General features: G+C 37.2%; 1 long non-coding RNA gene across 2 annotated transcripts; it reads left to right on the plus strand.

Moving 5' to 3' along the window:
- The first annotated feature begins 12282 nt into the window (after nucleotides 1-12282).
- Nucleotides 12283-39668, plus strand: LOC149163439 (uncharacterized). 2 transcript variants are annotated; one of them, XR_016260169.1, is made up of 8 exons: nucleotides 12283-12556; nucleotides 15817-15920; nucleotides 18181-18284; nucleotides 20546-20649; nucleotides 25816-25919; nucleotides 29634-29736; nucleotides 30302-30397; nucleotides 39515-39668. It is a non-coding gene; the product is annotated as an uncharacterized LOC149163439 (long non-coding RNA). The 2 variants fall into 2 exon arrangements; XR_016260170.1 differs by lacking the exon at nucleotides 29634-29736.
- The last annotated feature ends 32421 nt before the right edge of the window (nucleotides 39669-72089 follow it).

Raw genomic sequence — 72089 nt, forward strand, 5'->3', positions numbered from 1 at the left:
TCCACAATTGTTTTGACATGGCACCATACTTCTACCAAGAATGAAGATATTTTTGTACAATCTCCATCCTCTTTGGCCTCCCAAGAGCCACTTGATACCTCTCAATAAGGGGAATTGGTTCATGACCAAATTGAACCAAATAACTTATTCACAGTTTTGGAAACAGAAAACATCCTCGCAGCATAGGATTCTCTCTGCCTTTGATACAAAGGAAGGAAAGATGTGGAGAGCCTTCCTCCAGGCTAAGGTTTCTTTCCCCAAAACTCTATATGATTACAAAAAAGCCATATTTTCCTTCAATGTTGATCAAATCCTTCCAATTGATCAGATGGACTTGCACAAGAAAACAGGGGAGACTCTATATTCGACCTTGACCAATTAAGTAATGGAAGCTTCGAGGCTGCGAGCTTCGGTAAATAACATTCAGTCCCAACTCAAACTATAAAAAATATCTTACTTAACTAAAGACAAAAAATCAAGTCTTTAGAGGATCTAGTAATAAAACTGGGATATGATTGCGACAATGTGAAAGCTGCAGAGGATATTATTAGAAGAAAGAATGCTGACATTGTAGCTCTAAAGAAACAACTCAAGCTTCCATCCACTGAAGACCCACAGACAAGAGAAGTTGGACAGCTAGAGAAAAAAGAAGAAGACATGTTCAGGATTATTATTGAACGGAATGGGCGGATCAAGGAGATGGAAACTAAGATGGAGAAACTTCTTAAGGAAAGAGAACAGTCAACACAACTGGCACCAATTCCAATCACAACAATTCCTATTTCATCTACATCAACAACAAGAGCATCAACTTCAACAACCATCATAGTAGAGGGACAGTCTACATACTCATCAGGAGAATTAGTCAAAGCTATGGAGGCCCTGTCTATCACAGGGTAGGAGATTGAAAATATGAAAGCTCAGATAAACAATCTCTAAGAACAGAAATTAAAGATTGATAATGTGTACCTAGCAGAGCTTTAAAAGACACATAGGCGAGCCTAGAGAATTGAACATTTAGATAATGAACTTGCCATGGTTTAGACAATTAGACAGGCAAAGGAGAACATTTGGGTGGAAATCAATGAAGCTATGACTGAAATTTGGCTTTCTATTGAAATAATTTTCGAGTAGGAGGAATTAGTGCAGAGATCAAAAGAAGTTATTGAAGGAATAAAAGAAAGTTTGGGACAAAAACTAGGTGAAGCCACTTCTCTAATAAGGATTCTAAATTCAAAGACAAAGGAGTAACTAGAGGAATTTCAAATTTCAAATAGGACAGAAACAATCCTTGAAGTGAGAAGAGTCCTTACAGAAAGGAACTTGATGCTACAGTTGGAGAACAAATGCCATAACTTGGAGGCCAGCATTAAGAAGTTTCACAGAAAATTCAATGTACTGAATCAAAAAGGGCTGCCAGGTTTGAAAGGAATTGGAGATAAGTTGGTAAAGTTAGATGATTATCAACAGAAGTTGTATACCATAGCCAGAGATAAGTCAAGGTTTTCCACCATCAAGGGAACCATCACAGGAAAAGCTTTCATGGAGGGTTTGAAATTTGATTTACTTATCAAACATGAGATAAAACATTTGTTTGTAATTAAGCCCACCTTCCAGAAATATACCAAGGTAGATGAAACCTATAGGAAGCTAATTAAATTTTCCACCCCAGATGAAGACAGATGGGATCAACTATGCCAAGTACTAGAGTAAAATAGGTTACATCTTCAACAACAAAGCATCAAATTTTTAGGCCAAGTCAGCGCCAGAATCCTTGAAGATAGATCCAAAGTTACAACAATTTTGTTTGCCTATGTTTCTAAAGTATTTTTGTAAACAATCTCTTAGGATATTTTGTAAAAATCTTGATATTTCAAATCAATATATTTTGTTAAGATTTGTATAAATACTTCATAAGTCAAAGTATTAAGTGTTGGAACATGTACCAAGAAAGAATATCTTTGATGTAAAGTTGTGTACTGAGCTGAAGTGATCATTTCATTAATACAGAAAGTCATTATAGGATTCAGGTGTCAAGAAAATTAGTGATGTTTTTCCTCTTGTGTAATTTTTATTTCTTTATTTTTCCATATGTTTTTCCTATCTGTATTGTTTAAAGAAAATTAAGGGTTGAACTTGTTTAATTACACTATTCTCTCGCTTATAAACAATATTCATGTTTTCAAACTGAGATTAAATATAGAATTCATTCTAAAATGCACTATGTTTAATTGAATCTAAATCTTTTCCTCCCTTTCATTTTGTTGGGTGAAAAAATTGCAATTAAGCAAGCTCCTTTCAACACTAAATTTGTCAACCTAAGGTTTCGTACACTTCGAGGCGTAGTACGGGAAATGTCGAGAAATGATATGAACCTTTTCTAATTGTACTCCTACTTCTTAAATCACAAATTTACAGAATCGAGAGAAAAATTATAATCAAGTGGCAAATGATACTCAAAGAAAGTCTGGTGTTGGAGTAAATGAAAAGTACTTTTGCATAAACTAAAATGGATTCTTAATTCATTGTGAACAATCTTAACTAATGAAATGACCCTTTATAATTACCTTTAGTGAAGCATGTGATAAATAAGTTATTTAGTGTATCTGTCTTCTTTAAAGATATTCTTTCTGGCACTAAATTGTTATTCCTGTACTACAACAATGTTCCTGTACCAAAACATTGTGCCTGCATTGGAATGAGGTTTAGATACCGGAAGGATGTTTTGTACTTGTACTGAAGTTCTAACCTTCGTGCATGAGTTCTAAGTCTCCGAGCTAGAACACTCTAATCCTATACCGGATCTGAGGTTCCTGCACCAGATAATCAATATTTCTGCACTTGGTTTCTAGATTACTTTCAAAAAATAAAAAGTGTGTTCAGTGAAATAGAGTGAAAAGAAAACATAATTTGAAAGTAAATTCTCACAAGCATAAATATGCTTTAACCAAACTTAGATTCTAGACAAGAAATGATTTTCAAAAGTTAAAGTAAATCTTTCTTTAAAACATAAAACTCTTCTATATAATTACAAAAATCATCTCATTGTGTGAATAGGATTTTTTTGAGATAGTTGTGCATTTAGATCTGCCTTCTTAATGTTTTAACTCAGAGGGTTCATTTAATAATTAATCATGAAATTCAATCCTTTTTTCGACAAGTGTTCAGTGCAAGCACAGACCTGTAAGTTACTACAACATTTATTCCATATTCATCACATCACAATTAAATCTTAAATGAAACCTCAAATATTAATAATGCCCTTAATTTAGAATCAAACATCAATCTTGCAGGAATGAATAAAGAACTCTTGGGAAAGGAAAGGAGTAAAATACTTGTGAAACTGAACCAATGAAATCAACTTGCATAACCATAAATGCACTAGTACAGGCAGCGTACTTGTACCGATCTTGCAGAAATGAAATCAAACATTAAAAGGAAAGCTTATGTAAATTGAAATCAAATACTTTTAAGCCTGCACACCATGGATTCATAACAAAATAACTATAAATCAAATCAAATCTGTAACTTGTGAGAAAAATCAAAGTAAATAACAAATTCACGCCTACACTTTAAATTAAGTTAACACACCTTTAAAGAAAGGGAGAACGAGCTGGGTTGGTTGGGCCCTGGCCAACCAACTCATTTCCGTGTTAAGAAATTGAGAAACATAGTTGGTCAAAGATTCATCACAATGAAAATGGAAAATGAAACTGCATATTGGTGCATTCCTTTATATTAGTTTCAGAAGCAAAATACATCTTGAATATGTGATCCATCCCAGAGAGGCGATACTCCAAAATAATTGCAATCTCTTAACAAAATTTTACCATAGCATCGCTCCTTAATTCCTATCAGAGTTTTACAATATATACAAGCCTTCATGCCTACGACCGTAACGAAATAATAACAGTAGCTTAACTAAGCCTTTCAACTATTTACAATATACTAATCTAAGATATCTGGCTGAGGTCATGATCTTCAATCCGCTGATTTCTCTCCTGCTCCAATCCCAACTCAAAGTCAACTGATCCTTTACCAAAGATACGCGTCGGTTGGTGAGTTGTCACGGGAGTGTAGGAAACTGCCAGCGGGTGCAGGAATCCTACCAATGAGTTGTCACGGGAGTGCAGGAATCTGCCAGCTAGTGCAGAAATCCTACATGCACTCGACCATTCTATCACAATGATTAATACATTTGTTTATATAATACTTTAGGAAAGACAAATATTATTTGCAATGATAATTAAAGGTATAAAATCCATAAATAAGTAATTAAGTCCATGACAAGAATTTAAATATGAAAATACAAAGAGGGTACAAATGATTTTAGAAAAAGGTACAGGAATGAATAGGTTCTTAGGTTAAAACAGAGGTTTAGGTCATGTGTATAGAGTAGGGTAGAGGCTAAAAAATAGGACAATTTAGCCTACCAACGTCCTCCCATCCCTATTTTGTTGTTTGTCCTCACACAACCTTTACCTGCTGCAAAAAACCCAAAACAAGGGAGCCTTCTTTCAGTCTTCTATTTATATGCTAATTCCTACTTTCACTGTCTTCTTCTTCTTGCCTTGAGCTTTCTTGAGCCATTTAGTCACCTTTCTGAGATGACCGTACCACCTTGATGCTCGAAATTTCCATATCTTCTCTTGGCGTTTTTGCTCCTTCACTTCTCCTTCCAACTCTGTGTTCTTTTGTTTTTGCACTGTCCCTTGTACTTTCAAAGTCTGGTTCAGTATCTCCAGCCCATAGATATGTTTCTTAAGCTCTTCTATCTGACTGTTCAGGTGGAGAGTGGGGTCTTCCTTAAAAAATTCTTCTTGTGCAGGAGTTTTCTCGACAGTTGACTCTAGATTAGTGCCGACATCATCGAGGTCGATATCACCTTGGTCATTAACCTCATGCATTTCAATATCATGAACGGTTTCAGTACCCTGCACTTCAACATCCATTGGATCCTTTGTTGAGCCTTTATTTGCACTTGCACTAGGTGTCAGCGTCATTTTCCTTTTCTCCATTTTTCCAAGAAAACCGATAAGGGTGTGATGTCTTCTTCATCAATATCCCCCTCATTAATAACTGGATGGGCCACAGAATTTGCAAGCACTGTAAGGTTGTATGTGGCCCGTGAAGGAGGTGGGGAGTCATCCAAATTGATTGGGGAAGTCAATTGAATGTGGGCTTCCTTCAAGGAGGCAGTCCTCTTGACCGAGCTTCGGGTCCTCCTTTTTGATGTAGATGGGGTTTCAACAATGAGATCTCACTCCTCTGCCTGCACTAACTCTCCTTTGTTCTTAGTATTGGCAGGGCACAGGGTTAGGGTTTTAGTCTTCCCCTTCTTGCTTTCACTCTTCTTACTAGAGGATTTCCCTGCACCTCTTTTCTGTAACTCATTCAAAAATACTTCCCAGATCATATTCTTGACCTCCAATTCCTTCTTAACTAAAATTTCAATCAACCCATGATGGTATAACTTGCATGTGACTTGGCTCGTCTTACCTTTTTGAACTCCTTTTGACATTTTCTTCAAGCTTCTTAGTAGAAAATAAGGGAAATTTATAAGTTTACCTCACTCAAAATGTAGCAACAGCCGAATATGATACAAGAAGGTCAATGAGTAGCAACCCTCGTAGGTGAGGAACTTTTGTAATATGTACAATAGGTCTTTCCATTTTCCTTGCATGGCACTGCATGGCAGTCCTTTCTTCCAATCCACTTTTTGTTTTCTATCAACCACAAACCGATGCCACTTTTTCTTCTCGATCTTCTCCTTTTTGAACCACTTCTCACCTTCTTCTGGTAATCTCGTGGCTTGTGATATAGATTGTTATGTTACTTCAAATTCCAGTGATCCTACCTTGGCTCGGCTCCCATCAAAGGTCCGAGCAAACTCTAACGTCATGGCCGAGTTAAAGCCATTAAATTTCAGCAGAAACAGGAGGAACCCATATTCCTACAATAGTGGAAGATTATTCTAGTATTCGGCCATTTTCTCTAACTCTTTCATAGAACAGGGTTCAATTCTCATGGGCACCATCCTTAATTCAATGAACTCTGTTTAAACTTTTTAGAAAGATCACACGGCCAAGATTAGGGAGCTCTATCTAAAACAAACCCTGTGATAGCTGAGCTATCCAACCGCCATTATATTGGCCACCTCCTAAAGGTCACGCTCCATAATTAAATGTAGACCTTGGGACGGATGTGATACAGATAGGTTGTGGTACAAGTAGAGATGATCATTGGTGAATGTGGTGGTTAAGGTGCCATGATTAATATGACAGTCATGCGCAGTATGGTATGAGGTTGGGTCATCATTAACAGGTAACAAGATTTTTTTCAAAAAGGTAAGTATGGTATGACAGGTTAAAATTGTACACATCTTGCAATCACTTCATTATTTCACACAAGGTGTACATGGTACTTTAAAAAAAATAAGATTTATAACTTAACTATCCCTCTACTTAAAATATTTACTTCCTATTTTAGCAGATGATAAAACAAAGTTTAATCATAATAAAAATCATTGAATGCTATCAATCTGGAAGTGGTGCAATCATTTTGCCTGCACACGATTTTCATGAAACAAGAATAAACTTTCTAGATGCGCATTTTTGCACCAGGTATTCCTACACCATATTACAAATTTTTGCACTAAAGACCATTGTTCCTACACCAGGACACATAGTTTTGTACTCGAGAGTGGTTAGCAGTGTGGATTCCTGCACTGAACATTCTTGCACTGAACATTCCTACACTAAACACATATACCTGCACTAGGGATATTGTGGCAAAAAATTTCTGATAAAATTCATAGGTTGGATTCTGAAGGATTTGTTGAATCATAAAGGAGGTTTTATTTGCCAACTTTATATATCAATACATGCCTTTTGATCTCCTTCATAAGCTTGAATCAAATTCTGCAATATAATCCATGAGGGAGAAAAGAAGTGGGAAAGGGGGTAAATTTTCAAAATGGGAAGGAAATTATGATAGGGAATTCAAGAGTGAGACTACCAAGAGGGACATATCGAAAAAGGGATCTGGGAAAAAAATTTCAAGGGAAAAAGAGGGAAGAATGAAATCAGATAAGGATAGTTGCCATGTGAAGAAAGGGGTGGTAAAATTTACGGGATAAAAAGAAGAAAAATAGAGGGAATTTTACGAATATGGAAATAGAAGAAGGACAAAATTTCACCTCAAAGATCTTCTTGGATAGTGTCAAACCAAAAGTAAATGCAGCGGGAATTGGGTGCTGCTTGCATAAAAATTTCCGTGTCATCTATCCAAAACTTGGATAAGGGCTCGGTTCCTGCACTTAAAAACATGCTTCTTCTTGGTGACAGTTAGCACATATAAAGATCAAGCAACATTCCCATTTTATTAAAATTTCGATCTTCCTACCAGCATGATAGTTTTCAAGTTGATCATTCTATGACCATGTCAGCAAACTGATTTTCACAATCACAGGAAATTATTTTTTGTTTGTTTTATTTTAAGTTTTTGTCATTTTTTTTTTAAAGAGAAAATCAAATCTGTAATAGGTTGGCATGGCCACCTACCATCTCTAGCTCAAGTTGTTGTTGCACTTGCTACATGAAGTCCTCCTTTGTGAGGGGTTGAAAATATACCTTGAGTCTATGCCTATTCACAAGGAATACTAAATTTTTCCCATCAATAGTTTTGATCTCTACAACCCCATTCTAAAAAATTCTGACTACTTCATAAGGTCCCATCCAACGTGTATGGAATTTTCCTTTGAAATGTTTAAATCTAGAGTCATAAAGAAGTACCCAATCACCTGGTCAGAACTTATTCTTCCTGATAGACTTGTCATGCCACTTTTTGCGTTGCTACTGTACTAATATGCTCTTTTGAACAACATCTCTTCGAAATTCATCTAACTCATTTAACTGTAATAGACGTTGTTGATGTGCTTCTAAGATATCTAATCCCAACTAAACTATTATTTGAAAGGTTTTTATTTGGAACTCTATCGGAAAAATAACTTGTTTCCCATATACCAACTCATATGGTGTATGTCTTGTGCTATTCTGCCAAGTGGTTCGATAAGCCCATAAGGCTTTAGGTAACCGGCTGGCCCAATCCTTCCTATGCAGATTTACTGTTTTGGTGAGGATGGATTTGATCACCTTGTTGGTAGACTCCACCTGGCCATTTGCTTGTGGGTGATACGGAGTGGACTTTCTATGCCGAATTTTTTATTGATCCATGACTTACTGTACTAGATTAGAAATAAACTACAGTCCATTGTCAGTAACAATCTCTCTAGGAACACCAAATCTAGTAAAAAATTCACTAAACAAAAATTCAACAACTTTTTCTGTAGCAAAAGAAACATCTTTAGCCTCTACCCATTTTGTAACAAAATCATTGCAAACCAATATATGCTTTTTATTCTCAGATGTTGGATTTATTAGTCCTACAAAATCAATAACCCATGTTTCAAAGGGATCAATCATAATCTAAGGACATAAAGGCATTTTGTTGACTTGAACAGGTTGAGCCATTCACTGACAGCTATCACATTGCTTGACATAATGTTTGGCATCCTTAAAAAAAGAATGCCAAAAGTGTCTAGCGCATAAGATTTTATATGTAGTTCTCTTATCAACGAAGTGACCACCACAAGGTTCATCATAGGAAGATTTCAGTATATCAAACTTCTTCCTCTCTTACACATCTAAGAATGAGAAGATTTGGTCCAATGTAAAAGACATATCCTTGGACCCATGAATATGCAGCACTTTTTAATATGATATTCCACTTTTCACGAATAGATAAGTGAGGTGGTGTTTTTCCAGTGACTAAATGGTTAGCTATGTCAGCAAACTGTGGACTCGACTTTGTTGACATAGAAAAAATATGTTCATCAGGTAAGTCATTTTCAACAGGAATTACTTCACCAGGATTATTCAATCTAGATAGATAGTCAGCTACAACATTAGATTTTCTTGGTCTATTAACAATAGTAACATTAAATTCCTATAACAACAGTAACCACCTAGTCACTCTACCACTAGTCAATGGTTTATTCATTAAATATTTTATCGCAAAATGATCAATATGCACAAATACTTCATATCCTGTGATGTAGTGTCTGAATTTATTGATAGCAAAAATTATGGCCAAAAATTCTTTCTCGGTCACTGTATAGTTCAATTCAATGGGTGACAAATTTTTACTAATGAAGTAAATAGCATAGGATTGTTTGTTTTCTTCTTGTCCTAAATTTGTGCCAATGGAAATATCTGAGGCATCAGAGGAAATGTGGAATGGAAGGGACCAGTTGGGACCTCTCAAAATTGGTGCTTGCACTAATTTTTCCTTTAATGTCTCAAAAGACTGTTGGCAAGTTGTGGACCAAAGAAACTCACTATCCTTAGCTAACAATCAGAAAAGGGGGGTAGCTATCCTAGAAAATTTCTCAATGAATCTCCTATAATAGCCCGCATGTCCCAAGAATCCTCTTACTTCCCTTTGTGTTTTGGGTGCAGGAAGACGCAAAATAACTTCTATTTTGGTCGGGTCTACTTGGATACCTTTGTTAGAAACCAAATTTCCAAGTACTACTCCTGCTTTACACATTAATATACACTTTTGATCACTCAAAGCAAGGTGAGCCTCTTGGCAACGTAAAAGCACTTTTTCTAAGTTTTTTAGGGATTCCTAGAATGAGTTACCAAACACTGAAAAATCATCCATATAGATCTCAACACACTCGAGATCAACAAAAATGGCCAACACAACCCTTTGAAAGGTGGTTGGGGCATTACATAGTCTAAAGGGAAGCTCTTGGTAAGCAAATGTACCCCATGGACATGTAAAGGTGGTCTTATCTTGATTTGTGGGTGCGATCTGAATTTGGTTGTACCCACTGAAGCCATCTAAAAATGAAAAGTATTTTTTACTAGCAAGGGTATCTAGCACTTGATCAATAAAAGGAAGGGAAATTAATCCTTGAGAGTGGCTTTATTATGTTCTCGATAATCAATGCAGATGCGCCATCTCCCATCCTTTTTCAAGGCTATTAACAATGGGGAGACCCACTAATTATCAGATATAGGATATATAAAATTAGCATCTAAGAGTTTTTGTAATTCTTCTTTCACAACATCTCTTAGCGTAGTTTTCATGCGCCTTTAGGTTTGACGAACAGGTCGGGATCCCTCCTGAATATAAATATGGTGAGTACATGTTTCAGGAGGTATGCCTTTCATGTCCTCGTAACTCCATGCAAAGGCATCAAGGTGATCACAGAACAAATCAACAAGCTGCTCTCATTGAGATGAGTCCAGGTCTGAACTGATATGTAAGGATTTTCCTGGACTAATTTCAACAATAGTAGTCTCGGGATCAAGAGTGCAAAAAGATGCTACTAATACTGGTGATGAGGAGGGTTGAGAATCAAAATTTTCTTGAAAATATGGACTAAAGATTTGACGGAACACGTCAAAATTAGGCATTGTGTCCAAATTATTCAATAAATCTTGTAATTCACCCTCCTGGGTAGACTTTCTATGATGGTGGATCAAAGAAACAGCTTGAGTCTCCTCATCATTGCTATCGTAATCTAACCATTAAGTGTCCTTGAGCTCCTAAATAGATCTAGCAGGCAGGTATAAGGTGGCTTTCTTCCTAGAGTCTCCATGTGAAATATACATATCACCAGAGTGGCATTGGTGTTGGCAAGCCATGGTCACCCCAGAATCAAGGGATGTCCACCACAGAATTTTTTGGCTGAAGGACAATAAAGTCTGCGAAATATTCCCAAGAGTCTATGGAGACAACCACATCATCCATGTAATGCCCCTTAATAATAAATAATAAATATTAAAAATAATAAAAATAAAAATAATATAATATAATATTAAAATACAAGAAAATTAATAATAAATAAAAAATAAAAAATAGTAATAGTAAATAAATAACAATACTAAAGCTCTAAATAAATATAAATAGAAATAAAACGAGAAAGCAGTAAAAATCAGTAAAGCTATCAAAAAGTAAAATCAAAAGAAATAAAACAAGAGCAGTAAAGTTGCATGTTGACACATGGAGTGTGTGCATGTGGTTCCTCTTCCAATGTTTGCTCTATTTAATAGATGGTGAGGAAGATGAGAGGTATTCCATCATTCCATGATTCCATCATCCATTATCTTGGGAGAATAGTGTTGTGAGAGAAAGGATTCCCTGGCAATGGTACGTTGATTGAGGGCTCGGGGGTGGCCAGTTGTAGCAAGATTTTGTGCAATTGAGCCTACGGTTGGGTGGAGAGTCGTCCCCAACACTCTGTTGCAGTTAGCAGAATTCAACTAGCGTTCAACCCAGAAATCACAAGTGAGAAACATCATCGCCACAGATAAGTTGTCTCTACTCATATTTTTGAAATTGATATAAATTAGTTGATAAATTGCGTGTTGATTATAAATCGGATGATTAATCTAATTAATTACATGTTTTTATTTCGGCGTTGTTACATATGATATTAGACCAGGTTTCAACTCTGTATGACCTCAAGATAAAATTTAAAAAAAAAATACTAATTAGTTTAATTTCGTTAAACTAAATTTGAGGGAAATAAATACAAACTTTACCCTTTTTCCTTCCAATAATTATTATTAACTTTAAAGTTCTTATTTCCAGACAATTGTATGCATGTATAATGTTAAAATTTTTAATGGTTATATTTAAATAAATAAATAAAATAATTATATTAAAAAATGAATCTTAGGCCGGTGATAAAAATTTAAATATTTAGGAAGTTTTCAATTATTAAGACTCGCAGCAAAACTTCAATAAGCTTTCCTACATGACTTCTTGGACAAATTTCGATTGCAATGTCAATTGTACAAAAAAATAAATAAAAATAAATAAGCTTTCCTACATGAAAACATCAAAGAGTAAAACCAGAGTTAAAACCGTCATAAATTTCACTCAACGATGGACGTTCTGTTTTACAATTTCTTCAGTGAAATATTCATTTAAAAGAACTCGGGAATAATTAATAACTAGAGTTAAATCTCCAACAATGGGCGTGGCTAAAGCGCTGGCTCAGTTCATGCTTATGATTAAATATCGTGCCTTCATATGATTGGTCTATCCGGTTAAAATCTTCAAAATAATTACGCCGTAAGGCGTTCCCTCTGAGAAAGACATCCCTAAAATGTGACGTGTGCGATCCTGAGCCATTGATTCTGTGTGTTAGACGATTGGGGTGTTTTCTGCCGTTGGTTTAATCTGTTTTTTTCATAGAAAAATATTATTTTTTCCACCAGCTGGAAGACAGAGAGGGAGGATCTGGCAATGGGCCATGAAAGGCCAGGCCTCCTGGCGATGAGACTCTTCGCAGTGACTGAACCGAAACGTGTCTTCGCAGTGACGAAACGTGTCTTTCTTCTTGGTTTCGTGTCTTTCTTCCTGCCTGAGGGCCGCGTAGCCAGCGCAGCCTTGTGCTGTTATATCACTATTTGTACTGTCTGCTTCACACATGGGATTTCTGCTCAGAGGTCTTCCGGTTGCAAAATTCTTAGCGGTCAGTGTTTCTTGCCCTTCTTTCTTTATGGTTTCTGATTTATTCTTTTAAAGCTGTTATGGTTTCTGAAATCACTGGGATTTGTTCTTTGCTCTGCTTTGGCATTTTTGCAATCGTACATTGGCCGTTTGCATCTTTGTGCCTGATAATCTGTAGGGATATATCAAACCTGGGTTCAGATGGGTTTTGGTAGCATCCAGGTTCATGCCAAAACTCTAGGGGTAAGCCAGGGAGTCTGACTCTAAACTGCGCTAGATTAGAATATGGCTATGCTTCAAAGGGATTGGCACAGTTTTCATAGCGGGCATATCTTGCCTGCCCTGGGTACGAAGTGTCTGGTGTGGCTAGGGAACTAGCTAACGGGATGTGATGCCTCAAATAGACCTGTGTCATTCTGGTATCTGATGATTTGGTGTATTTAACTTGGAAAGATACACCTTCAAAACAAATAGTTGCAAATGCCATCAAATGTATCTGTAACATTGCCTTCACGTGAGAACTTATTGATCTACACTGCCTGCACATGTTTTTAAATGTATTTTTTTCCACATCAATACCACATGAGACTATATGGACTACATCCTAGTTACTCATGGGTTCACCATTCTCTTGATATCGTTTTGCACACCTTTAGATTAGTCATCCATTGGTGATTCACCAACATTCATTTTAACTAATTCCAGGAGCTTACTTCTCATTGAATGAAAATGTACAGTTTGGGCATAGTCTTGTATTATAAGCCTTGATCATTGTAAAAGAAGCATCTCTGTTTAGCTGGGAATTTTTTTTGTTTATTTAGTTGTCTAATACCAATGATTCTATTTGCAATTCTGAGACAATAGAGGAGAGTTATGTTCGCCTTCCCATTCCAACTCCCTCAAAGTGCTTACTATCACTAAGTTAATTGTGTGCACACATCAAATACCAATGACTTATAATTCTTGCCACGACTGCAATTAATAGACTATTGTTCTTGAACGTCACAAGCTGGTTGGAATTCACATCAAGTACAGGCTTTGAATTGGACATTTCAACATATTCTTGACAACTCTTTTTTACTTTGACTTCTAATTCTATTTCTCAATCGACTTTTTCAACTTTACTTACAAGTGTTAATGATGATCTTGGTTTGTAATGCAAAAAGAGGCTCCAGTTATTCCAAAATGGTCATGAACATGCAGTTTCACTTGCATTGATAGCAGTATTTGCAGCTACTAGGAGTTCTTCACGATCATCATTCGACTCCCAAAATTCCTGTGTTTTATAGAACTTATCAAACTTTCTCTAGTGCCCCCTTCATGTTCTGATATTTGTATTATATCAGCATTACCTTTGACAACTCCACAGAGAATAATTCTAATTCCAGTTTCTGGTACAAGCTTGAAAGAAAACTTTGCCTTTGGATTTACCTTGCCAAGAGAAAACATCTCTGTGTTTTTTGCTACTTATTCCCACAATCTGTAGAGGTTGCTATAGGCATTGTGACTGTTTGTGTTCTTAGTGTCACTGCTAATCTAGATAGTATCATAAGGAGAATCCTCACTAGTGCATTGAACAGAGCTGTCTTGTTGTCCATCACATAGAAATAAGTCCAATGTGTATGTGCATTTGTAAATGGTAGCCAAGAGTTCTGTTAGAATTTTTTCATGTGGCTACTAAAGTAGATATACCCATAAGGAACTTTGTTGATATTGTTGGTAAATTATTTACTTGCAGTCATGGAAGCCATTTGAGCACTGTACAAGAATAACAGTACCCTCTAGCTGGAAATGGGTGAAACAGTTGGGTAGGAGGGACTTAGAGCTATTTTTATAGGGCATTTCTTTCGACATGAACTTGCAATTGGGCTTAATTTGTTCTTTCTTTTTCCTGTCATCCTTGAACTGTGTTGGACGTGGTGTAAATTTTGCACACCTCGGCCACATACACCTCTTGTTCCATTTGACAGCTTTTCCAGTAAGTTTAAACTGGGGATTATGCAAAAGCTAGCAGTAGGTGGTTGCATTTTCCTGTCTATATGCTACAGTGTTCTCGGGATATGGATACCTGTGTATTGGTGGCTGAAGGAGAAGCATGAAGGTTTTGCAAATGTGGGCAAGTATATTTTCTAGGCTCTGACTTGGTCTACAATGTCAGCTTATGTTCATCACTCAATCACAGAAGAAGGTAAATACAAGTTCCCACTTTTATTATAGTCGTTGTGGAGCCTATCATTCATTCTTCGTACTTTCTTCATCTTTCTCGACATTCAACAATTGACAGAACAAAGAAGCGTGGATGTTGATATCTTTGTTGAAATTATGGTTCTTCCCTTTTTGGCTTTCTTTCGTTATAGTAGTTGTTGTGCCAAAAGTGGTGAAGATTCCTCCTCACAAACTATTCATGAACCTCTCTTGAAAGACAATTTCCCAAAAATGTGGAAACATTAAGGCAGTCACTATTTATGCAAGAGCCAACCTTCTCAGTTGGCTATCATTTTCTTGGATGAGTCCTTTGCATGTTGTTGGTTATAAGAGCCCTATGCACATTGATGATGTACCCCAAGTTGCAGATGTGGAGAGGGCAGGTCAAATATACCATAAATTCAGAGATCAGCCAGAGGCCAAATGTCATTCTGGTCATTGGCAAAGGCTTATTCCTATCTCTCTGGAAGGAAGTACTTTTGACTGCATCCTTAGTAGCACTGGAAACTTGTGCATCATATGTAAGTCCATATTTTATAAGTGCCTTTATTCTGTTTCTAGATGGAAAGAAACAATTTGAAAGTCAAGGCTATGTGCTAGTTTGTGAATTTCTTGTGGCATAGGGTCTTCATCAATCTCAAATTTGAATTTTAGAAGTATCCATTTACTAACAAAGTTCCATTCAGTAAACTCAGGGCTAACACTCACACTCAGATATATTCTTTTCTTAGGAGACCAAGAAGATCAACTTCTTTTATTTCTTCCCTTCTTATGTTAAATCTATTGTTTACTGCAACTTTGTCATTGATATCAAGTAGGGGATAAATATTGTGAGGTGTGTTTGCACTGAATGCTGGCTGATGTACTGCTTTCCATCATTTTTTATGTATCTTGGGTTGAGCCTCCAGTAACAATTCTTGTTATATTTCTCTCCAGTACAATTTCTAAATTTAATGATATCATATTGTACTAAATTTAATGATATCATGTTTGTGACTAAAGAACATCAGCAAGGTTGCTAGTGCTCAGAAACAGGCTTCGCTTTTATCTTTAATGAGTCAAAATTTTCTTGGGCAGAATTTGGCAAAAGAAATTGTAAGATCGAAGCAAGCTATTCAGCGCCTTTATGAGAACAGGGCACACCTGAATTCAATATTCTACGCACCTTGGAGAAAGTGTTGGTAATTTTTTCTTTACTACTTGTTCTCGGATCATCTTGCATGCAGTTTAATCTCTGTTCTGTTATTGAATTTGCAGTTGTTTCTCTCTGCCTTTATCTGACAATAGCCATTTTTTACTATATAGGAAGCAGTTGCAAGCTAAATATGATATTAACTAATTTGTAGTTGCTGTTTTTATTTCCCTTTTTACAATAGTTGGATGCTAAGTTAGCACTATCAGGATACATCTATGGTTGTCCCAAAAACATTAGACAGAATGGAGTTGCATGTTTTCATGTTAGAATGTGTATCTAGCTCATAAGGCTAGCATTCTAGAAGTGTTAGAGATGAGCTTGGTTTGTGCTCTTACTCCAGTGTTAGAACAAAGCCTTTAACACCTGATGTACTTGGACATATTTTTTCTTCCATTTGACATAAGCCAAACATCTCTGTGTTTTTTGCTACTTATTCCCACAATCTGTAGAGGTTGCTATAGGCATTGTGACTGTTTGTGTTCTTAGTGTCACTGCTAATCTAGATAGTATCATAAGGAGAATCCTCACTAGTGCATTGAACAGAGCTGTCTTGTTGTCCATCACATAGAAATAAGTCCAATGTGTATGTGCATTTGTAAATGGTAGCCAAGAGTTCTGTTAGAATTTTTTCATGTGGCTACTAAAGTAGATATACCCATAAGGAACTTTGTTGATATTGTTGGTAAATTATTTACTTGCAGTCATGGAAGCCATTTGAGCATTGTACAAGAATAACAGTACCCTCTAGCAGGAAATGGGTGAAACAGTGGGGTAGGAGGGACTTAGAGCTATTTTTATAGGGCATTTCTTTCAACATGAACTTGCAATTGGGCTTAATTTGTTCTTTCTTTTTCCTGTCATCCTTGAACTCTGTTGGACGTGGTGTAAATTTTGCACACCTCGGCCACATACACCTCTTGTTCCATTTGACAGCTTTTCCAGTAAGTTTAAACTGGGGATAATGCAAAAGCTAGCAGTAGGTGGTTGCATTTTCCTGTCTATATGCTACAGTGTTCTCGGGACATGGATCCCTGTGTATTGGTGGTTGAAGGAGAAGCATGAAGGTTTTGCAAATGTGGGCAAGTATATTTTCTAGGCTCTGACTTGGTCTACAATGTCAGCTTATGTTCATCACTCAATCACAAAAGAAGGTAAATACAAGTTCCCACTTTTATTATAGTCATTGTGGAGCCTATCATTCATTCTCCGTACTTTCTTCATCTTTCTCGACATTCAACAATTGACAGAACAAAGAAGCGTGGATGTTGATATCTTTGTTGAAATTATGGTTCTTCCCTTTTTGGCTTTCTTTCGTTATAGTAGTTGTTGTGCTAAAAGTGGTGAAGATTCCTCCTCACAGACCATTCAAGAACCTCTCTTGAAAGACAATTTCCCAAAAATGTGGAAACATTAAGGCAGTCACTATTTATGCAAGAGCCAACCTTCTCAGTTGGCTATCATTTTCTTGGATGAGTCCTTTGCATGTTGTTGGTTATAAGAGCCTTATGCACATCGATGATGTACCCCAAGTTGCAGATGTGGAGAGGGCAGGTCAAATATACCATAAATTCAGAGATCAGCCAGAGGCCAAATGTCATTCTGGTCATTGGCAAAAGGCTTATTCCTATCTCTCTGGAAGGAAGTACTTTTGACTGCATCCTTAGTAGCACTGGAAACTTGTGCATCATATGTAAGGCCATATTTTATAAGTGCCTTTATTCTGTTTCTAGATGGAAAGAAACAATTTGAAAGTCAAGGCTATGTGCTAGTTTGTGAATTTCTTGTGGCATAGGGTCTTCATCAATCTCAAATTTGAAGTTTAGAAGTATCCATTTACTAACGAAGTTCCATTCAGTAAACTCAGGGCTAACACTCACACTCAGATATATTCTTTTCTTAGGAGACCAAGAAGATCAACTTCTTTTATTTCTTCCCTTCTTATGTTAAATCTATTGTTTACTGCAACTTTGTCATTGATATCAAGTAGGGGAAAAATCTTGTGAGGTGTGTTTGCAATGAATGCTGGCTGATGTACTGCTTTCCATCATTTTTTATGTATCTTGGGTTGAGCCTCCAGTAACAATTCTTGTTATATTTCTCTCCAGTACAATTTCTAAATTTAATGATATCATATTGTACTAAATTTAATGATATCATGTTTGTGACTAAAGAACATCAGCAAGGTTGCTAGTGCTCAGAAACAGGCTTCGCTTTTATCTTTAATGAGTCAAAATTTTCTTGGGCAGAATTTGGCAAAAGAAATTGTAAGATCGAGGCAAGCTATTCAGCGCCTTTATGAGAACAGGGCACACCTGAATTCAATATTCTACGCACCTTGGAGAAAGTGCTGGTAATTTTTTCTTTACTACTTGTTCTCGGATCATCTTGCATGCAGTTTAATCTCTGTTCTGTTATTGAATTTGCAGTTGTTTCTCTCTGCCTTTATCTGACAATAGCCATTTTTTACTATATAGGAAGCAGTTGCAAGCTAAATATGATATTAACTAATTTGTAGTTGCTGTTTTTATTTCCCTTTTTACAATAGTTGGATGCTAAGTTAGCACTATCAGGATACATCTATGGGTTGTCCCAGAAACATTAGACAGAATGGAGTTGCATGTTTTCATGTTAGAATGTGTATCTAGCTCATAAGGCTAGCATTCTAGAAGTGTTAGAGATGAGCTTGGTTTGTGCTCCTACTCCAGTGTTAGAACAAAGCCTTTAACACCTGATGTACTTGGACATATTTTTTCTTCCATTTGACATAAGCCAAACATCTCTGTGTTTTTTGCTACTTATTCCCACAATCTGTAGAGGTTGCTATAGGCATTGTGACTGTTTGTGTTCTTAGTGTCACTGCTAATCTAGATAGTATCATAAGGAGAATCCTCACTAGTGCATTGAACAGAGCTGTCTTGTTGTCCATCACATAGAAATAAGTCCAATGTGTATGTGCATTTGTAAATGGTAGCCAAGAGTTCTGTTAGAATTTTTTCATGTGGCTACTAAAGTAGATATACCCATAAGGAACTTTGTTGATATTGTTGGTAAATTATTTACTTGCAGTCATGGAAGCCATTTGAGCATTGTACAAGAATAACAGTACCCTCTAGCAGGAAATGGGTGAAACAGTGGGGTAGGAGGGACTTAGAGCTATTTTTATAGGGCATTTCTTTCGACATGAACTTGCAATTAGGCTTAATTTGTTCTTTCTTTTTCCTGTCATCCTTGAACTCTGTTGGACGTGGTGTAAATTTTGCACACCTCGGCCACATACACCTCTTGTTCCATTTGACAGCTTTTCCAGTAAGTTTAAACTGGGGATAATGCAAAAGCTAGCAGTAGGTGGTTGCATTTTCCTGTCTATATGCTACAGTGTTCTCGGGACATGGATCCCTGTGTATTGGTGGCTGAAGGAGAAGCATGAAGGTTTTGCAAATGTGGGCAAGTATATTTTCTAGGCTCTGACTTGGTCTACAATGTCAGCTTATGTTCATCACTCAATCACAAAAGAAGGTAAATACAAGTTCCCACTTTTATTATAGTCATTGTGGAGCCTATCATTCATTCTCCGTACTTTCTTCATCTTTCTCGACATTCAACAATTGACAGAACAAAGAAGCGTGGATGTTGATATCTTTGTTGAAATTATGGTTCTTCCCTTTTTGGCTTTCTTTCGTTATAGTAGTTGTTGTGCTAAAAGTGGTGAAGATTCCTCCTCACAAACCATTCAAGAACCTCTCTTGAAAGACAATTTCCCAAAAATGTGGAAACATTAAGGCAGTCACTATTTATGCAAGAGCCAACCTTCTCAGTTGGCTATCATTTTCTTGGATGAGTCCTTTGCATGTTGTTGGTTATAAGAGCCCTATGCACATCGATGATGTACCCCAAGTTGCAGATGTGGAGAGGGCAGGTCAAATATACCATAAATTCAGAGATCAGCCAGAGGCCAAATGTCATTCTGGTCATTGGCAAAAGGCTTATTCCTATCTCTCTGGAAGGAAGTACTTTTGACTGCATCCTTAGTAGCACTGGAAACTTGTGCATCATATGTAAGTTCATATTTTATAAGTGCCTTTATTCTGTTTCTAGATGGAAAGAAACAATTTGAAAGTCAAGGCTATGTGCTAGTTTGTGAATTTCTTGTGGCATAGGGTCTTCATCAATCTCAAATTTGAAGTTTAGAAGTATCCATTTACTAACGAAGTTCCATTCAGTAAACTCAGGGCTAACACTCACACTCGGATATATTCTTTTCTTAGGAGACCAAGAAGATCAACTTCTTTTATTTCTTCCCTTCTTATGTTAAATCTATTGTTTACTGCAACTTTGTCATTGATATCAAGTAGGGGACAAATCTTGTGAGGTGTGTTTGCAATGAATGCTGGCTGATGTACTGCTTTCCATCATTTTTTATGTATCTTGGGTTGAGCCTCCAGTAACAATTCTTGTTATATTTCTCTCCAGTACAATTTCTAAATTTAATGATATCATATTGTACTAAATTTAATGATATCATGTTTGTGACTAAAGAACATCAGCAAGGTTGCTAGTGCTCAGAAACAGGCTTCGCTTTTATCTTTAATGAGTCAAAATTTTCTTGGGCAGAATTTGGCAAAAGAAATTGTAAGATCGAGGCAAGCTATTCAGCGCCTTTATGAGAACAGGGCACACCTGAATTCAATATTCTACGCACCTTGGAGAAAGTGTTGGTAATTTTTTCTTTACTACTTGTTCTCGGATCATCTTGCATGCAGTTTAATCTCTGTTCTGTTATTGAATTTGCAGTTGTTTCTCTCTGCCTTTATCTGACAATAGCCATTTTTTACTATATAGGAAGCAGTTGCAAGCTAAATATGATATTAACTAATTTGTAGTTGCTGTTTTTATTTCCCTTTTTACAATAGTTGGATGCTAAGTTAGCACTATCAGGATACATCTATGGGTTGTCCCAGAAACATTAGACAGAATGGAGTTGCATGTTTTCATGTTATAATGTGTATCTAGCTCATAAGGCTAGCATTCTAGAAGTGTTAGAGATGAGCTTGGTTTGTGCTCCTACTCCAGTGTTAGAACAAAGCCTTTAACACCTGATGTACTTGGACATATTTTTTCTTCCATTTGACATAAGCCATGAGTTTATTTTCCATTTTATCCCCCAATAGTAACAAAATATATCTTCTATGTTCTTTCTTGCTTTACTCTATTGAAAGGATTACTTCCTCCGAAAATTACCAATACCGGATAACAGCTTCAGTCACATCTTTTAAAGGAAATATGCTGGAAGATATTATGCTTCAAGCAGTGCTTAGAAGATGCTTATTGTATAACTAGGCACCAAAGCCACCATTGTCCAACTACTAATGCTTTCAAGCCTGACTGTAGCTAACCTTAGCATAGAAAAATTAATAAAACTTGAGATAAATATAATGCCTCAAATAGACCTGTGTCATTCTAGTATCTGATGATTTGGTGTATTTAACTTGGAAAGATACACCTTCAAAACAAATAGTTACAAATGCCATCAAATGTATCTGTAACATTGCCTTCACGTGAGAACTTATTGATCTACACTGCCTGCACATGTTTCTAAATGTATTTTTTTCCACATCAATACCACATGAGACTATATGGACTACATCCTGGTTACTCATGGGTTCACCATTCTCTTGATATCGTTTTGCACACCTTTAGATTAGTCATCCATTGGTGATTCACCAACATTCATTTTAACTAATTCCAGGAGCTTACTTCTCATTGAATCAAAATGTACAGTTTGGGCATAGTCTTGTACTATAAGCCTTGATCATTGTAAAAGAGGCATCTCTGTTTAGCTGGGAATTTTTTTTGTTTATTTAGTTGTCTAATACCAATTATTCAATAAGAAATTTTCTTGCAAGGTGTGCTTCTAGTTAGTATAACTTGAATCCCCTGTTGTCAATTAATCTTCTGATTCATTGTGGAATCTATCCAACAAATAATTTAAAGGTAAAGGCCTCCAGTAAAATTGCCAAACTTATTGGATTGGTTCAATATCGACCAGTCCTCTGTGTTCCCAAATAAAGCTTAAGCAGAATGACTTTACCAGAATCCGTTCTTAGACATTCCAACATATCAATTGCATGAATTTTGCAATTCTTCATGATGCAACCCTTACCAATGACACTGTGGTAGGTTGGAGTTGTAGCAATAAAGGTAATGTTGGATGCTATGCGTAATTTGGAAAAGGCTTACAAGGTAACATTTCCCCAATTTTTTTTGAGATCATGGTACATATTCTGAGATTTGGAGGAGCCATTTACCTGAGGCATTGTGACTGTTTGTGTTCTTAGTGTCACTGCTAATCTAGATAGTATCATAAGGAGAATCCTCACTAGTGCATTGAACAGAGCTGTCTTGTTGTCCATCACATAGAAATATGCTGGCTTCTTGGAGGCCGTCTTCAATAATTAAAGCTGAGAGCACCCTTTGAACCAAAGCCACCATTGTCCAACTACTAATGCTTTCAAGCCTGACTGTAGCTAACCTTAGCATAGAAAAATTAATAAAACTTGAGATAAATATAATGCCTCAAATAGACCTGTGTCATTCTAGTATCTGATGATTTGGTGTATTTAACTTGGAAAGATACACCTTCAAAACAAATAGTTACAAATGCCATCAAAAGTATCTGTAACATTGCCTTCACGTGAGAACTTAATGATCTACACTGCCTGCACATGTTTCTAAATGTATTTTCTCCCACATCAATACCACATGAGACTATATGGACTACATCCTGGTTACTCATGGGTTCACCATTCTCTTGATATCGTTTTGCACACCTTTAGATTAGTCATCCATTGGTGATTCACCAACATTCATTTTAAATAATTCCAAGAGCATACTTATCATTGAATCAAAATGTACAGTTTGGGCATAGTCTTGTACTATAAGCCATGATCATTGTAAAAGAGGCATCTCTGTTTAGCTGGGAATCTGTAGCTAACCTTAGCATGGAAAAATTAATAAAACTTGAGATAAATATAATGCCTCAAATAGACCTGTGTCATTCTGGTATCTGATGATTTGGTGTATTTAACTTGGAAAGATACACCTTCAAAACAAATAGTTGCTAATGCCATCAAATGTATCTGTAACATTGCCTTCACGTGAGAACTTATTGATCTGCACTCCTTGCACATGTTTCTAAATGTATTTTTTCCACATCAATACCACATGAGACTATATGGACTACATCCTGGTTACTCATGGGTTCACCATTCTCTTGATATCGTTTTGCACACCTTTAGATTAGTCATCCATTGGTGATTCACCAACATTCATTTTAACTAATTCCAAGAGCTTACTTCTCATTGAATCAAAATGTACAGTTTGGGCATAGTCTTGTACTATAAGCCTTGATCATTGTAAAAGAGGCATCTCTGTTTAGCAGGGAATTTTTTTTTGTTTATTTAGTTGTCTAATACCAATTATTCAATAAGAACTTTTCTTGCAAGGTGTGCTTCTAGTTAGTATAACTTGAATCCCCTGTTGTCAATTAATTTTTTGATTCATTGTGGAATCTATCCAACAAATAATTTAAAGGTAAAGGCCTCCAGTAAAATTGCCAAACTTATTGGATTGGTTCAATATCGACCAGTCCTCTGTGTTCCCAAATAAAGCTTAAGCAGAATGACTTTACCAGAATCTGTTCTTAGACATTCCAACATATCAATTGCATGAGTTTTGCAATTCTTCATGATGCAACCCTTACCAATGACACTGTGGTAGGTTGGAGTTGTAGCAATAAAGGTAATGTTGGATGCTATGCGTAATTTGGAAAAGGCTTACAACGTAACATTTCCCCAATTTTTTTTGAAATCATGGTATATATTCTGAGATTTGGAGGAGCCATTTACCTGAGGCATTGTGACTGTTTGTGTTCTTAGTTTCGCTGCTAATCTAGATAGTATCATAAGGAGAACCCTTACTAGTGCATTGAACAGAGCTGTCTTGTTGTCCATCACATAGAAATATGTTGGCTTCTTGGAGTCCGTCTTCAATAATTAAAGCTGAGAGCACCCTTTGAACCAAAGCCACCATTGTCTAACTACTAATGCTTTCAAGCCTGACTGTAGCTAACCTTAGCATAGAAAAATTAATAAAACTTGAGATAAATATAATGCCTCAAATAGACCTGTGTCATTCTAGTATCTGATGATTTTGGTGTATTTAACTTGGAAAGATACACCTTCAAAACAAATAGTTACAAATGCCATCAAATGTATCTGTAACATTGCCTTCACGTGAGAACTTATTGATCTACACTGCCTGCACATGTTTCTAAATGTATTTTTTCCCACATCAATAAATTTACAAGAATAACAGTACCCTCTAGCTGGAAATGGGTGAAACAGTTGGGTAGGAGGGACTTAGAGCTATTTTTATAGGGCATTTCTTTCGACATGAACTTGCAATTGGGCTTAATTTATTCTTTCTTTTTCCTGTCATCCTTGAACTCTGTTGGACGTGGTGTAAATTTTGCACACCTCGGCCACATACACCTCTTGTTCCATTTGACAGCTTTTCCAGTAAGTTTAAACTGGGGATTATGCAAAAGCTAGCAGTAGGTGGTTGCATTTTCCTGTCTATATGCTACAGTGTTCTCGGGATATGGATCCCTGTGTATTGGTGGCTGAAGGAGAAGCATGAAGGTTTTGCAAATGTGGGCAAGTATATTTTCTAGGCTTTGACTTGGTCTACAATGTCAGCTTATGTTCATCACTCAATCACAAAAGAAGGTAAAGACAAGTTCCCACTTTTATTATAGTCGTTGTGGAGCCTATCATTCATTCTTCGTACTTTCTTCATCTTTCTCGACATTCAACAATTGACAGAACAAAGAAGCGTGGATGTTGATATCTTTGTTGAAATTATGGTTCTTCCCTTTTTGGCTTTCTTTTGTTATAGTAGTTGTTGTGCCAAAAGTGGTGAAGATTCGTCCTCACAGACCATTCAAGAACCTCTCTTGAAAGACAATTTCCCAAAAATGTGGAAACATTAAGGCAGTCACTATTTATGCAAGAGCCAACCTTCTCAGTTGGCTATCATTTTCTTGGATGAGTCCTTTGCATGTTGTTGGTCATAAGAGCCCTATGCACATTGATGAAGTACCCCAAGTTGCAGATGTGGAGAGGGTAGGTCAAATATACCATAAATTCAGAGATCAGCCAGAGGCCAAATGTCATTCTGGTCATTGGCAAAAGGCTTATTCCTATCTCTCTGGAAGGAAGTACTTTTGACTGCATCCTTAGTAGCACTGGAAACTTGTGCATCATATGTAAGTCCATATTTTATAAGTGCCTTTATTCTGTTTCTAGATGGAAAGAAACAATTTGAAAGTCAAGGCTATGTGCTAGTTTGTGAATTTCTTGTGGCATAGGGTCTTCATCAATCTCAAATTTGAATTTTAGAAGTATCCATTTACTAACGAAGTTCCATTCAGTAAACTCAGGGCTAACACTCACACTCAGATATATTCTTTTCTTAGGAGACCAAGAAGATCAACTTCTTTTATTTCTTCCCTTCTTATGTTAAATCTATTGTTTACTGCAACTTTGTCATTGATATCAAGTAGGGGACAAATCTTGTGAGGTGTGTTTGCACTGAATGCTGGCTGATGTACTGCTTTCCATCATTTTTTATGTATCTTGGGTTGAGCCTCCAGTAACAATTCTTGTTATATTTCTCTCCAGTACAATTTCTAAATTTAATGATATCATATTGTACTAAATTTAATGATATCATGTTTGTGACTAAAGAACATCAGCAAGGTTGCTAGTGCTCAGAAACAGGCTTCGCTTTTATCTTTAATGAGTCAAAATTTTCTTGGGCAGAATTTGGCAAAAGAAATTGTAAGATCGAGGCAAGCTATTCAGCGCCTTTATGAGAACAGGGCACACCTAAATTCAATATTCTACGCACCTTGGAGAAAGTGTTGGTAATTTTTTCTTTACTACTTGTTCTCGGATCATCTTGCATGCAGTTTAATCTCTGTTTTGTTATTGAATTTGCAGTTGTTTCTCTCTGCCTTTATCTGACAATAGCCATTTTTTACTATATAGGAAGCAGTTGCAAGCTAAATATGATATTAACTAATTTGTAGTTGTTGTTTTTATTTCCCTTTTTACAATAGTTGGATGCTAAGTTAGCACTATCAGGATACATCTATGGGTTGTCCCAGAAACATTAGACAGAATGGAGTTGCATGTTTTCATGTTAGAATGTGTATCTAGCTCATAAGGCTAGCATTCTAGAAGTGTTAGAGATGAGCTTGGTTTGTGCGCCTACTCCAGTGTTAGAACAAAGCCTTTAACACCTGATGTAATTGGACATATTTTTTCTTCCATTTGACATAAGCCATGAGTTTATTTTCCATTTTATCCCCCAATAGTAACAAAATATATCTTCTATGTTCTTTCTTGCTTTACTCTATTAAAAGGATTACTTCCTCTGAAAATTACCAATACTGGATAACAGCTTCAGTCACATCTTTTAAAGGAAATATGCTGGAAGATATTATGCTTCAAGCAGTGCTTAGAAGATGCTTATTGTATAACCAGGCACCAAAGCCACCATTGTCCAACTACTAATGCTTTCAAGCCTGACTGTAGCTAACCTTAGCATAGAAAAATTAATAAAACTTGAGATAAATATAATGCCTCAAATAGACCTGTGTCATTCTAGTATCTGATGATTTGGTGTATTTAACTTGGAAAGATACACCTTCAAAACAAATAGTTACAAATGCCATCAAATGTATCTGTAACATTGCCTTCACGTGAGAACTTATTGATCTACACTACGTGCACATGTTTCTAAATGTATTTTTTTCCACATCAATACCACATGAGACTATATGGACTACATCCTGGTTACTCATGGGTTCACCATTCTCTTGATATCGTTTTTCACACCTTTAGATTAGTCATCCATTGGTGATTCACCAACATTCATTTTAACTAATTCCAGGAGCTTACTTCTCATTGAATCAAAATGTACAGTTTGGGCATAGTCTTGTACTATAAGCCTTGATCATTGTAAAAGAGGCATCTCTGTTTAGCTGGGAATTTTTTTTTGTTTATTTAGTTGTCTAATACCAATTATTCAATAAGAACTTTTCTTGCAAGGTGTGCTTCTAGTTAGTATAACTTGAATCCCCTGTTGCCAATTAATTTGCTGATTCATTGTGGAATATATCCAACAAATAATTTAAAGGTAAAGGCCTCCAGTAAAATTGCCAAACTTATTGGATTGGTTCAATATCGACCAGTCCTCTGTGTTCCCAAATAAAGCTTAAGCAGAATGACTTTACCAGAATCCGTTCTTAGACATTCCAACATATCAATTGCATGAATTTTGCAATTCTTCATTATGCAACCCTTACCAATGACACTGTGGTAGGTTGGAGTTGTAGCAATAAAGGTAATGTTGGATGCTATGCGTAATTTGGAAAAGGCTTACAACGTAACATTTCCCCAATTTTTTTTGAGATCATGGTACATATTCTGAGATTTGGAGGAGCCATTTACCTGAGGCATTGTGACTGTTTGTGTTCTTAGTGTCACTGCTAATCTAGATAGTATCATAAGGAGAATCCTCACTAGTGCATTGAACATAGCTGTCTTGTTATCCATCACATAGAAATATGTTGGCTTCTTGGAGGTTGTCTTCAATAATTAAAGCTGAGAGCACCCTTTGAACCAAAGCCACCATTGTCCAACTACTAATGCTTTCAAGGCTGACTGTAGCTAACCTTAGCATAGAAAAATTAATAAAACTTGAGATAAATATAATGCCTCAAATAGACCTGTGTCATTCTAGTATCTGATGATTTGGTGTATTTAACTTGGAAAGATACACCTTCAAAACAAATAGTTACAAATGCCATCAAATGTATCTGTAACATTGCCTTCACGTGAGAACTTAATGATCTACACTGCCTACACATGTTTCTAAATGTATTTTCTCCCACATCAATACCACATGAGACTATATGGACTACATCCTGGTTACTCATGGGTTCACCATTCTCTTGATATCGTTTTGCACACCTTTAGATTAGTCATCCATTGGTGATTCACCAACATTCATTTTAACTAATTCCAGGAGCTTACTTATCATTGAATCAAAATGTACAGTTTGGGCATAGTCTTGTACTATAAGCCTTGATCATTGTAAAAGAGGCATCTCTGTTTAGCTGGGAATCTGTAGCTAACCTTAGCATAGAAAAATTAATAAAACTTGAGATAAATATAATGCCTCAAATAGACCTGTGTCATTCTGGTATCTGATGATTTGGTGTATTTAACTTGGAAAGATACACCTTCAAAACAAATAGTTGCAAATGCCATCAAATGTATCTGTAACATTGCCTTCACGTGAGAACTTATTGATCTACACTCCCTGCACATGTTTCTAAATGTATTTTTTTCCACATCAATACCACATGAGACTATATGGACTACATCCTGGTTACTCATGGGTTCACCATTCTCTTGATATCGTTTTGCACACCTTTAGATTAGTCATCCATTGGTGATTCACCAACATTCATTTTAACTAATTCCAGGAGCTTACTTCTCATTGAATCAAAATGTACAGTTTGGGCATAGTCTTGTACTATAAGCCTTGATCATTGTAAAAGAGGCATCTCTGTTTAGCAGGGAATTTTTTTTTGTTTATTTAGTTGTCTAATACCAATTATTCAATAAGAACTTTTCTTGCAAGGTGTGCTTCTAGTTAGTATAACTTGAATCCCCTGTTGTCAATTAATTTGTTGATTCATTGTGGAATCTATCCAACAAATAATTTAAAGGTAAAGGCCTCCAGTAAAATTGCCAAACTTATTGGATTGGTTCAATATCGACCAGTCCTCTGTGTTCCCAAATAAAGCTTAAGCAGAATGACTTTACCAGAATCCGTTCTTAGACATTCCAACATATCAATTGCATGAATTTTGCAATTCTTCATGATGCAACCCTTACCACTGACACTGTGGTAGGTTGGAGTTGTAGCAATAAAGGTAATGTTGGATGCTATGCGTGATTTGGAAAAGGCTTACAAGGTAACATTCCCCCATTTTTTTTTGAAATCATGGTATATATTCTGAGATTTGGAGGAGCCATTTACCTTAGGCATTGTGACTGTTTGTGTTCTTAGTGTCACTGCTAATCTAGATAGTATCATAAGGAGAATCCTCACTAGTGCATTGAACAGAGCTGTCTTGTTGTCCATCACATAGAATTATGCTGGCTTCTTGGAGGCCGTCTTCAATAATTAAAGCTGAGATCACCCTTAGAACTCTCCATATCCTTTGTGTCATTCAAACTTCCAAGCCTCAAGGCCTTGTTATTCACACTTCCATTTGACAATATTTTTTTGCTTGCTTGTAATAATGGGACCAGCCTTCCATTCTGATGGTCTCCAGATATATAATTTGTAGATGCATGTATGTCCTCCACCTATTTGATTTGTTCCTTGACGAGGTCTAGGCCATCCGAAGTGAAGAATGCAAAAAAGAGGCTCCAGTTATTCCAAAATGGTCATGAACATGCAGTTTCACTTGCATTGATAGTAGTATTTGCAGCTGCTAGGAGTTCTTCAGAAACAGGCTTCGCTTTTATCTTTAATGAGTCAAAATTTTCTTGGGCAGAATTTGGCAAAAGAAATTGTAAGATCGAGGCAAGCTATTCAGCGCCTTTATGAGAACAGGGCACAACTGAATTCGATATCTACGCACCTTGGAGAAAGTGTTGGTAATTTTTTCTTTACTACTTGTTCTCGGATCATCTTGCATGCAGTTTAATCTCTGTTCTGTTATTGAATTTGCAGTTGTTTCTCCCTACCTTTATCTGACAATAGCCATTTTTTACTATATAGCAAGCAGTTGCAAGCTAAATATGATATTAACTAATTTGTAGTTGTTGTTTTTATTTCCCTTTTTACAATAGTTGGATGCTAAGTTAACACTATCACGATACATCTATGGGTTGTCCCAGAAACATTAGACAGAATGGAGTTGCATGTTTTCATGTTAGAATGTGTATCTAGCTCATAAGGCTAGCATTCTAGATCTTTTTTGCGTCTATGCTATATTTCAGCAATTTTCAACCGAGCAAAATATATAAAAGTGGATAGAAGCTCTTCATTTGCTGATCAGAATTCTTGCATCACTTTAAAAATTGGGAAAGTTCACCAACTATTTAGGAAAGCATGTAGTTCCTTAATGCTTTTCAACTATTCTGATATAATAATCACTTCTTAATTTGCATAGCACTGTGCAGCTTATGTTGGTTACTCACACAGTAATGTTAAATACAGATACTTTGCCTTGGCCTACTCTATTTTCTCACTGGGCAATTCAACTTTCAGCATTGAAGGACATTTCTGGACGTTTTCTGTATTTCTTCATCTCCGGTAACAACCTTAATCTCCTTTCTGAGTTTTTGCTTCATTTCTATTTCATCCATGGACCATGATAGAAAATCCTCTTCCATCAATTGTACGTTAGCCACTGAGCAGCTATAGAGTCTTATAAATTTGATTCAAAATTATTTCCCAATTGAAATGATTCAGTTATATATATGCTTTCTTGATAATTTAAACTTTATTCCTTTGTGTTAAACTAATGCAAAGTGGTGCGATCGTGCCTATCTTGTTTCTAGTGAACAGACTCTAGAAAATCTTAGATACAAACTTCAATAGCTTTGCTTATGTCTGTCAGAATTCTTGAATAGTCATATCCCTGTATTGATATTATATTCCACTTGGCATTTTTTTTGTCTTGCACACATTAAGAAAGCGGAAAACAAATACATGCATGTACATTTACATTTAGAATGCATGCAGAAATTGATTTAGGACTTAGTGTGTGCTCTCTGCTCTATGTTGAAACAATTTCACTTCTCTTTCCTTAGTAGCTAGGATTTTCACTGCAAAAAGAAAGTAAATGATTGTTTATCATCTTAGATTGCATATTTAGGAATTGTATATGTACATCACGCGATCAACCTTAAAGGCAAACTTCTTAAGAAAGATCAACTGTAAAATACATTTAAATAAACATAAAAACGCTTTGGAACCTAACGCACACCATTTAGAAGTCTAGGCTAGAGACGTGTTCCGGCGTCGTAAAGCCTAGTAACTATCCCTTTCATCGTAGGTTGGGTGATTCCTCCTCTTTGAAACGACAAGTGCCAGTACGGACTTGTGCTCCCGTGTACCATCGAGTATATATTGGGAGACCACAGTAGGCTATATCCTTTATCCTTAGGAAGCCGTGTCTGCCGCCCTATCGATCGCAATGCACTGAACACAGCATTCGGGAAGATTGACTGCCGTACCATAAAAAGTATTCTGCAGTTTTGCGATTGGTTTGGTAATCCCCCTGTCTAGATATCCAGAGTAGTCACTTTCGTTCCTTTTCGGACTCCTTAAAAGAAAAGGACCATCTGAGCACTTGTCACTTCAGGCTCATTAAAAATCGAAGGCGACTAGAGTCATCTTTAGCTTTTTCTCGACTCTTAAAAAATGAAAAAGCAAATTGTGTCAAAGCGTCATAAAATTTATTTAAATCGAAATAACCTCACTGTTCCCTCGTTGGTCTTAGGGTGAGAAAATGGAGTCCACCAATCAAGGATTTCCCCTTGGGAGAATCCTACTCCCTTTTCCTCTAGGGGGAGATGTTGGTGCACCTCATATGGCTACATTGTTCCTTCCAGGGCTTGCAATTGGCCTGCCAGTATGCCTTTTCTCGCCCTCTGCCGTTCAAAACACCGTGATTCTTGAACAGTCAACTCAGCAACCAGATAATACTAGAGTTACCCAAATCGAAGACGACTAGAGTCATCTTTAGCTTTTTCTCGACTCTTACAAATTGAAAAAGCAAGTTGTGTCAAAGCGTCATAAAATTTATTCTAATCGGAATAACATCACTTCTCCCTCATTGGTCTCAGTTTGAGAAAATGGAGTCCACCAATCAAGGATTTCCCCTTGGGGGAATCCTACTCCCTTTTCCTCTAGGGGAGATGTTGGTGTACCTCATATGGCTACATTGTCCCTTCTAGGGCTTGCACTTCGCCCGCCGGTATGGCTTTTCTCGACCTCTGTCGTTCAAAACACCATGATTCTTGGGCAATCAAATCAACAACCAGATGATACTAGAGTTACCCCCAAACCTTCTATTTCGTTTGTTTCTCCCTCTCCTTCTTCCTCTTCGCTTGGTGGAACTATGCTTCAAAAAAAATGATCGTATAAAAGTTGTTGTAATAAATATCTTTTTTCATTATGTTTTCAAGCTTAGATGCCCACTCATTTAGAAAAAAACTGAACATGCTTCTTTCCCTTTGCCCTTTAATTCATATTTTTTCAAGTAATGCTATAGGAATGTAATGAATTTTAAACATCTTACGCGAAGAAAACAACATTTTTGTGTTTTGTTTTGTACCAGAAAATGACAACAAACCTTACTGAAAATGCAATTTCCTCAATGTTATCTGGACCAACTCATATTCAACCATACCTACAAATTGTTGAACTTGAACCAATACAGTCAATGCAAAATTCAACTCCACGATATCGTACTGCAATTTCAGACGGAACACATAAGAAACACATCATGCTTCCAAAAGATTTCAATGATCTCGTAGCAACAGGCTTGCTACAAAAGGGTTCTGTTATAAATGTTAAAAGTTGGACTACCTCAGCTATTGGTCCTTCAACGTAAGTTTCTTATAAATTTCTTATTTCAAATTTAACATTTTTTATTTATAACACAACCACTTCTAACAGTTATTCCTATGACTCTCATTTGTAATGTAGGTCTATAAAGCTAATAGACTTTGAAATATCTACTTCATTTGCACCCTTAATTGGCAATCCAAAAACTATGAGTATCCCCATCACATCTCGTGAAAACACTCCATCCTCATCGGACCCACATCCTTTATCAAAAAGACACTGCCCTCTTCCAGCTACTCCAACTCCGTCCGTTCTGCCAGTTCAAATTCCCATCAAATCGTTAAACCCTTACCACTCAAACTGGTGCATAAAAGGATACGTCCAAAGGAAAACAGCTCTTCGACAGTTTCAGAATCAATACGGACCCGGTAAAGTGTTTGGTTTTGACCTGTTCGATACAGAGGGTGGAGAAATACATATTACATGTTTCAACAATGTCGCAGATTATTTTTTCGACAAAATCCAAAATGAAAATGTCTACATTGTCTCTAAAGGGAATGTAAAAATGGCTAATAAGCAATACAACCACTTGAACAATGACTGGGAAATTTTGTTGAATGCAACATCTACCATAGAACATGTTGCCAACGAAAAAAACATAATCCAACAGTGCGATTCAATATAAAATCAATTGATGATATCAGAACAACAAACGTCAACTCCATTGTTGATATTCTTGGTGTTGTCACAGACATTTCCAATGTATGCACTATACGTAGAAAAGATGGCTTTGAAGTCAATAAACAAACAGTACAACTTCGAGACATGTCAGGGTATAACATAGATGCAATCTTTTGGGGAGATAATTTTAATGCCGTGTCACAGGAAATCTCCTCCCTATGTGCTACAGGAAATAACCCCATCATTGCAATCAAATCTGCGCGTGTTGGAGAATTTAATGGAAAAAATATCGGCACTACAACGAGATCCATTGTTCTTGTAGATCTTGACATTGAAGAGGCCCATGCGCTGAAGGCGTGGTTTAAAAAAGAAGGTTCGATTGCAGCTTCTACATCTTTGACAACAAGATCTCCTTTTGGCCACCAACAAAAAAAAATAACAATTGCTGACATTTACAGTATGGATTCCTTAGAGAAACCAACATTTTTCCAGCTAAAGGGCACAATAACAAAAATTGGGATGGATAGTTTTTACTACATTTCTTGCCCGTCGATCGTTGGTGGGAAAAAATGCATGAAAAAACTTATTCCACAAAATACAGGGATGTGGTTCTGTCCAAAATGCAACGCTGAAGTAAGCGACTGTGATTACAGATACTTATTGAAAATCGACATACAAGATCACACTGGTGAATTGGCTTCAACTGTTGCTTTCGAAGACGCGGGATCTACAATTCTTGGAAATAATGCCAAAGACTTCTATCTATTATCTTCAGATCCAGAACTGATCAAGGAAATTGTCTCTAGAGCTCTATGGATAGATCATATCTTCACACTATCGGTGAAGACAGAAACTTTTAAAGAAGTCCCACGATTGAAATGTGTTATCATAAAAGAAGAAAAACTGCATTTCACGACAGAATGCAACAACATCCTTCGAGAAATTCAGAACATCTCGTCATTGTAGATAAATATTGCAAAATGTATTCCTTGCTTTTTGGCAATTCCTATTGTCCAATTTTATAAATACAACTTTACAAGATATACTGTTGCATGCCTTCTTATGAAATTTTCTTATATACCATTGAAATAAGTATTCGTTCTCCATTGTATCTATCTTTATGTGAGTAGACAAATTCACATTTTTTTTTCCTTTTATCAGCTTTACACATGAAACTACCTACATGTATACAGAAAAAATACTAATACGTTCTTTCAAAAACATTACTTAAATAAAAAATTTCACATAACACTATTCAGAACTTAGATTTTTTTCCCTTCTTTCACTTTCGCTTGCATTTTTTGCCCTTCTTTCGCTTTCATACAATAACATGGTTGTTGTCTCCAAATAACATTCTTCTTTTCCCCTCTCTTGCTTATAGGTACCATAAATTTTGCGAATGGCTTCTTCTTCTAATAATGAACGTGCTCGAAGATACTATGCAACAAATAAAGAACGAATAAATGCACGGCGCCGTGAGCTTTACCAAGAAAAAAAAAACACCACAGAATGTCAAAAACACAAAAAACAAAAGGGTAACCAACCTTCCTCGTCTGAAATGGCCCACCCTGAAAACAATCCTCCCTTGCAATTATCAGACTCTTTATCTTCTCAGCAAACCTCTCAAACAAATACATCCATGCCTCATTGCCCTAACCCCTCCTTCGCACATGCTTTCAACAACGTTTATACTAATCAAGCACATCGAGATTTCCGTGCAAAGATTGATAAACTTCCACCTAAATGCCCATGCTCCATTTGTCTTGAATCATATCCTGGAATACATATCCGCAATTCCAACCACGTGTATTCTTGCTCCAGATGCGTCTCTGAAACAAAGGGTCATCGCTTCTCATTATCAAACAACATGGACCCTGGTCCTCAGCCAGCTGCCCTTACATCTCTTTCACAAATAGAAGAAATGCTCATTGCTAGGGTTAACCCTATACTGCAAGTAACACATGCACGCGGTGGCCAGTATAAATACAGTGGCCACACAATTTGTTTTCCTCAAGACATTACAAAAATCGCAAACATGTTGCCACGTCGTGTTGAACACTTGGACATCCTAATTGTCACGCGTCATAGTAATGACCATAAGGCTTATGATTTCATTGTCAGTAGACATCGCGTTCTCGCTGCATTGGAATACAAATTGGCAAATGACCCATACTATAAGAATGTTCGTATTGATACCAACGCACTGGCATCCTTACCAGCGATCCCCACCGATGTCTCCTCCTCCCTTCACCATTCCAATACTACAGAAACCACTGTCCGCCTTCCACTTGAGCCACCCCATGAGCTCACCGAAGATTTCACAGACCCATCCGTAGACCAAACATCATCCTTCGTACCCATCATACCTAATACAAATACAGAAATCCAAGAAATCCGCCATTATTTGCATGCTTACAACCACCAATCTGATACTAGAATTGAGTGGCCAACAATTGGTTTATCGCCAGTCAATGAATACAACACAGAAGGTCTACTCTCTATGGCTTTCCCCGCCCTTTTCCCGACAGGCGCTGCAATGCCAAATCAGCCAAGAATGAAAGCAGTGCAGCTACATGAATATGCACTTCATCTCATACGTTACTACGATAACAGATTTGGAAACCACCCACGCTTTCGTTATTACATATATAATCTCATGATGCGGCATCGCAGTCAAGCAACAACGTCGATTTTTGTGAAAAAAAACATCACAGATAGCTTTCCAATATCTATTCAAGATTTGAACATCCGATTAGAACAATTTCCAGATGAGCAATTGGCAGAGCAAGTCATGCGATTCGGTAGCTCTTTACGTGGAACAAGGTCATTTTGGCACAAAGCTAAAAATGAACTAACTGACATGATATCTCAACTCGGTTGCCCGACGTTCTTCTTCACATTAAGTGCAGCTGATACAAAATGGCCTGATCTTCATGCAATCATGCCCGGATGTCTTCCTTCTGATATTGCAAAACAACAAAAGTGGAGAAATGATAACATTATCTCTAACCCACATTTAACATCACTATATATGCACCATAGATTCACAGCATTTCGTGAGATTATCTTAGAGAAACACTTGAATACAAAAGATTACTGGTACAGGTACGCATTCTACCGCATTTTTTTTTCTCCAAGAACTCTAAACAACATTCCTCACCTATTGCAAAATTATCTTACAAAAACGCATACTTGATAGGTATGAATGGCAACATAGGGGATCTGCGCACATCCATGGTTTCCTTTGGATAGAAAATGCACCTGATATGGAAAACCTCAACTGGGAAGACACAGAAGCAGTCGATATTACAAGGCAGTTCTTCGAAAAATATATTTCCACTTGGAACCCTCGTGCTCCTTCGACTTCAAACCAGCCAAATGCTTGGACAAATCCCGAAGACCCTTGTCTATTGTCCACACCGCAAATCTTCAGAACCAATCCTTTCAGTGACTATGAACAACTCGTCAATTGTGTTGAACGTCACACAAAATGCTCAGAAAGCACGTGCCTAAGAAAAAATGGATCCTCACTCCAATGTCGTTATAAAGCACCGTGGGAATTACATCCAAAATCGGCCTTATTCATTGATTCCAATGGCCAAAAAACATACACCCCTGCTCGCAACAACGATCGACTCAATAGCCATAACCCTACCATCCTATCTATTTGGCGTGCAAATGTTGACTGCCAACCAGTACTCTCCATACACACTGTACAAAAATATATAGCCAAATATGCATCCAAAGCAGAAAAAAAATCTGAAAGCTTCCACCACATGCTACGTAGAATTGTCCTCGCTTCACCCATTGCTGACCCAGCAACATCCGCATTTCGAAAATTTCTTGCAGAAACCCTTGTTGATCGTGACATTGGAGCACAAGAAACTTGCCATATGCTACAAAAATTACCATTAACATTATGTAGCCGACCATTCATTTCTTTAAATGTAAACCAAAAAATTCTTATGCGCCTTCCACAAACGAACACCACCTCCACTACATCCCTGCACATCATAGATACATATATCCAGTACCCTTCTACCCTAGAGTCCACATCACTAATAGAATTGGCAAGATCCTGGTCATATGATCCTCGTCGTAAAACAAACAAATGGAAAAAAAGGCCTACAAAAGCAATTGTTCAGGTCGTACCACGTTACTCCTCCATACCATCCACAACAGAACCTTGCTACGCTGACTTTTGCAGGGTTGAGCTTATGCTATACAAACCTTTTCACCATATCGTACAAGATATAGGAGATTCTGCTGCAGAATTCATCGCAAATTGGCAAACATTTCGTCCATTCTACAATCCTTGGCATCAACACCGCACACTATCTGATATTGAATCTGTCACAAATGATACCTCAACTATAAATGAAACCAATCCAACAGACACCATGGAAATAAATGAATGGGAATTACTTTCCCAATTATACCCTACAAATGAGCTTCTCATAAATGACCTTGACATGCTTGGTCTTCGTGGCTTTGATGACACCCATAACTGGAATCATACCACTATCCCATTCGATCTACAAAATAGTGCAATACAATTCATTGAGAATAGCTGCTCCATCCACCGCATTCTTCAAACACATCAACATATCCTGCCGACCCTTACTACATTATCTCCAATGCAAAGAAAAGCTCTAAATATTATTTCTAATAATTTTGCTAGGAAGGATTATTTACCCGCTCTCAGAATGATAATACAAGGCACTGCTGGTACGGGAAAATCCCTCCTTATTAATTGCATCAAAGATATGCTCATACGCCTTGCAAGCCTGGAACCTTCACCGATCATGCTCCTCGCCCCTACAAGGGTTGCTGCCTTCAACATACAAGCATCGACAATCCATTCTGCTTTGCACCTTCCTATAAAGGATCTTATGCCCTTAGAAGGTAATGCTCTTGCAAAATTCCAAGAAGAACTCAGGCATATAAGATACATACTAATCGATGAAATGAGCTTCATTGGGCCAAAGCTTCTTAGCCATATTGATGAACGTCTTCGCGAGGCATTTCCCCACCAAAGAAACACTCCTTTCGGTGGCTGTTCCATAATATTGGTTGGTGATCTCGGTCAGCTACCACCCGTCAAAGACATACCTCTATATGCAGGGACGAGCCACGGAAGCGCACTGTGGAACACCTTCAACACAGTCATCACATTAGACACAATATTTCGTCAACAAGGCGATGACATCGCACAGGTTACTTTCAAGAACATTCTCCAGAGCATTAGAGATGCAAATCCAACAATCGACGACTACAACATACTCATGTCGTGCACAGATTCCTTTTTATCAGAAGAAGAAATATGTTCATTCCATGATTCCATGCATCTATTTCCAACAAATGCTCAAACAATGGTCCATAATAAGCAAATGATGAAATCTCTAAACACTCCTATCGCACGATCCATTGCTGAAGATGACAACACATATTCCAGTATTTCCTCTGAAGACAAGCAACTTGAGCGAATTGTATTACTATGCAATGGCGAAAAAGTTATGTTGACTTCCAACCTTTGGGTTTCAGCCGGACTTGTTAATGGTTCCCTTGGAAAAATTGTAACCATCTTTTACAAAGAATCAACTGCACCACCACAAATTCCAACATTTGTTGTCGTAGATTTTCCCAAATACATTGGGCCTCCTTGGGATGAAAGAAACCCCACTCACTTGCCTATTCCAGCAGTAAAAAGAAATGGTCGTACACAAATTCCACTGAAGATGGCTTGGGCTTTAACCATACATAAATCTCAAGGTATGACACTTCCAAAAGCAACAATTGACATTGGAAAAACAGAACGTCAGGGTCTCACATTCACAGCTATTTCAAGAGTTCCTTCTCTACAAGATCTTCGGATTAACCCCGCATTCAGTTTCGATCGTTACAGTAAAATGAAGGACAACAAAAACATTGCTCGCAGAAAACACGCCGAAGAAATTCTTCGTTCAATGCCGCCTCCAGATAATCTGCTCCAACCCATACTTTGACTTCACCAAAAGGTTTCCTCCATTTATTTACCTCATTCTATTTCATAACATACTTTTCATATCTTTCAACAACAACCAACTTTAATCAATATTAGTAAATAAGAAAATATTAGAATGTCTTTATATTATCTGTACATCTCATTCTAACCTTTTCTTTCTTTTGCAACAGGCCACATGGACTCGGAAATAACATACCTGCACAACTACAAGTCGACTGGCAAGCAAAAAAACTGCATCTCCAGCTACGCATTAACCTCCAATGGTGTTCAATATGTCGTTATTCACCATGCATCTTCCACTAACAATATATAAATCCCCATAGCAAAGGTAACTTCATTTTCATTCATTCCAGCTTCATTTTAACACAACTCACCTGCAAAGTATTACTAATAAATTTCTGCAACTGATTTACATATTGCTAATTCTAACTAAATATACATTTTGCAGGTCCATTACTGCTTCTTCAGGTCTTCGCTACCTCCACCATGTTTTCATACAACTTCAAATATGGAATGACAAGCACAGTGTTCTTTAGACTATTATATTCCTTCTCGAACCTCTTTTGTTACAATTCACTGTTTGTATTTTCCATTTCAAACTTGAAAAAGGATGTTTCGAACCGCTTTTGTTACAATTCACTGTTTGTATTTTCCATTTCAAACTTGAAACAGGATGTTTCAAGATCAAATACCGTTTTCATGGTTTGTTTCCTCACAACTATTTGTGTTTTCCATTTCAAACTTTAAAAAGGATGTTACAATACACTATTTGTATTTTCCATTTCAAACTTTAAAAAGGATGTTACAATACACTATTTGTATTTTCCATTTCACACTTAAAAAATGATGTTTCAACATCAAATACCATTTTCATAGTTTATGTCCTCACAACTATTTCTGTTTTCCATTTCAAACTTAAAAAGGGATGTTTCAAGATCAATACCATTTTGATAGTTTATGTCCTCACAACCAATTCATTGTCAATGGGTTTTAACATATTTTGTTGACAAAATCAATTGATTTTAACGAATATAATACATGTTTTCAATATATCTTCATATTAATTTAATTTCCCATTTGAATAATGATTTCTTAACTAGCCCTTTCCAAATCAATATGGCTTCCCGGTTGTTGTTCGCATATTAATTTAATTTCCCATTTGAATAATGATTTCTTAAATAGCCCTTTCCAAATCAATATGGTTGCCCGGTTGTTGTTCGCATGGATTCATTCATTTATCTTCACCTTTAACTCCACAATTTTTACCAACTACAAACAAAGGTCTCTAAACAGGTTCAATGCATATTTATGGCTACTTGCATTCCATTTCAATGGTTTTTGGCATGGCTTCCTCAAATTAAAACTCGAAATCATCGACCCTTGCTTTCAAAAAAGCCCGCAAAAGCCTATTCACATTTCAATATTCTTCCACACACTATGCCTTACGGTGTTTTCTTTGCAACATTGGGTGCAAATGCTAGTTTATAGCTCAACCACGCCTAGTTAAATAGACTTGAAAGATATTTTAAATTGTATTTAAAACATAGATATTTTTAAAATAAATTAGAGTTAGTGTCAGATTTGTCTCTACGTTTTCACATCTCGTTTAAAAGCTAGTCCAAAATTTTTGAGGTTCATTAAATATGATGATTTTGAATAAAATAAAAATAATTTTTATTTTTAAGCCACTAATTTCATTGTAAAAGAAATAAAACGTGTGCCCTTTTAATAGGTTCTGGTAATGAAGCCAGGGGCCAACTATCTCATGAGGGTTGATGCCTTCTAGTACGTAATTGGAATGATTTAAACCATGGGTTGAGCTTGTCCGGATTTGAACCCAGAATCATCATAGGAATAAGAAATATATCTGGGTTTACAGTTAAGAGCAAACGGATATTCAAAGGCGGACTGGCAATGGCTTCCTGATAAATACTTTAACAGGATTTCTGTATGGGAGTATAGGTGCCTCTCCCTGGCAGGAAGGGTGATCTTGGCTCAATCTGTCCTAAATCAGCTTGCAGTTTACTGGTCTCATTTATATTTCCTTCCAGCGAGCATTATTCAGTCAATGAATAAGCTTTCAGCTAATTTTATTTGGGGGGGCCAAGCTGGAAATCGAAAATTTCACCTTTCGAAATTGTCCAATATTTCTCTGCCGAAGAGCATGGGAGGATGGGGCCTCTTAGACTTGAGAATCTTCGGAAGGGCTCTGTTATGTAGATCCCTGTGGAGAGGGATTTATGAAGAAGGGCCATGGAGCGACATCATCCGAAAGAAATACATGGGCAAAAAAGACATATCCTTCTGGTTCAGGAAAGGAAGGATCGGCTCTCCTTCGGGCTCTCCTATATGGCTAAGCCTTCGCAAGATCGTAAGTTATTTCCTGGAGAATTTAGTCTGGCGCTTCCAATCGGGCAAAAAGATTCTCATTGGGAAAGATCCATTCCTGAATGGTGCCGAGATAATCGATGTTCCTAAATCTCTGTTGTCTTTCTTCCACAGAAAGGGTTTTTTTATTGGGACAGCTTAATTAAAGGTTGGCAGGGTCCGATTCCTATCTGGAAGGATGTCGGATGCCTGGGCATCCAAGATGAACTTGCTCTACAATGGGAATGCATCAGAACTCGTCTCAGGAACTGTGGGATTTTCCGGACAACGGATAATGACAGTCTTATATGGGGGTTCTCTAGAGGGATAAACTTTGTTCGTGTTAAAGACATATACCAGAATCTATGTGGTTTAAAGAAAGACTCTCTTAGCCCTTCCTTTCCTCTCATTTTATGGAAATCTGGATGCCCGCCCAAAATGATTTTATTTTCCTGGTTGTGCTTTCATAATAGAAATCTCTCGTGGGAAAATTTAAGAAAGCGTGGATGGCAGGGCCCAGGCATATGCCCCATTTGCAAGTCTGCAGAGGAAAATAACTTCCACCTTTTTCTCAGCTGCTCCTCATCTCAACAGCTCTGGAAATCCCTGGCGGATTTATTTGGAATCCAGCATATGCTCCATGCGTCTATCAGTGAAGCTTTTCTATGGTGTAGTAAACAAAAGCAATCTTGGAGAACTGTTTTCATTATTGCCATCTGGTTCATATGGAAATGGCATAACAATTTCATTTTCAATGGAAAATCTTCTCCTTTTCTGGACATTTATTCCAATATCACTCTCCTCCATGAATCGATCCCGCAGAAGCCTCCCAAGCCCGTGAAACAGGTTTGCAATGGGCCCCCTCAGGAGCTATCTTTGATGCCAAAAGCCTTCTTCGATGGTGCTGAACAGGACGGCATTTGTGGCTGTGGGGTGCTCATTATTGCAAATGAAAACAATCATTATCTTATTCACTGGAATGGCGGACGGGGCTCCAACAGTAAAGCTGAGGTTATGGCCCTCGCTGGCCTTCTAAGCTTCTGTCTCTTTCTCAACCTTCAGAGTGTCTCAATTTTTGGAGACTCGAGAGTTCTGGTAGATTATGTCCTTGGGAAAAATAAAATTCTAAAGCCTCAGCTTGTTGGGTGGTTAGACAGGATCCGATTCCTGTGGAATAGATTGGCGGGAGGCTCCATTCATCACATAAACAGGGCTCTCAACCAGCAAGCAGATGATTTATCTAAAGAAGGTCTACAGGAGGTTCCAGGTCTATGGTCTTTGCAGGTGGTTGATGGAGGGAATCTCTTTTCTATTCAGGATTTTGCTCCTCCAGACTTCTAGATCGCTCTTGGTCATTATGATCTCATCGACATATCTATCCGGCCTTTCTATCTATCAGTTTTATTTTCATATGATACTGTCACTTAATTTCTTTTTGTGGTTGCAGGTTTTATCTTCTATGGCTCTTCAATGTCTTTTTAAGAGTTTTGACTATGGCTGTCAGCTTGTTTTATCAGCTGATTTCTTGGAAATATCCTGCTCTTCTTAGTTTTATCTCCTCCATGATTTACAATGTCAGACCTATATGATCTATATGTCCTTTATTTTCTTCATATGTGGAAGGAATAGCACTATATGAACTACGAGTCGGAGACTCTAAATGAATGTACTTTCAGGCTTGTTTATATTTCTTATATAAATACATCATGCTTTTTCGTCCTAAAAAAAAATGGTTACATGGTTTAATAAAATGGTTCATGCAAAATTCAAATTCAAATTACTTTATGTGATATTATAAGTGAGTTAATTAAATATATGATCGTAAAGAGAAATTTCACAAATTATTTTTGGAATATTTTATATACATTGATTATTGATAGTTGACAAATTATGACCTTGTGAATTTTATGAATTTCATGGTTGATTTATAATCATTGAGTGAGATTTTGAATATAGTTAGTAATAATATTTGGAATGTATGTAGTTATTGATAGAATCTAATAGAAAGTTTGAATGTATACTAAAGATAAAAGAAGAGACCATCTAATATGAAGGAACATACTAAATTGATAATATGCTAAAGTAATCAAGGTTCAATGGGACCAACATAGCCCTAGGTTAGCTACCTTGGAGGATGGAGGATGGATATGCTATTCATCTTGATTTTCCTTATCCTTTTTATTAAATTGTGTGGTGAATCAAAGGATTGTATAACTTAGCTTAGATAGATACTTTTGTGAAATGTCTAAATCATGTTTTATTGTTTAAACTTTATGATACATCTAAATCGTACACTATGATTTCAGTTTAGTTTAATTAACTGTTATGATGTTGAGTATAATGTAACTTGAGGTTTCGTGATATAATGGTAGGAGGATAATGATGCACATGTGGTTCTTATAGTGATGATGTATCCTTATGATGATGATGATATGCATAGGCATTATGATGTTATGTCGAGGTATATTAACATATTCATTTACTACGTGATGATAAGTATTTAATGTTGTATACTCATGACGCATAACGTGGCATAGGAATTATGATGCTATAATATGAGGTTTATTGACATGTGGTTCATTTATTATGTGAATTCATGATATGTCTTTGATGCAAATATGTTGATGTCATAACTTATGATGGTATTTCATGAGGTGAAGCATGTGATAGTTGCGTACAAATTTATGACATGCATGAGCATGCAATTCATTATTATTCATAATGTTGCGATTAACAATGATGAATGTTCTCATGATGACATGCAAGATTTGGCATGTGGATTATTTTTTATGATACTATGATGGTATAGCTAATGCATTGGTTGCATGTTGAGGTGTGATGATTGACAGGACTCCACAAATGGGCCGAGAGGGCCGGTTTTTTTGATGATCTCGTGCGAGCCCATACGCATGAGGGAGAATAAGTAACACCATATAGGTTGGGGACAAACTCAATCAACACTACATATACCAGTGGTTCCTTTGTCTTGTATAGCTCTTGATGGATAGCTCTTGAGGGCTATGGGACCATCTTGAGGAGGCCAAGTGCCTGATATTTAAAGGCTAGGTGCCTAGTATTGTATTGGGATGCCGAAGTATGGTAGGGGCGTAAGGACTTTGATGCTTGGGGTTGTGCGCCTTATTGAGTTGTGGAGAGAGTGGGCCAACCTTGCGAGATGCCCGAAGACATTGAGCACTGTACTGGATACCTGCCTTGGGGTAGATGAGGTCTGAGTTAGGCGCGAGCCTTGGGGCAAACCTTGGACTAGGATATAGACCGAGAAGGGTTATGCCTGGTTCCGAAAGTCGGAAAAAGGACAGAGATTCCTTAGGATTTCCCGGGTGTTGTGAAACTTTCGATGCCTACTAGTTATACTAGTTCAGCAGAGGGTGTCGGCGAACATGAAGTAATAACTTCAGGACAAAGTTCCTTAAAGTGAGGGAGTATGTAGTGTCCCTTAATAATAAATAATAATAATAATAATAATAAATAATATAATATAATATTAAAATACAAGAAAATAAATAATAAACAATAAATAAAAAATAGTAATAGTAAATAAATAATAAATAATAATAAAATAATAAATAACAATACTAAAGCTCTAAACAAATATAAATAGAAATAAAACAAGAAAGTAGTAAAAATCAGTGAAGCTATCAAAAAGTAAAAATAAAAGAAATAAAACAAGAAAGCAGTAAAGTTGCATGTTGACACATGGAGTGTGTGCATGTGGTTCCCCTTCCAATGTTTGCTCTATTTAATAGATGGTGAGGAAGATGAAAGGTATTCCATCATTCCATCATCCATTCTCTTGGGAGAATAGTGTTGTGAGACAAAGGATTCACTGGCAGTAGTATGTTGATTGAGGACTCGGGGTGGCCAGTTGTAGCAAGATTTTGTGCAATTGAACCTACGGTTGGGTGGAGAGTCGTCCCCAAGACTCTGTTGCAGTTAGCAGAATTCAACTAGCGTTCAACTCGGAAATCACAAGTGAGAAACATCATCGCCACAGGTAAGTTGTCTCTACTCATATTTTTGAAACTAATGTTAATTAGTTCAATGGGACCAATATAGCCCTAGGTCAACTACCTCGGAGGATGGAGGATGGATATGCTATTCATTTTGATTTTTCTTATCCTTTTTATTAAATTGTGTGGTGAATCAAAGGATTGTATAACTTAGCTTAGATAGATACTTTTGTGAAATGTCTAAATCATGTTTTATTGTTTAAACTTTATGATACATCTAAATCGTACACTACGATTTCAGTTTAGTTTAATTAACTATTATGATGTTGAGTATAATGTTACATGAGATTTCGTGATATAATGGTAGGAGGATAATGAAGCACATGTGGTTCTTATAGTGATGATGTATCTTTATGATGATGATATGCATAGGCATTATGATGTTATGTCGAGGTATATTGACATATTCATTTACTACGTGATGATATGTATTTAATGTTGAATACTCATGATGCATAATGTGGCATAGGAATTATGATGCTATAATATGAGGTTTATTGACATGTGGTTCATTTACTATGTGAAGTCATGATATGTCTTTGATGCAAATATGTTGATGTTATAACTTATGATGGTATTTCATGAGGTGAAGCACATGATAGTTGCGTACAAATTTATGACATGCATGAGCATGCAATTTGTTATTATTCATAATGTTGTGCTTAACAATGATGAATGTTCTCATGATGACATGCAAGATTTGGCATGTGGATTATTTTTTATGATACTATGATGGTATAGCTAATGCATTGGTTGCATGTTGAGGAGTGATGATTGACAGGACTCCACAAATGGGCTGAGAGGGCCGATTTATTTGATGATCTCGTGCAAGCCCATACGAATGAAGGAGAATAAGTAACACCATATGGGTTGGGGACAAACTCAATCAACACTACATATGCTAGTGGTTCCTTTGTCTTTTATAACTCTTGATGGATATCTCTTGAGGGCTATGGTACCATCTTGAGGAGGCCAAGTGCCTGATATTGAAGGCTAAGTGCCTAGTATTGTATTGGGATGCCGAAGTCTAGTAGGGGTGTAAGGACTTTGATGCCTGGAGTTGTGCACCTTAGTGAGTTGTGGAGGGAGTGGGCCAACCTTGCGAGATGCCCGGAGACATTGAGCATTGTACCAGATGCCTGCCTTGGGGCAGATGAGGTCTGAGTCAAGCGCGAGCCTTGGGGCCAGCCTTGGACTAGGATACAGACCGAGGAGGCTTATGCCTGGTTCCGAAAGTGGGAAAAAGGACAGAGATTCCTTGGGATTTCCCGGGTGTTGTGAAACTTTCAATGCCTGCTGGTTATACTAGTTCAGTAGAGGGTGTCGGCGAACATGAAGTAATAACTTTGGGACGAAGTTCCTTAAAGTGGGGGAGTATGTAATGTCCCTTAATAATAAATAATAATAATAATAAAATTGTAAATAATATAATATAATATTAAAATACAAGAAAATAAACAATAAATAATAAAAATAGTAATAGTAAATAAATAATAATAAAAGCCCCGAGGGATAGCTCAAATGGTCGAGTTCCCGTTGCTAAGTACCTTCCTGGTTGGGAGGTCACGGGGTCAAATCTCCTCGACGCCCTCGGGGTTAGGCCTGATATGGCCGACCGGCAGATCCCTTCGGGTGGATCTGCCCCGCTTCTCTACGTGGACGTAACGGCCACTCAGTGCCCGTGAACCACATTGAAAAAAATAAATAATAATAAAATAATAAATAACAATACTAAAGCTCTAAATAAATATAAATAGAAATAAAACAAGAAAGCAGTAAAAATCAATAAAGCTATCAAAAATTAAAAACAAAAGAAATAAAACAAGAAAGAAGTAAACTTGCATGTTGACACATGGAGTGTGTGCATGTGGTTCCCCTTCCAATGTTTGCTCTATTTAATAGATGGTGAGGAAGATGAGAGATATTCCATCATTCCATGATTCCATCATCCATTATCTTGGGAGAATAGTGTTGTGAGACAAAGGATTCCCTGACAATAGTACGTTGATTGAGGGCTTGGGGGTGGCCATTTGTAGCAAGATTTTGTGCAATTGAGCCTACGGTTAGGTGGAGAATCGTCCCCAAGGCTCTGTTGCAATTAGCAGAATTCAACTAGCGTTCAACTCGAAAATCACAAGTGAGAAACATCATCGCCACAGGTAAGTTGTCTCTACTCATATTTTTGAAATTGATGTTAATTAGTTGATAAATTGTGTGTTGATTATAAATCGCATGATTAATCTAATTAATTACATGTTTTTATTTAGGGGCTGTTACAATCCAGTACACCTTCTGGCTTGATTTTTGATCTATCTACAAGTTCAAGCATGGTAGGGGTAGGATGAATATGGACCAACCCAAGCTGATCCTTGGTTTGCCTAATCATGACATTGATGGCCGCACCCAAGTCTATTAACACATTGGGGACAAGGATACCACTTATCTGAATAGAGACAATCGAGTTTCTAGGATTGATATACTTTTCCATTTGTGCACATCCTATCATTAACTCGACTGCTCGGCCAACAAATTGAATGGTCTGAGGCCTGAGGTTTCATACACTTCGAGTCGTAGCAAAGGAAATGCCAATAAATGATATGAACCTTCTCTAATTGAATTCCTACATCTTAAATCACAAATTTACAAAATCGAGAGAAAAATTATGATCAAGCGGCAATTGATACTCAAAGAAAGTCTGGTGCTGGAGTAAATGAAAAGTGCTTTTGGAGAAACTAAAATGGATTCTTAATTAATTATGAACAATCTTAACTAATGAAATGACCCTTTATATTTACCTTCAGTGAGACAGTGTGATAAATAAGTTATTCAGTGTATCTGTCTTCTTTAAAGATATTCTTTCCTACACTAAATTGTTATTCCTGTACTTCAATAACGTTCCTATACAAGAACATTGTGCCTGCATTGGAATGAGGTTTAGATATTGGAAGGATGTTTTGTACTTGTAATGAAGTTCTGTCCTTCATGCAGGAGTTCCAAATCGTTGGGCTAGAACACTCTGATCCTATTCCGGATCTGAGGTTCCTGCACCAAATAATTAATATTTCTGCACTTGGTTTCTTGATTACTTTCAAAAAATAAAAAGTGTGTTCAGTGAAATAGAATGCAAAGAAAATAGAATTTGAAAGTAAATTCTCACAAGCAGAAAGATGCTTCAACCAAACTTAGATTCTAGACAGGAAATGATTTTCAAAAGTTAAAGTAAATCTTTCTTTAAAACAGAAAACTCTTCTATATAATTACGGAAATCATCTGGTTGTGTGAACAGGATTTTCCTAAGATAGTTGTGCATTTAGATCTACCTTTTTAATTTTTTAACTCAGAGGGTTCATTTAATAATTAATCATGAAATTCAATCCTTTCTTCGAAAGTGTTCAGTGCAAGCACAGACCTGTAAGTTACTATAGCGTTTATTCCATATTCATCACAACACAATTAAATCTTAAGTGAAACCTCAGATATTAATAATGCCCTTAGTTTAGAAAAAAATATCAATATTGTAGGAAGGAATAAAGAACTCTTGCAAAAGGAAATGAGTAAAATACTTGTGAAACTGAACCAATGAAATCAACTTGCAGAACTAGAAATGCACTAGTACATGCAGTGTGCTTGAACCGATCTTGCAGAAATGAAATCAAACAATAAAAGGAAAGCTTATGTAAATTGAAATCAAATACTTCTAAGCTTGCACACCAAATATCTGTAACACAATAACTGTAAATCAAATCAAATCTGTAACTTGTGAGAAAAATCAAAGTAAATAACAAATTCAAACCTGCACTTTAAAGTAAGTTAACACGCCTTTAAAGAAAGGGAGAACGAGTTGGGTTGGCTAGGCCCTAGCCAACCAGCTTGTTTCCCTGTTAAGAAATCAAGAAACCTAGTTGGTCAAAGATTCATCACAACACAAATGGAAAATGAAACTGTGTACTGGCACATTCCTTTATATTAGTTTTAGAAGAAAAAATACATCTTGAATATGTGATCCAACCCAAAGAGGCGATACTCCAAAATAATTACAATCTCTTAACAAAATTTTACCATAGCATCGCTCCTTAATTCCTATCAGAGTTTTACATTATATACAAGCCTTCAGGACTACAGCCGTAACGAAATCATAACAGTAGATTAACTAATCCTTTCTGTTGTTTACAAAATACTAATATAAGATATCTGATCGAGGTCATGATCTTCAATCCGTTGATTTCTCTCCTGCTCCGAGCCCAACTCGAAGTCAACTGATCCTTTATCAAAGATATGCATTGGTTGGTGAGCTATCACAGGAGTGAAGGAATCCGCTATCTGCTGCCGGAATCCTACCAATGAGTTGTCACGGCAGTGCAGGAATCCGCCAGCTGGTGCAGGAATCCTACCTGCACTCAACCATTCTATCACAATGATTAACACATTTTTTATCAAATACTTTAGGAAAGACAAATTATTAGTTGCAAGGATAATTAAAGGTATAAAATCCATAAATAAGTAATTCAGTCCATGACAAGCCTTTAAATATGAAAATACAAAGAGGGTGTAGGAATGTGCATGATTTTAGAGAAAGGTACAAGAATGAATAGGTTGTTAGGTTAAAACAGAGGTTTAGGTTATGATTATAGAGTAGGATAGAAAGGGAAGCGAGACTCGAAGAGCATGGTATGGGGGATCGACCATAATGACATATGCCCATATCTGCCCTCAATCTCTCTCATTTTCTCTGGAAGGGAAGGGTGGTTAAAAAATAGGACAATTTAGCCTACCAACACATTCCACCAAAGCTCCAAAGATCCAATAGATTGCCTACCTTACTCTATTACAATATGTTATGTTATTTTTGTATTTGATCACTTTAAGACTTTTTGACTCCATTTCCCAATGGCCTTTCCGTGCAGTTTCAACCAAACATTTGAAAAAACCAAAGTATGAACCTAGTAACTAGCATAAAATCTCAAAGAAACAAATCTAAATCCAATAGAGAGATCCCTCTCTGAGTTTAGAAGGGTTAGCTTCTAAGCTTATAAGTGGTTTTGTGGTTACCTCTGGATTTCTTTTACAGCCTTAGGAAATTATAGAGTGATAACATTTTTGTGACCATACTGGGGAACTTCGAACAAATCTCATATGAATTCAATTTTTCCCTGGTAAAATTCTATTTTAGAGTTTAATGCTATTTCAAGTGTGTGACTATGAAATAGATCTTGCTTAAGGTTGTTTTCCACTTACAAGTTGTACATACTTTATATCTATAAATATACTATTGTATATCTATCTCCTAAAAAGATATACACTAGAGCTAATCTAGATCCTAAACTGCAAAAAAATGTAGATATTCTTGAAAAAAATCTCAGAAAGAAGAGTCTAACTGAGAGCCAAGCAAGTAATAATCCACTGCCCAGACTTAATTCTCTCCCCAAAAGTTTGTAACTCTAGAGGATCTTGAGTTTCATTTATCTTTTTAACATAGCCTCGTTTGTACTAAGTTTGAAAACTTTGTACTTGGAACTATTTTTGATGAAATCATTTTAAAACCTTACATTTCAGAGCATCAACCTGTTAATCCAAACTATGATGATGATTTCATCAAACAATTTAATAAGCTTGAAGTTTTAGTAACTGAATTAGATCAGGCTATGCAGAAATCTCATGAATCATCTAAATCTTCACCTTCTTCTTCTACTACTTCATCACCAACCCCACCAGTAATTCAACCTAGTACTACTGCCCCTCCAAAGATTCCCCCTATTTTTACCTCTACTAGACTATGCTTACTCCTTATTTCCTCGATTTCAGTTCTAGCATTCTTTTTTTCCCACATTATTTGAAGAGATGAAAGGATAGATTCACAGGATCCATCACGGATATAGTTGGTGAGGTTCGATCATAACTCCCCTCCAGTAATCCCCCTATCAATAATGTACCCATTTGATCCAAAAATGGATCCTGAATAGACCTCTAAGTCTAAAAGACTTCATATAAGAGGTAAAAGGTGCCAAATGGCACAAATACTTTGTAAATTAGAGGAAAATGAAGGTCACAGGCTGCTCTCATAAATATTCTCATTGCAGAGATCTCTTCATTATGAATTCAACACAACTTGAATGGGCGAAAACAGGCTTCAGATGAATTTTTCACAAGAAGAAGTTTCCCTTTATCCTTTGAAAAAGGGGTGAATTTCATTACAAATGGCATAAAAGGCTATTTGAGGAAATCGCATTGCATAAGGCAAGGAGGAGGACTTAAGGTAGGGCAGAAGGGAGCCCTGCTCAGTGATCTCCGATGAGCGGATCGGCAGATCGGGTTGGAGGTAGGCATATGCACCCATAAGGCAAAGGCACCGGGTCAATGTGATAGTGCGATTGCGATATCGGCAGATCTTTGTCGGCGATCCCAAAAGGGAAGGATCCTCAGGACATGCGACTTGCGACTATGATCGCCAATATCGGGAGATCGACGATCGATGACCCCCGACGCCGATAAAAGGGCCAGACCCGATAGAGCTATAAAGCGATATTCCATAAAATTTGAGATCCGTCAAACGACAGATTTCTATGTATTTCACATATTTTGTTTATTAAATGAAATACGAAGGGAAGCGCCGATGTGATGAAAACTACAACCGAAAGGGCTTATTAATACTGCTGAATTATATTTTGAGTCCGTCTAAAGCCATTTTTCCGGGTTTTTCAGTGTTTAATGCATTTCATTATAAAAATGAAACTAGCGGGATTTCGGGAGGACCAAAGGCGGTAAATGGTTTTGGCCGGGCTCCGCCCAAACCCATACAATGGCTGCCACATGTCTAGGCTGAGGAGAGATAAAACCACCCTTATCAGGCAGTTAACCCCTGTACGAAAGAGCCGCTCGAAATGAATCACCACCGTTGGATCTGGATCTCCCAGATCAACGGTGGGGATGCGATAAGCGATTTAAAAGGCAGACCCGATGGAATATAAGGTGGATTTCATAGTTTTTGAAGTTCGATAGACCTCGTTTGTGTGGATTTTCATGTGTATTTGTGTATTTCTCTATGTAAACAGAGAACAACCATTTGTGGGTTTTGCCTATGAAACAACCCCGATTCCTTCTGTAACAGCCCCTAATCATCAGTCCATGCTACAAGCAGGCGTTTTGGCAGACGATGAGGCATTTTGAAAGCCACAGAGCCGCAGAGCCAAATGGCCAGTCGAACAGACAATGCAGAGAAGCCACAAAGCCGCATGGGAATGATTGGACGCAGTGAAACAATTGGGGAAGCCGAAAAACCGAGAAAATCCCTCAAAGGAACCCAGAGAGCTCAATTGAGAGCAAGCTGAATGTTGAAAGGAGTTGCAGAGCTGAGAGAGCTGAGAGAGTCGAAGATCTACTGCGCAGAGCAGCCGAGCAAGCCTTTGGGGTCACTTGAAGTTCAGGTGAAAATCTAGAGAGCTGAAGGTTGTTGAGAGCTAAGAGCCAGAGCTAAGAAGCTAGAGCTGAAGAGCCAGAGCTGAAGAGGCAGAGCCAAAGCCAAGAGCCAGAGACAAGAGCCAAGAGCCAAGAGCCAAGAGCCAGAGCCGAGAGCCAGAGCTAGAGCTGAGAGCCAAAAAGCCAAGAGCTTCAAGAGCCAAGGATAAAATGGTGTCTAAACTCATCGTTTCTATGTAATACAGTGGAGTTGAGCGAAGAGCTTGTAAAAAGGACTTTGCCATAATCTCAGAGAGCGTATTTGAGTTGACTAGAGCTCACAGAGACGTAGCCCGAGATTTTTGGGTGAACTCCTAATTAAATTGTTGTTCTATGTGTTTTGTGTTCTTGCTGCATTGTTTACTGTTATATATATGTTGTATTAGCATAACAATAGAATATTAAAAGCACATGAACAGTTCTAAAATAGACATAAGCGTACACCTTTATTTCAAGCATATTATCAATTCCGCATTGGTTAATCATAAGGACTTGGGAATATTTAAGCTTTGGGAGTGGGAGAGGTTCTTGTAACCTAGACAAGAAGCCTAAGTGCCCCATTTTCAGATCAGGTGGTATTAGAGCCTGAGATTGATTGACCTCACCTTCAAAGAAGGTTATATCAACATGCTTGATTGACAGAGCAAAGGCTGCTTGTCTAAAAGGTGTTTAAATAGTCAGAGGTTGATTGTGTGCTTGTTTTGCAGACTGACTATTAATTAAGTTTGCAGAGGTGAAGAGAAAGCTATAGATAGCTTAGTCCAACAAGGACAAGAAGAAAGAAGAAGTCATTGGCATAATGACAACTTCTACAAATGAGTCCTCGAATTCTTCTTTCTTCATCACAAGACTCTTTGATGAAGACATGAACCAAGATTTGTCCACCATGATGGAAATGGTGAGAGAAATGTATGAGGATGGAAGGACGAGCAGCATACTTAGAGATCAGTTGAATTCCATGAGGGAAGAGAAGCAGTTGCTTTCTGGCAAATTGCAGGAAATGGAGAGGCAACTTCATATTGCAAATATGAACCTCAGAAGGATGCATGAGTTGGAGACACAACTCTTTGTTTCCCAAGAAGCCTTAATCAAGTATCAGCTTGAAGAAGAGGTAAGCCATTCCAGTTTGTCTTCAAATTCCTCTAAGAATGCTTATATTGGTTCTTTTGAAAAACATACTAAAGGCATAGGTTCCAAGCTAATGTATAGGATGGGCTATGAAGAAAGAGGCTTGGGAAAGCATGGACAAGGTATTGTTGAACCAATAATGGTTGAGGAAACACCTAAGTATTTGGGTCTTGGCTATGGATAGTCTTATGGAAAGTGTTCCAAAGCTGCCATGAAGACCATTAAAACAGATCCAAGAAGGAGTTGCATTGCAGGTCTTCAAGAGTGTGAAGGTTGTATTCAGGAGGAATGCAATAGCTTGAAACATCAATTGTAGGACGCAAGTGTTTAGAAGCACACACTTGAACCAGAGAGTTGTGGAAACTCTAACAGCCTTGAAGAGATTGATGGTTTTCCAAAGGGAGCCACTTCCTCATTTGCTTCACCTCCTCATGAAGGCAATAAAGGTGAAAGGGAAAGGTATAAAACCGGTTCTAAGCATATTCCTTTTCATTGTATTCAGCATGGTAAATTTCCATATAAGTATTGGAAAAGAATTTCTTGTTCGTTTTGTGGCTCGGATAACCATCATGTTTCTAGATGTTGTAAGAGAATGGCCACATACGGGAAACTTTTGAAGGAAAAGAAGCAAAAAGCCAAAGGTCTAGTGGACAAGGCAAATCATGTTGTCAAGAGGATGCTATTGCACTTACTGCCATAAGCAAGGGCATCTTGCTGAAAGATGTTGGACTTTGAATTCAGCAATGCTTCCACAAAATTTGAAGAAAGTGGAAAGAGAAGATGGTAGAAATGGAAAGGAAGATTCCATGATTGATGTGTTTCAGGATGATTCACATGTTGATGCTGATGTGCAGACAAAATTAGTACCTTTGAAAGGGATTGGTAAGAAACAGTTAAAGTTCTTATCCGATTAAGATTGCATGTCTATTGATGCATCTACATTGTATTTCATTTCGGCTTTGAAAGTACAGTGTGCTTAAGCAAAAGTTGGAGAATGAAATGCATGCATAAGCTTGAGATGCATGAACACGGGGATGTTGATGATTTCCTTGTATTTGAACATGTATGTGTAATTAACTAAAGGGTTGGTTGCTTTGGCATGCATGTAATTTTGACTTGGGGAAAGTTAACTTGGTCTCCAAGTTGGAGATAATGATGAAGTGTTTCACCTTTGGAAAAAGAGTCCTAATGGTCTTTTTCTACATGCTTGACTTGAAGGGTCATTTGCTTAAAGGCATGTTTTGTGGGCTTGTTATTTAGTCCATCATTTGTATGCAGATGTAAGACATGGAGGTGTTCATGAGATGTGAAAATCAGTTTCTTTTGTTGAAGCAAGAGTTTAGGCCATCCAGTTGTTGTCTGTGTTTATGTTGTTGTTAACAGTGGTTGTTGACAGCTCGTCCAACTGGTACAAATGAAAGTTTTGTGGAGCAAACGTACTTCACATTTTTTTGAGCCACCTTGGATCAATGATCAAGGTAGAAGAGTTCAAACTACCTTCTATGACCATCTCAGCAAAAGTTCTGCAGGAAGGCAAGGAGGAAGACAGTTCTTCGCAGGAAGACCAGCCCATCGAAGAAGGGAAGTGGTCAGAAATTTTGGACAAAGGCACTATGCAAGGCAAGTGTAGGGAGGTTGAGAGAAGAGGGTGAGTCACTCTGATTTATTGTTCAGATCAGTATATTAGTCTTTTGGAGACCAAAAGTTCTCTATTGGGAAGGCGTGATCCAAAAATGGATCCTGAATAAACCTCTAAGTCTAAAAGATTTCATATAAGAGGTAAAAGGTGCCAAATGGCACAAATCCTTTGTAAATTAGAAGAAAATGAAGGTTGCAGGATGCTCTCAGAAATAGTCTCATTGCAGAGATTTCTTCATATGGAATCCAACATAACTTGAATGGGCGAAAACAAACTTTAGATGAAGAAGTTATCGCAAGAAGAAGTTTCCCTTTATCCTTTGAAAAAGGGGCAAATTCCATTAAAAATGGCCTAAAAGGCTATTTGAGGAAATCGCCTCACATAAGGCAAAGAGGAGGACTTAAGGTTAGGCGGAAGGGAGCCCCAATTAGCGATATTCGATGATCAGATTGGCGAATCAGGTTAGAGGCAGGCATATGCACCCATAAGGCAAAGGCCCCAGGCAGATGCGATAGTGCGATTGCGATATCAGCAGATCATTGTCAGCAATCCCAAAAGGGAAGGACCCCCACGCCAGCACAACCTTTTGAAAGGTGGCTGGGGCATTACATAGTCTAAAGGGAAGCTCTCGGTAAGCAAATGTACCCCATGGACATGTAAAGGTGATCTTATCTTGATCTGCGGGTGCGATCTGAATTTGGTTGTACCCACTGAAGCCATCTAAAAATGAAAAGTATTTTTTACCAGCAAGGGTATCTAGCACTTGATCAATAAAAGGAAGGGAAATTAATCCTTGAGAGTGGCTTTATTAAGTTCTCGATAATCAATGCAGATGCGCCATCTCCCATCCTTTTTCAGGGCTATAAACAACGGGGAGACCCACTAATTATCAGATATAGGATATATAAAGTTAGCATCTAAGAGTTTTTGTAATTCTTCTTTCACAACATATCTTAGCGCAAGTTTCATGTGCCTTTAGGGTTGACGAACAGGTCAGGCTCCCTCCTGAATATAAATATGGTGAGTACATGTTTCAGGAGGTATGCCTTTCATGTCCTCGTAACTCCATGCAAAGGCATCAAGGTGATCACACAACAAATAAAAATCTGCTCTCGTTGAGATGAGTCCAGGTCTGAACTGATATGTAAGGATTTTCCTTGACTAATTTCAACAATAGTAGTCTCGGGATCAAGAGTGCAAGAAGATGCTACTAATACTAGTGATGAGGAGGGTTGAGAATCAAAATTTTCTTGAAAATATGGACTAAAGATTTGACGGAACACGTCAAAATTAGGCATTGTGTCCAAATTATTCAATAAATCTTGTAATTCACCCTTGTGGGTAGACTTTGTATGATGGTGGATCAAAGAAACAGGTTGAGTCTCCTCATCATTGCTATCGTAATCTAACCATAAAGTGTCCTTGAGCTCCTAAACAGATCTAGCAGGCGAGTATTAGGTGGTTTTCTTCCTAGAGTCTCCATGTGAAATATACATATCACCAGAGCAGCATCGGTGTTGGCAAGCCATGGTCGCCCCAGAATCAAGGGATGTCCACCCACATAATTTTTTGGCTGAAGGACAATAAAGTCTTCGAGGTATTCCCAAGAGTCTATGGAGACAATCACATCATCCATGTAATGTCCCTTAATAATAAATAATAAAAATAAATAATAAATAATATAATATAATATTAAAATACAAGAAAATAAATAATAGTAATAGTAAATAAATAATAAATAATAATAAAATAATAAATAACAATAGTAAAGCTCTAAATAAATATAAATAGAAATAAAACAAGAAAGCAGTGAAAATCAGTAAAGTTATCAAAAAGTAAAAACAAAAGAAAAGTTGCATGTTGACACATGGAGTGTGTGCATGTGGTTCCCCTTCCAATGTTTGCTCTATTTAATAGATGGTGAGGAAGATGAGAGGTGTTCCATCATTCCATGATTCCATCATCCATTCTCTTGGGAGAATAGTGTTATGAGACAAAGGATTCCCTGGCAATAGTACGTTGATTAAGGGCTCGGGGGTGGCCAATTGTAGCAAGATTTTGTGCAATTGAGCCTAGGGTTGGGTGGAGAGTCGTATCCAATACTTTGTTGCATTTAGCAAAATTCAACTAGCGTTCAACCCGGAAATCACAAGTGAGAAACATCATCGCCATAGGTAAGTTGTCTCTATTCATATTTTTGAGATTGATGTTAATTAGTTGATAAATTGTGTGTTAGTTATAAATCGCATGATTAATCTAATTAATTACATTTTTTTTTTTTATTTCGGCACTGTTATATATGATATCAGAGCGGATTTCAACTCTATGTGATCTCAAGATAAAATTTTAGAGAAAAATACTAAATTGTTTAATTTATTTAAACTATATTTAAGAGAAATAAATACAAACTTTACTTTTTTTTTTTCTTACAATAATTATTATAAACTTTAAAGTTCTTATTTCCAAACCATTGTATGCATGTATAATGTTAAAATTTTTAATGGTTATATAAATAAATAAAATAATTATATTAAAAAATGAATCTTAGGCAGGGGATAAAAATTTAAATATTTAGGAAGTTTTCAATTATTAAGACTCGTAGCAAAAATTCAATAAGCTTTCCCACATGACTTCTTGGACAAATTTCGATTGCAATCTCAATTGTACAAAAAATAAATAAAAATAAATAAGCTTTCCTAATAATTTATAGCTCGACCACGCCTAGTTAAATAGATTTGAAAGATATTTTAAATTGTATTTAAAAAATAGATATTTTTAAAATAAATTGGAGTTAGTGTCAGATTTGTCTCTACGTTTTCACACCTCGTTTAAAAGCTAGTCCAAATTTTTTTATTTTCATTAATTATGATGATTTTGAATAAAATAAAATAATTTTTATTTTTGAGCCCCTAATTTCATGGTAAAAGAAATAAAACGTGTGCCTTTTTAATAGATTCTGGTAATGAAGCCAAGGGCCGAGTATCTCATGAGGGTTGATGCCTTCTAGTACGTAATTGGAATTATTTAAACCAGGCGTTGAGCTTGTCCGGATTTGAACCCATAATCATCGTGGGAATAAGAAATTATTTTATATATTAATATATGGTATGGTTTAATAAAATGGTTCATGTAAAATTCAAATTCAAATTACTTTATGTGATATTATAGGTGAGTTAATTAAAGTTAATTAAATATATGATTGTAAAGAGAAATTTCATAAATTATTTTTAGAATATTTTATATACATTGATTAGTGATAGTTGACAAATTGTGATCTTGTGAATTTTATGAATTTCATGGTTAATTTATAATCATTGAGTGAGATTTTGAATATAGTTAGTAGTAATAGTTGGAATATATGTAGTTATTGATAGAATCTAATAGAAAGTTTGAATGTATACTAAAGATAAACGAAGAGACCATCTAATATGAAGGAACATACTAAATTGATATTATGCTAAAGTAATCAAGGTTCAATGGGACCAATATAGGCCTAGGTCAACTACCTCGGAGGATGGATATGCTATTCATTTTGATTTTCCTTATCCTTTTTATTAAATTGTGTGGTGAATCAAAGGATTGTATAACTTAGCTTAGATAGATACTTTTGTGAAATGTCTAAATCATGTTTTATTGTTTAAACTTTATGATACATCTAAATCGTACACTATGATTTCAGTTTAGTTTAATTAACTGTTATGATGTTGAGTATAATGTTACATGAGGTCTCGTGATATAATGGTAGGAGGATAATGATGCACATGTGGTTCTTATAGTGATGATGTATCCTTATGATGATGATGATATGCATAGGCATTATGATGTTATGTCGAGGTATATTGACATATTCATTTACTACGTGATGATAGGTATTTAATGTTGAATACTCATGATGCATAATGTGGCATAGGAATTATGATGCTATAATATGAGGTTTATTGACATGTGGTTCATTTATTATGTGAAGTCGTGATATGTCTTTGATGCAAATATATTGATGTTATAACTTATGATGGTATTTCATGAGGTGAAGTATGTGATAGTTGCGTACAAATTTATGACATGCATGAGCATGCAATTTGTTATTATTCATAATGTTGTGATTAACAATGATGAACGTTCTCATGATGACATGCAAGATTTGGCATGTGGATTATTTTCTATGATACTATGATGTTATAGCTAATGCATTGGCTGCATGTTGAGGTGTGATGATTGACAGGACTCCACAAATGGGCTGAGAGGGCCGATTTATTTGATGATCTCGTGCGAGCCCATACACATGAAGGAGAATAAGTAACACCATATGCGTTGGGGACAAACTCAATCAACACTACATATGCCAGTTGTTCCTTTGTCTTTTATAGCTCTTGATGGATAGCTCTTGAGGGCTATGGGACCATCTTGAGGAGGCCAAGTGCCTGATATTGAAGGCTATGTGCCTAGTATTGTATTGGGATGCCGAAGTCTGGTAGGGGTGTAAGGACTTTGATACCTAGAGTTGTGCGCCTTAGTGAGTTGTGGAGGGAGTGGGCCAACCTTGCGAGATGCCCGGAGACATTGAGCATTGTACCAAATGCTTGCCTTGGGGCAGATGAGGTCTGAGTCAAGCGCGAGCCTTGGGGCCAGCCTTGGACTAGGATACAGACCAAGGAGGCTTATGCCTGGTTCCGAAAGTGGGAAAAAGGACAGAGATTCCTTGGGGTTTCCCGGGTGTTGTGAAACTTTCAATGCCTGCTGGTTATACTAGTTCAACAGAGGGTGTCGGCGAACATGAAGTAATAAATTTGGGACGAAGTTCCTTAAAGTGGAGGAGTATGTAATGTCCCTTAATAATAAATAATAATAATAAATTGTAAATAATATAATATAATATTAAAATAGAAGAAAATAAATAATAAAAATAGTAATAGTAAATAAATAATAATAAAATAATAAATAACAATACTAAAGCTCTAAATAAATATAAATAGAAATAAAACAAGAAAGCAGTAAAAATCAATAAAGCTATCAAAAAGTAAAAGCAAAAGAAATAAAACAAGAAAGAAGTAAAGTTGCATGTTGACACATGGAGTGTGTGCATGTGGCTCCCCTTCCAATGTTTGCTCTATTTAATAGATGGTGAGGAAGATGAGAGATATTCCATCATTCCATGATTCCATCATCCATTATCTTGGGAGAATAGTGTTGCGAGACAAAGGATTCCCTGGAAATAGTACGTTGATTGAGGGCTTGGGGGTAGCCAATTGTAGCAAGATTTTGTGCAATTGAGCCTACGGTTGGGTGGAGAATCGTCCCCAAGACTCTGTTGCAGTTAGCAGAATTCAACTAGCGTTCAACTCGGAAATCACAAGTGAGAAACATCATCGCCACAGGTAAGTTGTCTCTACTCATATTTTTGAAATTGATGTTAATTAGTTGATAAATTGCGTGTTGATTATAAATTGCATGATTAATCTAATTAATTACATGTTTTTATTTCGGGGCTGTTATAATCCAGTACACCTTCTAGCTTGATTTTTGATCTATCTGCAAGTTCAAGCATGGTAGAGGTAGGATGAATATGGACCAACCCAAGCTGATCCATGGTTTGCCTAATCATGACATTGATGGCCGCACCCAAGTCTATTAACACATTGGGGACAAGGATACCACCTATCTGAATAGAGACAATCGAGTTTCTAGGATCGATATACTTTTCCATTTGTGCACATCATGTCATTAACTCGGCTGCTCGAGCAACAAATTGAATGGTTGAGGCCTGAGGTTTTGTATATTCGAGTCGTAGCAAAGGAAATGCCAAGAAATGATATGAACCTTCTCTAATTGTATTCCTACATCTTAAATCACAAATTTATAGAATCGAGAGAAAAATTATGATCAAGCGACAATTGATACTCAAAGAAAGTCTGGTGCTGGAGTAAATGAAAAGTGCTTTTGGAGAAACTAAAATGGATTCTTAATTAATTATGAACAATCTTAACTAATGAAATGACCCTTTATATTTACCTTCAGTGAGACAGTGTGATAAATAAGTTATTCAGTGTATCTATCTTCTTTAAAGATATTCTTTCCTACACTAAATTGTTATTCCTGTACTTCAATAACGTTCCTGTACCAGAACATTGTGCCTGCACTGGAATGAGGTTTAGATATTGGAAGGATGTTTTTTACTTGTACTGAAGTTCTGGCCTTCATGTAGGAGTTCCAAATCTCTGGGCTAGAACACTCTGATCCTGTACCGGATCTGAGGTTCCTGCACCAAATAATCAATATTTCTGCACTTGGTTTCTAGATTACTTTCAAAAAATAAAAAGTGTGTTCAGTGAAATAGAATGCAAAGAAAATAGAATTTGAAAGTAAATTCTTACAAGCAGAAAGATGCTTCAACCAAACTTAGATTCTAGACAGGAAATGATTTTCAAAAGTTAAAGTAAATATTTCTTTAAAACAGAAAACTCTTCTATAGAATCTTGGAAAACATCTGGCTGTGTGAACAGGATTTTCCTAAGATAGTTGTGCATTTAGATCTACCTTTTTAATGTTTTAACTGAGAGGGTTCATTTAATAATTAATCATGAAATTCAATCCTTTCCTCGAAAGTGTTCAGTGCAAGCACAAACCTGTAAGTTACTATAGCGTTTATTCCATATTCATCAAACACAATTAAATCTTAAGTGAAACCTCAGATATTAATAATGCCCTTAGTTTAGAAACAAATATCAATCCTGTAGGAAGGAATAAAGAACTCTTGTGAAAGGAAATGAGTAAAATACTTGCGAAACTGAACCAATGAAATCAACTTGCAGAAATAGAAATGCACTAGTACATGCAGCGTGCTTGTACCGCTCTTGTAGAAATGAAATCAAACAATAAAAGGAAAGCTTATGTAAATTGAAATCAAATACTTCTAAGCCTACACACCAAATATCTATAACACAATAACTGTAAATGAAATCAAATCTGTAACTTGTGAGAAAAATCAAAGTAAATAACAAATTCACACTTGCACTTTAAAGTAAGTTAACACGCCTTTAAAGAAAGGGAGAACGAGTTGGGTTGGCTGGGCCCTGGCCAACCAGCTCGTTTCCCTATTAAGAAATCAAGAAACGTAGTTGGTCAAAGATTCATCACAACGCAAATGGAAAATGAAACTGTGTACTGGCACATTCCTTTATATTAGTTTCAGAAGAAAAAATACATCTTGAATCTGTGATCCAACCCAGAGAGGCGATACTCCAAAATAATTACAATCTCTTAACAAAATTTTACCATAGCATCGCTCCTTAATTCCTATCAGAGTTTTACATTATATACAAGCCTTCAGGCCTACAACCGTAATGAAATCATAACAGTAGCTTAACTAATCCTTTCGGTTGTTTACAAAATACTAATATAAGATATCTGATCGAGGTCATGATCTTCAATCCATTGATTTCTCTCCTGCTCCGAGCCCAAATCGAAGTCAACTGATCCTTTATCAAAGATATGCATTGGTTGGTGAGCTATCACAGGAGTGCAGGAATCCGCTAGCTAGTGCCGGAATCCTACCAATGTGTTGTCACGACAGTGCAGGAATCCGCCAGCTGGTGCAGGAATCCTACCTGCACTCAACCATTCTATCACAATGATTAACACATTTTTTATCAAATACTTTAGGAAAGACAAATTATTAGTTGCAAGGATAATTAAAGGTATAAAATCCATAAATAAGTAATTAAGTCCATGACAAGCTTTTAAATATGAAAATACAAAGAGGGTGTAGGAATGTGCATGATTTTAGAGAAAGGTACAGGAATGAATAGGTTCTTAGGTTAAAACATAGGTTTAGGTTATGATTATAGAGTAGGATAGAGGTTAAAAAATAGGACAATTTAGCCTACCAACACGTTCCACCAAAGCTCCAAAGATCCAATAGATTGCCTACCTTACCCTATTACAATATGTTATGTTATTTTTGTATTTGATCACTTTAAGACTTTTTGACTCCATTTCTCAATGGCCTTTCCGTGCAGTTTCAACCAAACATTTGAAAAAACCAAAGTATGAACCTAGTAACTAGCATAAAATCTCAAAGAAACAAATCTAAATCCAATAGAGAGATCCATCTCTGAGTTTAGAAGGGTTAGCTTCTAGCTTATAAGTGGTTTTGCGGTTATCTCTGGATTTCTTTTACAGCCTTAGAAAATTATAGAGTGATAACATTTTTGTGACCATACTGGGAAACTTCTAACAAATCTCATATTAATTCAATTTTTCCCTGGTAAAATTCTATTTTAGAGTTTAAGGATATTTCAATTGTGTGACTATGAAATAGATCTTGCTTAAGGTTGTTTTCCACTTACAAGTTCTACATACTTTATATCTATAAATATACTATTGTATATCTGTCTCCTAAAAAGATATGCACTAGAGCTAATCCAGATCCTAAACTGCAAAAAAAATGTAGATATTCTTGAAAAAAATCTCAGAAAGAAGAGTTTAACTGAGAGCCAAGCAAGTAATAATCCACTGCCCAGACTTAATTCTCTCCCTAAAAGTTTGTAACTCTAGAGGATCTTGAGTTTCATTTATCTTTTTAACATAGCCTCTTTCGTACTAAGTTTGACAGCTTTGTACCTGGAACTATTTTTGATGAAATCATTTTAAAACCTTACATTTCAGAGCATCAACCTGTTAATCCAAACTATGATGATGATTTCATCAAACAATTTAATAAGCTTGAAGTTTTAGTAACTGAATTAGATCAGGCTATGCAGAAATCTCTTGATTCATCTAAATCTTCACCTTCTTCTTCTACTACTTCATCACCAACCCCACCAGTAATTCAACCTAGTACTATTTCCCCTCCAAAGATTCCCCCTATTTTTACCTCTACTAGACTATGCTTACTCCTTATTTCCTCGATTTCAGTTCTAGCATTCTTTTTTTCCCACACTATTTGAAGAGAGGAAAGGATAGAGTGACAGGATCCGACACGGATATAGTTGGTGAGGTTCGATCATAACTCCCCTCCAGTAATTCCCCTATCAACAGTGTACCCATTTGATCCAAAAATGGATCCTGAATAGACCTCTAAGTCTAAAAGACTTCATATAAGAGGTAAAAGGTGCCAAATGGCACAAATACTTTGTAAATCAGAGGAAAATGAAGGTCACAGGCTGCTCTCAGAAATATTCTCATTGCAGAGATCTCTTCATTATGAATTCAACACAACTTGAATGGGAAAAAATGGACTTCAGATGAAGAAGTTTTCTCAAGAAGAAGTTTCCCTTTATCCTTTGAAAAGGGGGTGAATTTCATTATAAATGGCCTAAAAGGTTATTTGAGGAAATCGCATTGCATAAGGCAAGGAGGAGGACTTAAGTTCAGGCAGAAGGGAGCCCCGATCAGCGATCTCCGATGAGCGGATCGGCGGATCGGGTTGGAGGCAGGCATATGCACCCATAAGGCAAAGGCACTGGGTCGATGTGATAGTGCGATTGCAATATCGGCGGATCGTTGTCGGCGATCCCAAAAGGGAAGGATCCTCAAGACGTGCGACTTGTGACTATGATAACCAATATCGGCAGATCGATGATCGACGACCCTCGACGCCGATAAAAGTGCCAGACCCGATAGAGCTATAAAGCGATATTCCATAAAATTTGAGATCCGTCAAACGACAAATTTCTATGTATTTCGCGTATTTTGTTTATTAAACGAAATACGAAGGGAAGCGCCGATGTGATGAAAACTGGAACCGAAAGGGTTTATTAATACCGCTGAATTATATTTCGAGTCTGTCTAAAGCCATTTTTCTGGGTTTTTCAGTGTTTAATGCATTTCATTATAAAAAGGAAACTAGCGGGATTTCGAGAGGACCAAAGGCGGTAAACGGTTTTGGCCAGGCTCCGCCCGAACCCATACAATGGTTGCCACATGTCTAGGCTGAGGAGAGAGAAAACCACCCTTATCGGGCAGTTAATCCCCGTACGAAAGAACCGCTCAAAATGAACCACCACCATTGGATCTAGATCTCCCAGATCAACGGTGGGGATGCGACAAGCGATTTAAAAGGCAGACCCGATGGAATATAAGGTGGAGTTCATAGTTTTTGAAGTCCGATAGACATCGTTTGTGTGGATTTTCATGTGTATTCGTGTATTTCTCTATGTAAACAGAGAACAACCATTTGTGGGTTTTGCCTATGAAATGGCCCTGATTCCTCCTGTAATAGCCCCTAATCATCAGTCCATGCTACAAGGAGGCGTTTTGGCAGATGATGAGGCATTTTGAAAGTCACAGAGCCGTAGAGCCAAATGGCCAATCGAATAGACAACGCAGAGAAGCCAGAAAGCCGCATGGGAATGATTGGACACAGGGAAACAGGTGGGGAAGCCGAAAAACCAAGAAAATGCCTCAAAGGAACCCAGAGAGCTCAATTGAGAGCAAGATAAATGTTGAAAGCAGTTGCAGAGTTGAGAGAGCAGAGAGAGCTGAAGATCTACTGCGCAGAGCAGCTGAGGGAGCCTTTGGGTCACTTGAAGTTCAGGTGAAAATCCAGAGAGCTGAAGGTTGTTGAGAGCTAAGAGCCAGAGCTGAAGAGCCAGAGCCGAAGAGCCAGAGCCGAAGAGCCAGAGCCAGAGCCAAGAGCCAGAGCCAAGAGCCGAGAGCCAAGAGCCAAGAGCCAAGAGCTAGAGCCAGAGCCGAGAGCTAGAGCTAGAGCTAAGAGCCAGAAAGCCAAGAGCTTCAAGAGCTAGGGATAAAATGGTGTCTAAACCCATCGTTTCTATGTAATACAGTGGAGTTGAGCGAAGAGCTTGTAAAAAGGACTTTGCCATAATCCTAGAGAGCCTAGTTGAGTTGACTAGAGCTCACGAAGATGTAGCCCAAGAGTTTTGGGTGAACTCCTAATTAAATTGTTGTTCTGTGTGTTTTGTGTTCTTGCTGCATTGTTTACTGTTATATATATGTTGTATTAGCATAACAATAGAATATTAAAAGCACATGAACAGTTCTAAAATAGACATAAGCATACACCTTTATTTCAAGCATATTATCAATTCTGCATTGGTTAATCATAAGGACTTGGGAATATTTAAGCTTTGGGAGTGGGAGAGGTTCTTGTAACTTAGACAAGAAGCCTAAGTGCCCCATTTTCAGGTCAGGTGGTATTAGAGCCTGAGATTGATTGACATCACCTTCAAAGAAGGTTATATCAACATGCTTGATTGACAGAGCAAACACTGCTTGTCTAAAAGGTGTTTAAATAGTCAGAGGTTGATTGTATACTTGTTTTGTAGACTGACTATTAATTAAGTTTGCAGAGGTGAAGAGAAAGCTATAGATAGCTTAGTCCAACAAGGACAAGAAGAAAGAAGAAGTCATTGGCATAATGACAACTTCTACAAATGAGTCCTCGAATTCTTATTTCTTCATCACAAGACTCTTTGATGAAGACATGAAGCAAGATTTTTCCACCATGATGGAAATGGTGAGAGAAATGTATGAGGATGGAAGGAAGAGCAGCATACTTAGAGAGCAGTTGAATTCCATGAGGGAAGAGAAGTAGTTGCTTTCTAACAAATTGCAGGAAATGGAGAGGCAACTTCATATTGCAAATATGAACCTCAGAAGGATGCATGAGTTGGAGACATAACTCTTTGTTTCCCAAGAAGCCTTAATCAAGTATCAGCTTGAAGAAGAGGTAAACCATTCCAGTTTGTCTTCAAATTCCTCTAAGAATGCTTATATTGGTTCTTTTGAAAAACATACTAAAGGCATAGGTTCCAAGCTAATGTCCAAGATGGGCTATGAAGAAAGAGGCTTGGGAAAGCATGCACAAGGTATTGTTGAACCAATAATGGTTGAGGAAACGCCTAAGTATTTGGGTCTTGGCTATGGATAGTCTTATGGAAAGTGTTCCAAAGCTGCCATGAAGACCATTAAAACAGATCCAAGAAGGAGTTGCATTGCAGGTCTTCAAGAGTGTGAAGGTTGTATTCAGGAGGATTGCAATAGCTTGAAACATCAATTGTAGGACGCAGGTGTTCAGAAGCACACACTTGAACCAGAGAGTTGTGGAAACTCTAACAGCCTTGAAGAGATTGATGGTGTTCCAAAGAGAGCCACTTCCTCATTTGCTTCACCTCCTCATGAAGGCAATAAAGGTGAAAGAGAAAGGTATAAAACTAGTTCTAAGCATATTCCTTTTCATTATATTCAACATGGTAAATTTCCATATAAGTATGGGAAAAGAATTTCTTGTTCCTTTTGTGGCTTGGATAACCATCATGTTTCTAGATGTTGGAAGAGAATGGCCACATACGGGAAAATTTTGAAGGAAAAGAAGCAAAAAACCAAAGGTCCAGTGGACAAGGCAAATCATGCTGTCAAGAGGATGTTGTTGCACTTACTGCCATAAGCAAGGGCATCTTGCTGAAAGATGTTGGACTTTGAATACAGTAATGCTTCCACAAAAGCTGAAGAAAGTTGAAAGAGAAGATGGTAGAAATGGAAAGGAAGATTCCATGATTGATGTGTTTCAGGATGATTCACATGTTGATGCTGATGTGCAGACAAAGTTAGTACCTTTGAAAGGGATTGGTAAGAAACAGTTAGAGTTCTTATCCGATTAAGATTGCATGTCTATTGATGCATCTACATTATATTTCATTTCGGCTTCGAAAGTACAGTGTGCTTAAGCGAAAGTTGGAGAATGAAATGCATGCATAAGCTTGAGATGCATGAACACAGGGATGTTGATGATTTCCTTATATTTGAACATGTATGTGTAATTAACTAAAGGGTTGGTTGCTTTGGCATGCATGTAATGTTGACTTTGGGAAATTTAACTTGGTCTCCAAGTTGGAGATAATGATGAAGTGTTTCATCTTTGGAAAAAGAGTCCTAATGGTCTTTTTCTACATGCTTGACTCGAAGGGTCATTTGTTTAAAGGCATGTTTTGTGGCTTGTTATCTAGTCCATCATTTGTATGCAGATGTAAGACATCGAGGTGTTCACGAGATTTGAAAATCAGTTTCTTTTGTTGAAGCAAGAGTTTAGGCCATCCAGTTGTTGTCTGTGTTTCTGTTGTTGTTAACAGTTGTTGTTGACAACTCGTCCAACAGGTACAAATGAAAGTTTTGTGGAGCAGACGTACTTCACATTTGTTTGAACCACCTTGGATCAATGATCAAGGTAGAAGAGTTCAAACTACCTTCTATGACCATCTCAGCAGAAGTTCTGCAGGAAGGCAAGGAGGAAGACAGTTCTTCCCAGGAAGACCAGCCCATCGAAGAAGGGAAGTGGTCAGAAACTTTGGAAAGAGGCACTATGCAAGGCAAGTGTAGGGAGGTTTAGAGAAGAGGGTAAGTCACTCTGATTTACTATTTAGATCAGTATATTAGTCTTTTGGAGACCAAAATTTCTCTAGTGGGAAGGCGTGATCCAAAAATGGATCCTGAATAAACCTCTAAGTCTAAAAGATTTCATATAAGAGGTAAAAGGTGCCAAATGGCACAAATCCTTTGTAAATTAGAAGAAAATGAAGGTTGCAGGCTGCTCTCAGAAATAGTCTCATTGCAGAGATCTCTTCATTCTGAATCCAACATAACGTGAATGGGCGAAAACAGACTTTAGATGAAGAAGTTATCGCAAGAAGAAGTTTCCCTTTATCCTTTGAAAAAGGGGCAAATTCAATTAAAAATGGCTTAAAAGGCTATTTGAGGAAATCGCCTCACATAAGGCAAAGAGGAGGACTTAAGGTTAGGCGGACGGGAGCCCCAATTAGCGATCTTTGATGATCAGATCGATGAATCAGGTTAGAGGCAGGCATATGCACCCATAAGGCAAAGGCCCCAAGCCGATGCGATAGTGCGATTGCGATATCAGCAGGTCATTGTCAACAATCCCAAAAGGGAAGGACCCCCAGGCCATGCGACTGCGATCGCCGATATCGGCAGATCGGCGATCGACGACCCCCAACGCCGATAAAAGGGCCGGACCCGATAGAGCTATAAAGCGATATTCCATAAAATTTGAGATTCGTCAAACGACAGATTTCTATGTATTTTGCGTATTTCATTTATTAAACGAAATATGAAGGGAAGCACCGATGCGATGAAAACCAAACCCGAAAAGGTTTATTAGTGCTGCTGAATAATATTTCGAGTCCGTCTAAAGCCATTTTTCTAGGTTTTTCAGTGTTTAATGCATTTCATTATACAAAGGAAACCAACGGGATTTCGAGAGGACCAAAGGCAGTAAATGGTTTTGGCTGGGCTCCGCCCAAGCCCATACAATGGCTACCATGTGTCCAGGCTGAGGAGAGAGAAAACCACCCTTATCGGGCAGTTCACCCCCGTACGAAAGAGCCGCCCGAAATGAACCACCACCGTTGGATCTAGATCTCCCAGATCAATGGTGGGGATGTGATAAGCGATTTAAAAGGAGGACCTGATGGAATATAAGGCAGAGTTCATAGTTTTTTAAGTTCGATAGACTGCGTTTGGGTGGATTTTCTTGTGTATTCGTGTATTTCTCTATGTAAATAGAGAACGACCATTTGTGGATTTTGCCTATGAAATAGCCCTGATTCCTTCTATAACAACCCCTAATCATCAGTCCACGCTACAAGCAGGCGTTTTGGTAGACGATGAGGCGTTGTGAAAGCCAGATAGTTGCAGAGCCAGATGGACAGTTGAACAGATAGTGCAGATAAGCCACAAAACCACAGGCGAATGATTGGACGCAAGGAAACGGCTGGGGAAGCCAAAAAGCCGAGAAAATGCCTCAAAGGAACCCAGAGAGCTCAATTGAGAGCAAGCTTAATGTTGAAAGAAGTTGCAGAGCCGAGAGAGCAAAGAGAGCCGAAGAGCTACTGTACAGAGCAGTTGAGGGAGCCTTTGGGATCACTTGAAGTTCAGGTGAAAAGCCAGAGAGCTGAAGGTTGCAGAGAGCTAGGAGCCAGAGCCAAGAAGCTAGAGCTAGAGCCGAGAGCCAGAGCGAGATCCGAGAGCCAGAAAGCCAAGAGCTTCAAGAGCTAGGGATTAAATGGTGTCTAAACCCATCGTTTCTATGTAAAACAATGGAGTTGAGCCAAGAGCTTGTAAAAAGGACTTTTCCATAATCCCAGAGAGCATAGTTGAGTTGACTAGAGCTCACGGAGATGTAGCCCAAGAATTTTGGGTGAACTCCTAATTAAATTGTTGTTCTGTGTGTTTTGTGTTCTTGCTGCATTGTTTACTGTTATATATATGTTGTATCAGCATAACAACAAAATATTAAAAGCACATGAACAGTTATAAAATAGGCATAAGCATACACCTTTATTTCAAGCATATTATCAATTCTGCATTGGTTAATCATAAGAACTTGGGAATATTTAAGCTTTAGGAGTGGGAGAGGTTCTTGTAACTTAGACAAGAAGCCTAAGTGCCCCATTTTCATATCACCATTTCATCTACTATCCCTACCACCACTACACCAACACAACAAACTACCATTCCACCCCATTTAATACCTTCCACATCCACATCCATTGTTGTTACATCTTCCTCTCATTTACCTATCATGGCAGGTCGTTATTCCCCCCTGGTTTTACCTGGAAAACTCAATTCCATGCCACAAGATTACCAGAGTAGAATACCTCAATTTGATGGCATAGGGCTAATCACTACTCAATAGCATATAGACAAAATGAATGATTATTTAGATTTGCAAAAAATTTATGATGATGATGTGAAGTTGATACTATTTGCCCAATGTCTCACAAGATAAGTTAAGAAATCGTTTAAATCATTTCCAGCTGCCTCTATCCCAGATCTTGCACAATTTCACCAAACTTTCCTCAGAAGATGGGAAGTAAAGAAGAATCCTCTCCAAATCTTGGCTGAATATGAGAGTATAAAGAGAGCCCATGTTGAAACAGTCCAAGACTATTGCACTAGATTTAATAACATTTACAATTCTATCCCAACTACAATACAACCCCCACCAAGACTAGCTCTGATCAAATTCCTAGATGGATTTGATCCAGACATGTCTTACCAACTTAGAGAGAGAAACCCTGCTACCCTTGAGGAAATGTAGAGAAATGCAGTCAGTGTAGAAGCCAATCTATTGGAAAAGAGAGCTAAACTAAA

This window comes from Pinus tabuliformis, chromosome 5_1 (assembly GCF_031772625.1).
Source record: "Pinus tabuliformis cultivar Carrire ecotype Pingquan chromosome 5_1, CPIR1, whole genome shotgun sequence".
NCBI classification, from domain to species: domain Eukaryota; kingdom Viridiplantae; phylum Streptophyta; class Pinopsida; order Pinales; family Pinaceae; genus Pinus; species Pinus tabuliformis.